Raw genomic sequence first — 72,089 nt, forward strand, 5'->3', positions numbered from 1 at the left:
TGTCACTCCTGTATTGTCGTAAGATTATGTGCTTTATACTTTATGTTTTAGTATTAATTACAAAATCTATAATTATAGCTGACATCATAATATTAATTTCTTCACATTCGGCTCTTTTTAACGAATCTGATTGGCGAACCGGCGACCCATTAAAATCTTGTTATAAGATATTTGGCTACTGCGCCTAGGTATATTTAGCTGTTTCTCCCCACATCCTTTAACTTTATTTTTTATACAAAGAAAATACACACACACACACAATGTCAAATATTAGGTTGGCTGGAAGAATTATAGGTTTTCCTAAATCTTTTAAATTAAACATCTAAATCAGGAGTCCACACACACTATACCAGACACACACACACACACACACACATTATACCACACACACACACACACACACACACACACACACACACACACACAAATACACTCACAAACACCCACAAACTGTTGAAAATAACACAAAACAGGAAGGAAGTTATGCTGGATTTATATTAAACTAAATAAGTTATAATTGCGCATTTTTTTGTCTTGTTTTATTGTAACTACAATCTAAAACCTCTATTCTTAAAAAAAAACTTCGGTATAGAGCTAGAAATAGGATTTTTCATTCAGGGCCTGTCCTATATTAATCTTTTATTAAAAATATTAACGAACATACTTTCAATTATTATTATCTATATTTTATATATTTTGGATACCTATATTTCTGCAAATACAAAAGATTTCAAGTTTTAATTTATTGGCTTTTCAGCAGCGAACATTCAACAATTTAATTTAATATTTCTGTTTTTTTCTTATCCTTGCTGTATATACAACTGGGATGTTTAATCGAAAATCATCTACTTTTAATAAAAGGTTATTATAACACAATACTTGATACAGTCATAACACACAAAGATAATCAACATAATTAAATGATAAGTTTATTGGGATAAAATTATAGATTCCTAGAAACAGTCTTTACTTTATTTTATTTTATGAAGAACTTCTCTATATTTGTAACAAAATATCCCATCTTTCTTATCTATTGCTTTTCCTCGACACAGAGTTTCTTTAGAGTTTAGTATACACTTGGGTTCTTTTATACCTAACCGCCCACTTTATTTACGCAAGAACCTAAAGTTTTGGTATGTTCAACCATTAACTTAAATGTACAAAAGGGGTAATTTTGTTTAACATAATTGGGGATGAACACCTATTAATCGTCCACTTTTATCCTTTATGATTCCTAGGAAATAACGAGAGGAAAACCACTCGGTTAATATCTATATATTTAGAATAAATACATTTTTTTGCTATGTGAAGATAGAGGTAAAAATGACCTTTGACCCATAGGAAGGTATATTGTAAATTAAACCATATCGGAATAAAATTACATGGACATTTCACCCACTAGAAAGTTATATTAATACTCTAGTAATACTTGATCTTCTATCAACATATAAAAGGAAGACGTCAACAAATTTATTAAACATGACAAGTCCATTCATCTGAGTTATTAACCTAATTTATCCTTGTATGTAGTATGATGTACGTACGTTTATCTTATATAAATAAAATTGAGGAAAAGAAAAATAGAATGTCTGTATTATAATAACTTTAGGTGTACGTCATTCTGAATATTCATAATAAATATTGCAAAAACAAGAGTGAAGACTTAGATTTTTTTTAAAAATTTCATAACATGACAATCTAACCATTCAAAATCTATGAGATAAGTCATAACTCAGTAACAGCGTAAATTTTACTGCAGTAATAGACGAACAAGGATTACAACATCCATAAAAGCGCTGCTCTACAACGGTAGGACAAACGAACATTAACACTTGTAGAGTGTTCGAACTAAATAATCAGAACATAAATGTATAAAAATCGAAACAAAATTGTAAGTAAATTTTTTGAAAAACTGAATAAATACAGTATAGTGTTTAATTCGCTCATAAAATTGTACTTTGTTGGCCCAGGAATCAGTATTTTAAAAATCAGATCAATCGGATAATTATATCAAATAAAAACTTGTTATTAAAAAATTTAAAAATCATCATGTTTAAAATAGACGTACAGACATTCTGGTAATGAGTATAGAGTTGCTATGCTTTCTAAATCGTACCTAACAACTACAGTAATCACAATGCAAAATTTGAAATCGAAAGGACAATTCTAGCATGCCTAAATTAACGAAAAAAGCTATCCGTTCCGGACAGACGTACAGACGGACCGATCTACCCTAATAAAAAGCTTCCCTTTTAAAAAATGCTCATTTTTTATTTGTAAGTGTAATTAAGGTATAATTTAGAGTTATGCCATTTATGTTTTGTTATTAATATACTGAAAACATCTAAAGAAGATTTGCAACAAATAAACTATATAATTTTTGCCTATAAAAGTAAAAATCTATGTAAAAGGCTTTAGCATTGGGTTTTCAGAAAAATGAGGTTGAAAGAAGTTTAGTGGTGGTAAATATTGAAATTCTATATCAAATATAAACTACAAAATATGGTCTACAATCTACAATCTACATGCTTCTTCAAAAAAAGGTTACAAATTTATTTTAGCAAAAGCTAATTCTAAAAAATTAGAATACTATAATATAAAAAAAACAGAAGATTTTTGTTCAGGCAAGCTAATTAAACACCAATGCTTATCTAATACAACAATTATCATAGTTTTCTAAAAAATTTATTGGCAGTTTTTTACAGTTACTTATTGGATTTCTTCTTGTTGAAATATGTAAAAAAAATTAAAACCTCAAAAGTAGTTTTTACTTAAATGAAGATGACATAAATTAATAAGAAAATAAATATTGCTCCCACAAACTTTTGAAGCAATTAATATTCGAATAGCTAATCTCATAAAACGAGTTTTATAACAACCAGTCTGTTGATTTAATTATTTTTGTAAAACAGTACATAAAGTTCCAAATTTTAGAAAGGCCTTCTACTTTTTTAAAGGGCTGAAAAGGCTATACGTACCAAGGTTAGAAAACCCCTAACCCATCCTCATACAAAAATATGGGTACTGTATGTATACCCTGTTCCGTTTTAGAATTTTTTTTTTTTTATTTTGGCCCCCAGCTTAAATATGGTTGATTTATGCAAAATAATGACACATGCAAAATATTTTTTCTGTAATGCAAAAAATGCGATGGTACAAGCACTGCAAAGTTTTTAAAGCCTTGGTTTCATCTCAATTTTCAAGATTTTTACAAAATTTAAATTCTAGTGTGTCAATATAAACCTGAATACTTGATATTCAACATTATAAATCAGCCGGATATCTGTATCAATCCGATCCGGCCCAACCCTATTACTTATGTTTGCATTTTGGCAATTTTTACTTTGAAAGATTACTTGATACACCTTCTTCCTTCATATGTTATAATTTGGATGGCCCCCATTTTTTTGGATAAATTTCAGGTATATATCGAAACACAATCTTTGAAATTGAGATGCTACAAGAGCTTTAAAAACAGGTCTTTTTGCATATTTTAAAAACTTTGCAGTTCTTGTACCATAACAATTTTTGCATAGCAGAAATTTTTTTTTACATGGGTCATATTTTTTGCATAAATCAACCATATTTTGGCTGGGGGCTAAAATTTTTTTAAAAAATTCTAAAACGGGACGGGGTAGTATGCATGCCAATAATTTTAATAAACATAATCAACTTCCTAAACTCATAACCCCCATGCAAATTGTACACTTGGGATAAAATGTTTTGGAGAAAATTTTTATAAACCGGCATTGCTTCACGCGCAAATTTACCTTCTCCAAGTGTAGATACTTCCTATAAACTGGAAAATAATTATTTTTATGTTAATTTGTGATGTACCATAATGTAAAGAATGTGTAGGAATGTGTACAATATCAATAGAATATGCCATTTTCCCTCACTCTGTGCATCTAGTGGGTGTAGTACTACTACCCTCCTCCACTCTTTCCCTAGAGCTTATTTTAAAGAATATTCAAAAGTAATAGATAGTTTAGTTTGTATGCCTAGTATTATAGTCACTTCAGTAAGGGTTTCCAAGAGATGTTAAAAATAGATTAATTAACATCGGCGTCACATTAAAATCCTGGCATCAGCATCGGCGTCGAATTTAAAATCCTGGCACAAGCATCGGCGTTGAATAAAAATCCTGTGACTAGCAACTACATCTAATTAAATTCCTAGCGCCAATATAGACGTTGAAATAAAAATTTTGGCACCAGCACGGATGTCTAATTAAATTCCTGCATCGGTGTGCATCAAAACCTTTCCCCCCCAATTTAGGTACCCTAAAGTGGCATAGAAAAATTCTTATCCCCTTTTCTTTTTTAACTATTTCCCTCCCTATAAGTGTTTTTTTTTCAAAAATAAGCTGAGGGGGGATAATATTTGGTTTAGAGAAGCTTGAAGGGAAAAACCGAGTATATATTTAATATCCCATGTTTTATCAAATAACTTGCACAGTAAGAAAAAGTTTTAGGAAATTAGAATAATTTAGACATAACGTAAATAAATGTGTTGTTATGTTGATACTTAATGTTTTATTGTTCCTTATTTACTTGCAAGTTTACAATTTTCTTTTAGAAAAAAAACAGAGACAAGAACGATTCGGAAGCCTTAGGGAAATATTAAGAACATAAAATTAATCAATTTTTAAAAACTAGTGAACTTTTTAAAACTTTCCTTTTTTCCTGCCAATAGTTTCAAACGTTTTACTAAAGTCTAAAAAACAATAATTCAACCAAATTTCAATTAACAAAATTTTTTAAATATTGGCTTTTCCATTTCTGTTATTTCACTTACATAAAATATATGAAGGATAAATAGAGTTTTAATTATGCTTTCAGAAGTGTGAAAAAGGTGTTAAATATGTTCATAAAAGGAAGCTTACATAAGAATCAGAGAGAAAAAAAAAGAATTGGGAGAGAGATATCAAATTCATTCAATAAGATTTTGAATAGAAATAGAATTTTAAATTTTAGAATTCAAAACAATCTTTTCAAATACACACATTTTTTACATGTTTTAGACGTTTTTTGTGGAAAAAATTTTGTTCTAACTTTTTTTATTTCAACTTTCTAATAATGACATTTTTAACGTTGTTTAAAATGCAAGACTACTTCATGCCAAACCAACTAGCCCCAGTTCCAAATTATTATGTTATTATAAGTGCTCTATATTTAGGGTATTCTGTACTTTTGTTTGTACTTATTCAGTAACCTTAAAAAACTTCCACACATTTGTCTCAATTGTTTTAGTTTCCTATGATGTCTAGCTGTAAATTAGATAGACAAAGTAAGATAAATGCTTAATACGGCTGTCAAAATTGATGGAAAAAGATGAAATATTAAGATTCTCATTTATATCAAAAAAAAGAGAAAAACTACTCCAAACACATTTTCAAGGGAAAAAGGATTTATCAGTGCTACTTTCATATTTATTTTTTGAAGTATATTTACCTAATTTTGCTTTAAATGATTTTTTTTAGAAATAATTGTCTTGTTGTAACTTTTTCTTTCACAATCTAATCTTGCAAAGAAAGAACAGACATACAAATGAAGCTATAGAGAAGCTAAACTATGTTATAATAAGATATTTTTAAAATTTTGCATTGTCTTTATTATTTAACAACAATTGCTGTAAAAAGAAAGTTATTAATAATGAACACTTTAAATACAAATTTTGAATTAAGTCGGAAATTACTTATCCATTTCTTAAAAGCTTATTGCAGATACAGTATTTGAATTGGCACTGCAAGGCCTTCAAATAATCTGCAATAGTCATAACTTATTACCTACAGTGTGACCAGCAAAGTTTATATTTCCAAATATATTCCGAAATAATTACAAATTTTAATATGTATACATAATTCATTTTTATTTATTTGTTAGATATGTTATTCTCAACTCAACCTAGTACTTACTTTTCTCTCTTTTAATAATCATAAATACATGGTATTTTTATTATTTCAAAAACAATGAATTCATTTTTAATATTTTCGTCTTATAAAATATTCATAAATTCTTTTAAACTGGTGTTAGAAAGAAAAGTTTACATTTTTAAACATTTTTCTGCTCTTAATACATTATTGTGTACAATTTACATATAAAATTCTTGATATAATAAATTATTTTAATAATATAACTGTAATATATAAAATCTTGTTTTAATCTCACTTTTTGGTCATTTGATACATACATGTTTAACTAAATTTTATAAGCACATATACATACACATTAGTTGCCAAATTATATATTTAAAATAAATTAAAACTTGGCATTAATAGAATTATTTGTAAATAATTGATTTTAGATTTGGCAACTGCGTTTCAACAGAAAGCTAAACAAATATAATTTGCTAACTACGTGTGGCATCCCTGTTTCAGTTTAATTTGGTGGTATGGCTAATTCAATTTTTTTCAATTTTTTTAATATTTGACTATATCCATTTAAAAAAAATATTTTTAATGATTTAAAAACCTTTGAACAAAGCAGCCACTAACAATAATGCTACATAATATTTATAATTGCAATTTTATTTTAACTAATAAACATAACATTTTTAATAAGAAATTGCATTAGTAAAAATTGAGAGAAAAACTTTGAGCTTAGAGACCTTAAAAATCGCAATTAAAAATAATATGTGACAATAATATAAACAATTATAAAACATTGTATAAGCTAACATTGTGATCATTAAAGTTTAAAGTATAGGATTTATAAAATTTGCTTAATTTTATTGCAAAACTTTACAGGAGATACAAATCCAATACATTAATATTGATGACCAATCTAATTATCATCTGCAGCACATATTCTAGAGATAATAAATTTTTAAGCAGTTATAAACAAAAATTTATTTTAAAAGCAAAAAATTTATTTCAAAATTAAATAAAAAAAACCTTAAAGCCCACCATTGTAAAACCAATGATCAAAATAAAATTAATTTTATTGAAAGCAAAATTATTATTCTTAAAGAAGAAACCAAAATTGTCTGATACAAAAAAAAGTCTATGGAAGAGAAAGTTAGAAAAGGTTTTATATAATAATTTTCTTATACTTTTGTACATAAACTCTCAATCAATTAGAATTGAAAAGGCTTGAATAAAGCGAAATATATTTTCTTGAAGTGTGTTCTTACTGTGCCGCGCGTTTTTTGAGATTATACTTTTTAATTGATAATTCCTCTGCAATTTTATAATTTTAGAGAACCAAATGACAGATTTGCTGTTTTTTTGTGGAACTGTAGTCTGTAGAAATACATTGAAATTAAGTTTGCCCCCCCCCCCCTTCCCTTTGAGCTTTCACAACTGATTTAATTTACTTCACAACTCCGCAAACTTTTGTTTTTAATCCAGCTGGGGTATACACAAAGATATACAGCGAATAGGAACACGTTTTCTCAAACAAATATAGTATGAGACCAGGTAGGCATAAAATGTTGTGAAATTTCTCGTTTTCATCAAAAGGCTGGGGTTGAATATTGTGGTTAGGATTTCCAGACCAATGGAGTATTATAAAAGTGCATTTTTAAAAACAGTTTAGAATTACGAAGGTCTTTCCTTCAGGTTTTATTGGCCAACCCCAAATGTATCAGGTAAATAGCATTATCAGGTATGGGGATTCCTTGAATTTAAGTTATTGCAACCATACAACATTTTCTCATAATCAAATAATAACTTGTGGATATACTGAAATATATCTCTTGTTTAGAATTATCGTTTCCTCCAACCTGTCAATAAAGAAACTAATACAAGTATTGGAAAGAACCACTACGTTGAAAAACTATTCATGTACCTACTCCTGCTCTCAAGCTTTATTAGAATTCTTGTCTTATTTCTCAAAAAGATGTAAAACAAAAATACAACAATTGCATTTTATTAAATCATGTTATAATTAAATGAAGTAAATAAAGTTAGCAACACAAAATCTATTTCTTTAGAACCCTAATAACTTCTTTATTTCTTTATTTGTTTTTAAAAGATAAATTATCTGATACTTAAAAGTTCATTAAGTTCTCATTATGGCTAAAATCCATCCCCTAATTTTTTATCAAAGATTCTTTTCAAAAAGCCTTGTATGTTAAGTAGATCATTTAATTTGTGCTAAAAAGAATAACTAGAAATTTATATTTCTTTAAACTCGTTTACAAAATGTAAAAATATGTATGTTACATAAACTGAAGTGATACAATTTTATGTTCCTTAAGAAACATTTTTCCCCTTTTAAAGCAAATAAGTTATTTTCTAAATTTCTAAATCTGTTATTATTATCTTTATTCAAATTATAATATTTTTACATCGTTTATTTAACTTTAACTGTACTGACAAAGATAAAATTAATTTTAGTTCTTTTGAACAATATCATAGTAAATTCTGTTTATCTTTCTTATTTTTTCTCCTTCATTTATGTATTTATATGCCATGTATTTTTATTTTTGATTTACGATTTAGATAAAGTGTAAATTTATGTTCTACCAAAAGATTTAAAAAATAAAAATATTTTGCAGTTTTTGAAGTGTGAAAAAAGGGAGATTCTGTTTTAGTCGACACATCCCTGTGTTAATTACGTGATTAGAAATATGTGCTTCTTAATTATTGTACGACTTTTAAATTCTTCACTTTCTACAACATAGACCTTCTATGCTCAGCTCCTAACATTCGTTTGAACTCTTCATAATCGTATCTACCATTACCTGAAAATTTTATATATGGGTATATCATTATCAATGAAGTGTTAGGAGGTTTTAATAATTTTCTGTTATGGTCAAGGACGCCCAAGCTTTTTTAGTGGGGATAAAAAGAGGAAGGGGGGTTGAGGAGGGTAATTTATTTTTTTATAATAAGGGGGTTAATGAGAGGGGCATCAAAGTTTGAAAAGGGTAAACAACCCTTTACTCCCCACCCCCCTATGATTAGGGCTCTGAGATCTTTATTTCTAGTGGACGATTATTATCTGGATGGTAAATAATTGAGAAAATAATTACCATCTTTATCTGCAGTTTTAAGCATTTCATCTATTTCCACTTCTGACAGTCTTTCTGGAAGGGCAGCAAATATCATCCTAAAAAAGTAAGGTAAGATTTATCCTTAATTATTTTTTATATCCAATACTATCAAAAGCCTTATTTAAATCATGAGATATTATTTTAAAATTCAGTTCATAAATAAACATGTTTTATAAGAAACTGAAAACACTTATTTATTGAGAGAGTACAAACTGTAAGAAATATATAAGTTTATAAATCTGCTTAATATTGTACATAGACCAGAGGTGATGAGGAGTAGAATACTATATAATTATGCGGTCAGTCCTTTTATAACAGTAACAGGATTTTGTAAATTTGTATTAGTACTGAAGGATCTCGCTATAAGCTGGACCGATATGGTTCTTTTACTGTTAAGAATTCCATGGGTTCAAAGATGGTTTATGACTATTTTGGAAAAAAAAATAACCTTCACCCTCCCAAGAGAAATACACCCTGCCCCCCCCCCCCCCACCAAATACTTTTATTTACTTTTTTTTCTAAAACGAAATTATAAAGTGGAGGGTTGACCCATAACCTTCATTCAATGACGTAGCTGCTAGTTTAATAACTCTATTTTACATCTTGGTTGTGTGATTATAGTATTAAATATAAAAACTAAGTAATTCAAAAGAGATTCTTTTCTAACAAGTATAACAACAATTTTTTTAACTCGTGTTATTGTAAACGCTGTAAATTAATAGTTTACCTAACACTAAGATAACTAGTAATGTATTTGTAGCTAAATCCTATTAAAAATAAAAGAGTAAAGTATATAACCCTCTAGAGTAAATAAGAGTACACTCATATTCCACCCTGATCCACAGTAAACTAGAAATTGATTATCTCACACAAATTGATTTCCTTTCCCCCAAACAAAGAGAGTTCACACAATGTGAACCTTTTTCTGCATTTAGATTTAAGACCTTGCATTAAGATATCTGTAGCAAAGCAATCTTATTTAATTTTTTTTCTTAATTTTCCCAGTGTCTATTTTAAACATGTTGATTTGCGCTATTTTGATGCATCGCAAAATCATTTAATCAACTTTATTTTTCAAATATCGATTCATGGGACGATTAGTTATTTCCAGTTTGGTCAGCGTTCATAACCAGCTAACTATAGATGTAGAAAAATGAAAGGACAGGTAAATGACTAAAAATGAAAAAAGTCCACATTTTTAGAGACACATTATTTTTTTCCAATATTTGGTAGCAGCACTTTATACATAGTAGCATGCTTAGTACAGAAAATACTTACTAAACAAAATATTTAAGATTATTTATGTATAGAAGAGAATATTTTTTATGAAACTTATTAAAACTATAGAAATAAAATATTGTTATTAAAAGCAAAGGAAAAAAGATGTAATACTACTTAATGTATACTCAATCAACTATATTTTTATTTTATTCTTACAAACACTGGTTTTTAATGTTTTTCTTTTATTTATAGGAATTATTTAAAATCTTTAAATTTTGTTTATCATTATGATTTTTACTTTGGTAGTAATGGTTTCGGCGCCTTTCAATTAGGAAGTAGGTTGGCAGCCTAGAGGTACTTATTTTTTGCAGGTAATTATTATCGAAAAATCTATTTAGGGGAGTTCATATCCATCTTCACCCTTTACCCTCCATCAAAATTTAAAAACAACTGCCCGTGATCAAAAGAAAGATTTTAAATAAAAATTGTGGATAAATCAGGTCTTTTGAAGGATTAGGTCTTAAGTAATAAGATATTTTGTAGCAATACCGTTCATGAGATCATACTTGACACACTTGCATACATTAAACTACTTTTAAATATAATGGAAAAGGCTGTCTAAGAATAGTCATAAAAGATCATGTAAATTAAGACATGATGCAAAATTCAATACTAAAAATAGAATTATATTATTTTGTACATTACTTGTTTTTATAAAATATTTTCTTTTTGCTGTCATAAGCACACATACTTAATTTCAAACATCCCACACACATACACACACACACATACACATACACACACTCACACTTGTAATAAATTATTTTTGCTAATATTCAATATTTTTATATGCTTGAAATATATAAAAAATATTAATATTTCTTTTAATTTGTTAAATCTTATATTTTTCTTATTTAATATCCCTTGCATCTTATGATGATTTTTGTGAACACTGACTATAATGTCATCGTTTTTCAAATGTACATGATTTTTTCCACAAAAAGTTATCTTTTTTTTATATATTTTATTCTTCAGAAATTATGTAAAAATTGACAAACCCCAGTTTTGAGCAAGACGATTCCAGTTACGTCTTATACGTTTCGGGAAAGAAAAAGGGAAGGGGGAAGAAAATCTCTTCAAAAGAGATGGGAGAAAAGGGAAGAGATTTTCTTCCCCCCTTACCTTTTTATATGACGTCACAGGAATCGTCTTGCTCAAAACTGGGACAGTTTGGGGTTTGTCTTAAAATTGCTGAAATTCAATTTTTTGAAACCAAACACTTACAGTAGTGTCATTAAGAAAAATGAAAACATACTCGTTTTCAAATAAAGGATTTTTATGTTGAAAGAAATGTTTATTGGAATCTAAACTTGACGGGATTTTATATGATTCCCATTATTTTCCTTCTTTGTGTGGGTTCATGTCATGTATTTACATGTGACTACAAAACAATCTAATAAGGGATAATGCAAAGTAAAATAACGGAAATTCTCAATGTGAGGGGGGTAAAATGAGAGATTTTAAAGAGGGGGGTAATCTAATGTATTTTAAAAATTTTGAGGTGGTCTTTACCTCAACCACTAGACGTCTATGAAGATTTCTCTGATTTTTGGGTATGTTTTCTATGACTATTAATCTTACATGGTATTTAATAGATTTTGGAACTTATCCTATAAAAATATAGAGATTTGCACGACTTTATGTTGGCTAAAATAAGAAATTAAATTGTCTGTTATACTAGGACACTTTTGTGTATTATTTGTGATAGCTGTATCTGATATCTTATTATACTATCAATATCTTGTCAACATAATATTATCTAATAATACACAACTAGAACAAATATATCCATACATCAGGGTGGAGGGGTGGAATTATTATTACACTAGCTAACCACTTATAAAGTTATGATTACAAAATAAAGAATTTATCATAAAATGATCATATTAATAGAAATATAATGAAGAGTTTGAAAAAAAGGGCCATTTATGAAGATGCAGCGCATATAAAAGGGAAAGAAAATTAGTATTACGCAGTTTGTTGGTGTATTTTAAGAGGAAAATTAAACGTAGATTTACAAGATTGGATGAATTCATACAAGATTAGTTGAAAAAAACATTTTTAAGTATCGCTTAGAAACCGATTAAATCCGGTGGATTTAAACCGGTTCTCAGCCATACTGAAAAATCATGATAAATATCTTATTAACGACAATTTTCATCAATATTAAAATAAAAATCATGAAATCAATATATGTATATACAAATTATGCCTTCAGCCCCCTCGGAGGTAACAAAACTGGTTTTAATCTCTTAACTTTTTATTTTAAAATTCGCGGATAGCTGTCTATAATACGATGCGATAAATAACTATTAGGATTTTTAAAGGTGAATAATTTGCATGTTAAATACTTTGCTAAATTCAAACTGTCTTTAACTATCAGCATTTATTATCTATAATACAAAGTAGCTTGATGTCTGTCCGTCTGTCTGTCTGTCCGGTCGTCGGTATGTCCCTTAAGATCTCGGTAACCGCTGAACCGATCGGATTCTACTCTTCAGGGTATATACCCATTGGTCCTGTGGTGGTTTTAAGCTATTTTCTTGGGGGGTGGGACACCCTAACCTCCCAAAAAAACAAAAAATCCCCCCTATTTTTTTTAAATTTTGAATTTGATACTGGGGCAGATCCAATTTTTTTCCCCGAAAATTTTGAAATTGATACTGGGGCATCTGCAATTTTTTTCCCGGAAAATTTTGATCATGTTTACGCCAATTCTTACTCTTCACGATTATCAAGTTCTTATTTGTTTTGTGCAGTGAAAATAGAATAGAATTTTGAACAATAACTAAAATATTTATCCATATCTATGCAATAATTAAAGTTTTGTGTCCATTTCCATTTTAAGAAATTTGATTTTACTCGATAATTAATGGTTATAAAATATAATCTTTCTTAGTTATTTGTGTGACAAATAGACAAAATATATAAAATATCTTCGTTTCAAAATTTTCTAATTCACTGGTGTATAATTAGCACAGATATGGTGGTACATAAATTCACTCCTGGAGATTTATAGTTTCTCCGGTTCATTCATTCTTATCTATTATATAAAGTAGTATGATTTGTCAATTAAGATTTCGCCAACCACTGAACCGATTGTTTGGGTATCGTCCGTAGATTTTCTCCTATTTCTAGCCCTTGTAGCCCCCCTAACCCTGCAATCAAAAGTTACTGTGAAAATACGATAAACAGCCCCTTAAGAGGCATTGTAACGAAAGGGACTATACCCGCTTCAGAGAGATTTATGAATGTTTTTAGGTTGACCTACTTTTAGGTCTTAGGGTATTTTACTCCCACCCTCCCTTAGGGTGCAAAAGCTAGTCCTAATATAAAACAGAATGTTTGTTTGTCTGCCTGTAACACACTAAAAGGCAAACCTATTTGTTCTTCTTAACAATAAAGATTAGTATATGAAGATTTTCTAGATGCTAGAAGTGAAAGTCAAGTAAATATGTGTTCTACATTTCAGTGAACCTTTCCATTGATCTTTTGAAAAATGAAAAAGGGCAAAATTGATTTTAAAATAAAAGCTTTCTAGTCTTATTTATATCTCTTCCTGTTCCTACTTCTTTCTACTCCCTCCCCCCCCCCCCCCCCCCCATCTCCACAAATTGTTTCTCAGGAATCTTCCTTACGTAGACAAAGGAAAATAATGGTTCTGACAAATTTTCATTCATGAATTATTTTTCATTTTCGAAACAAAGATCGAGACATTCATATAGGCGAAGCCCAATAAAACAGACTTTGGTACAAACAAATATCAGCATATTAGCAAACAAATAGTTTTCCAACAAACTACTGACGTTAATCTGTCTCAAAATTTGACTAAACTGAATCCCTTTTCATACATTATTACAAAGATGATTGTACATAATTGTCATAGTAAAAACAACTGAAAAATCAACATGGTTAGGATTGACATTCTAGTATTGTATTGAAGTTCTCTGACAAATTTTAACAAGGGTGTAACTTTTATTATAGGTTTAGTTACGGACGAACGGATAGACTATTAGACATACCAAAAATATAAAAAGCATCGCTTTTAAAAACTGCTTCCCCCTCCTATTTAGTTAGGTTCTCCATTTAAGAAAAAATACCCTTTCTCAATATTTTTACTTCCCTCAAATAATTTTCCATAAAATTGTGTAAAGTTTATACAAAGATGTTAAATTTTTTTTAGCTAATTTAGTGTCGTAATCATTTCATAAAAATTGTTTAATTTGGGTAATGTTTTCTCGTGGCCATAAAATACAGTAAAAAATCATTTACTTATTTCAATATGAAGTCATAATATCATTAGAATATCATTTTACTGATGCTAAGTCATCCAAGAACACCATTTTTAAAGCCTTAGAGTCGTTATAGATAATAGTCAATGGAGTTAAATGTAAACTAGTATGTGGAGTGGAATTTGTGGTTAATATGTCGACACTTTGAAAGAGATTTTAATAAGATGTCAAATTGTCTAAAAGGTAAGTTATTAGTGGAATATTGAATTACATTTAATAAAAGTTGAAGAAAATTAAATTTTATCCAACACTGCAAAATCTACTGAGCCACTTGCACACCAAATTTTGCAAACTCAGATGGTGTCACAAAACACTCACAGACACTTTTACACCCACTTACACACACTCATATATACTTTTACCAATTTAGACAGACACACATACACACTTTTTACAATTATTTACACACAGACAAGCACACACACATAAACACTTACCTAACACAATTTGATATTTTGTTTGAAGAAATATAGCACTGAATTTCAACCAATAAAAATATTTCTACATTTTAATTGCATCATTTTATTTAATTGTTTTACATTCCTTTTAGATTTAAATTGAATATCTTTAAATTGATTTCAAGTAGAAAAGCAGTTCTATAATTGACTATTATAAAGTAATTTAAAAGGATGGAAAAATAAGGACACAATACAATCTGTCCCGATTAAGTATTACTTTTGCGGAACATTTTTCCAGTTACGTCATATTTTTCTTTCCCGAAAAAGGAAAGGTGGAAAGAAAAAAGAGGGAAGGGGGGAAGAAAAAAGAGATAGGGGAAAAGGGGGTTTTCCCAATCTCTTTTGAAGAGATTTTCTTCCCCCCGTCCCTTTTTCGGGAAAGAAAAATATGACGTAACTGGAAAAATGTTCCGCAAAAGTAATACAAAATCGGGACAGATTGTATTGTGTCAAAAATAAGCCTACAGGTTCAAAAGTTTCTAAGAATTTAAAAAAAAACAATGAAGATAACATCTATAAAAGCGAAGCTCTAAAATGGTAGGACAAACGAACATTAACATTTGTAGAGTGTCAGAACTGAATTCAATAATCAGAATATAAATTATTTAAGTCGAAAAAAAGGTAAGTAAATTTGTTGAAAAACTGCTAAATACAGGATAATGTTTAAGGACATACCTACATTTTTAGGACTTAATTATAGATATGATTCGCTTATAATATTGCACTTTGTTGTCCTAGGAATGGGTATTCCAAAAATTAGATCATTTAGACTATTATATCACATAAAAATTTGTTGTTAAAAAAGTTAAAAATCGACCCTAATTATACACAGGTCTCCTTAACAAAACCTTAGATTAAAAAAAATCTCCAAAGAAACGGACAACGGGGCCTTCAAATAGGGTAGAGAGGTGGTCAGAATCCGTTTGAGATTAAATCTTAGCTGCTCCTTCTTGCCAGATATTGCAATTTGAAGTTTTGTGGTAAAAATGCCTAAAATTACAAGAATTCCAAGGATATATGCATAAGTGAACACCTTAATTCATCAAATAAAAAGGATGAGTTTAACATTTGAGGAGTTTAGATATCTCTTCATATGTAAACTACCCACTACATCCCTATTCAAAACAATTTTTACTACTATAAATGATGTTTTTAACTTCAATAAGAGTAATAAATAAGGTACTATAAGCTTAAAGAGGTTTGTCCAATTTACAACTTTATCCTAAAGACTGTTACCCTGGAACCAGAAGAAAAAACATCAGTTTAAGTTTACATATGGCCCAAGTTACTTTTAGTAATTCTGCCCCCCCCCCCCCCACAACTTACAAACTTTAGGGTGGAGGGGGGGGGGAGAAGCATAGTAATACTATTATGTGTTTCTCAAAAACTAATTGAAGTATAGTAGGAAAAATTTTGATGGAAGGTTGTTAGGCCAAAAGATTGTAGAAATTATGTTGACCACCTTCTCACCCCCCCCCCCTCCCCTTCGTCCTAACCTAATTTGGGGGAGGGAAGGGTGGGGGGGGTGGCAGAAGATCATTCCAATGTGTTTAAAAAAAACTATTAGATATATATATAAGCTTTTGGATTTGTATTGTTGTGGGACCCAAAGCACTTTTACATATATTGCTGACCTCTTCCCCTCCCCTCATAAATCAAAAACATAACATTTATAAAGAGAGAAAGGGGGGAGGGTTGCAGTTGAAAGGGTACTACTCTGTTGTGTTACTAAGAAACCGCTAGAATTATAGCATCAAAGCAAACCTTTGAGATATGCTTTGGTAGGTCAAAAGTAACTTTTACAAATTTTGCTGAAACCCTCCCTCCAAGCCTGCTTTCCCTCTGTATTGCTTTACAATCACCCCCCCCCCCCTCCCCTCCAATTAAGTAATAAAGGCAAGTATAGCAATACCCTTGTGATTTACTTTGAGATTACTCAAGATATAGTGTTCTTTTGGATTTAAACTTTAGTAGGTCCATGATTGCAAATATTGCTGACCTTTCCCCAACTTCAACAAACTTCAAAGTATTAAATTATTGCTTGCCCTCCCCCTCCCTCTCCAGCTACCCTCCATACAATCTCATCACCTGTGTTTTACTCAGGAACCAATAAAGCAACAAGGAGCAAATTTTGGAATAAAGCTTTTAAATTTCCAAATTGCTTTATATGTATTACCTATTCAATGTTTGGGGAAAGAGCAATGGGTTGACAATATTTCTTTTTATTAGTCCAATAGGATGAAGGAGATTATGCAGCAAAATAATTGTACTAAATTGGGTCTGTGTAGTTGAAATAGATATTTTTAAAGTAAATATAAGTTAAAATATTAACCCTGAATATCTCTAGAGGTTTCTAAATGATACACAATATTATTTACCTATGCCACTAGCCACTATTTCCAACAGATGGAGGGAGGGGGGGATTCAGCAATATTTGTAAAAGTAACTAATATCCTAAAAAAGCTTAAATCCAAAGTTTGCTTAATATAATTCATTGATTTCAAAGTAACACAAGATTATTTTCCACATCCAATGCCCCCCTCCTAATAATTTGTGGAGGGGGTTGGTTGCAGCAATATTTGTAAGAGTTTTTGATGCCTACTAAAGTTTAAGTACTAAAGCTTATATATTTCTTTAGTGATATCTAAAGAACTCTGCCCTGTAGTCAACAATATTTCCAGAAACTTTGGGCCTAAGAATCTTACATATAAATTTTTTTCACAATACTTCAAGTAGTTTTGAGTAAAACATAATACTATTACTTTGCCCCCCCCCCCGCCCCCTCCCCCCTTAAATTTATGGGCTGTAAGGGGTGGGGGGGGGGAGGGAGTTTTGAGTATTTTAATTTAACTTTAGCTATATTTAAACTTGAACTGAGGTTTTTTCTAGTGGTTTCATGGTATCAGCCTCTAGCTTATAGTTTAAACTGGACATTGTACCTTTTTCATTACTCTTGTTAAAATAATTTCTTTAAAGTTTTAAAATTTTCCAAATGGGGAGGGACTGTGTAGTTTACATATGCAGAGACATCTAAACTCCTCAAATGTTAAACTCACCTTTTTATTTGATGAATTAAGGTGTTCACATATGCATATATCCTTGGAATTCTTGTAATATTAGGCATTTTTACCAAAAAACTTCAAATTGCAATATCTGGCAAGAAGGAGCAGCTAAGATTTAATCTCCAACGGTTTCTAACCACCACTGTGCCCTATTTGAAGGCCCCGTTGTCCGTTTCTTTGGAGATTTTTTTTAATCTAAGGTTTAGTTAAGGAGACCTGTGTATAGAAAAGCTTTGCTTTAAAAAGTATTTGTACTTGTTTTCTCATCTGATTTTCTATATTTTGCCTTGAAGGAGAAAATAAAAAGTAAAGATTATTATGGAACATGTGATACAAACAAGAATGTTCCTGTCCAATAGCGGCAAACAATATTTTGTAATATATTTTTTGTTAATATAATGCAGTTGGTATACAAAATAACAAATCAGGCATAGTTGCAATTTTATGAAATTTTATTATTTGATAAGAAATGCAATAGTGAATTAGAGAAATTAAATGAATGTGTTTTTTTTTGTATAATTCTAATCGGGCATAAAATTAGCATATACCAAGATAGAAGCTGTAAAATACCTTAAAGTAAAAAAGGCCATACATAAGAGCATCTAGAGCAGCTTTTCTACTAAAACTGTAAAGAAAATTGAGCTAGGTGTGATGTAAAAAAAGGAAAAATATAAATCCTTTGATCTACCAGGGTAATTTAGATTTTCAACACAAACTTATTTATTTTTTTACACATTTATGGAAGCATATATAATCAATAAGTGGTATGTTCGTTAGCCTCTTGGGAATATTTTCACCTATTTTGGAAAAAATTGTCCTAGTAATTTTGATTATTATATATCATTAACGATTATTGAACATAGAAAAATTGTCATAAAATAATATCACTCTCAAACTAATTGAATTTGGATTTATTATTACATTAAGATTATAACCTTATTTGGCTTTCAGCCAATAGAACTAATAATGGAACTAATATATTGCTAAATTATTAGACACTTATTACTAGAAGTTGGAAGGAAATATTTCTATGGACAAGGATATGGCATCTAAAGAAAACATAGATTGTCTCTATGAATTATGCCAAAATGATCATAATTATTGCCAAAATTTTCACTGGCTGAAAATCTGTATGCCCTTTTCTAATAATTTTCTTACATCCAGCGTTAACTATTGTGGTGACGCTTCGGGTACAAGTCCTCTCCAAGTCAGCTTAGAGCATACTCTACCTTTTAATTTCAATGTAGCTCATTCGCCTAGGGTATCAACACCCATAAGACAACCAACACTTTGATTAAACGACCGTAGTCTGAGAAGTTCTAACCATGAGTTGCGCCTATTTTGAGCCAAGGCATTCCTCGTACTCTAACTATTTATGTCTCTTATCTGACATAGCAGCAGTAGGAAGTATTTTTATCGTCTTTAGTTATGACGCAGTGTCAGACCGAGATTGGAACCTATCACCTTCCCGAAGATGAGCGGATGCGCAACGAGTTGAGCCACAGCGTTGCTGTAAATTACAAACTAAATTTTGGTTTTCATTTTTCGTTAATAAATAAGTTATTAGCTACTCTTAGGATAATTTACAAAATATTTATTAAACCACTGACCAACATTTATAGAAGGCCAAATAAAGCAAACTATTTTATTTATTATTAAAATTTGCTTTTGATTTGAAACTATTTTTTTAAATTGCTATAAAAGTGTGGAAATTGTATAAACGTGCTGTGTAACCTTATCCTTGAAACATAGGTATAGAGCTAGTTTATATAAAATAAATACACATTAACAACACAGATACACACACAACATACACCCCCACACACAAAACACACCCCCACACACACGCACACACACCCGCGCATATTATATATGAAACTATAATTTATGGAAGTGTTGAAGTTTGAATTTTAAGTAGGGAAGAGAAAATATGGCTCTGCCTTGAATACTAATACCAGAATATCTTTACAACTTTTTTTCTCAGCGAATATGGTTAGATCAGAGCTATTCAACCTGGAATAAATAGTTTATCCCATCCTGAGGTGCTTGTCTATACCATGATCTAGACTTACACTAATTACTAGCTAAAACAGCTAGAAATTATTTGATATTTTCTGATACTTTTAACAAAAAAATTAAAATATGCTAGGATTTGGTTAATTTGTGACCGACACACACACACATACTTTTTTGGGGCCATTATTTTAGAAGTTTTTGGCCTTACAAATAACGATATAACATATTTAAAACATTAATTTTATTTTAAAAATGCAAACTAGTGATAGAAAAATAAAGCATTTCCAATTTACTTTAGTTTCAAATAAGAATTTATGAGTTATATAAGTTATAACTATTGTTTAAGAAAATCCGTACTTTACTTTTTTCAACAATATGAAAACTTTTCCAAGTAATATATCATAATTTAAAACAACTATAAGATAATTTAAAAACTTTAATGTGGTTATTAGCCAAAAGTTTAGCGAAGTACACATAATTTAACATCAGGTTTATGTAATTTACACCAGATTCCAAAACTTTATACATAATGTTTTTATTAAATGCAAACGTTTTACCTTTAAAATGATTTTTAACATTCTCTTTGGATTTTTGTCTGTCCTGTGAAATAATTTGCCATACCTTAATTCTGAAACAGGTATGTATCCAGTTCTTTCTTTATCAAATACTCTGTAAGCTTCTTGTACCTAAATTTTAATTATTATTATTTTAATAGTTTTAATTCTCTTGCAATTTTTAAAATTCAGATTAAATTTACCACCAAGGTCTCAATAATTTAACAATAACACACATTAACAATTTATATACGTTTGCTCTATACTTTTTTTAAGGGTAGAGGACCACCCTCATCTTGAAAAAAAACTTTTCCTCATGTTTCAAAATTACTTTTTGCCTTTAAAAAAAATTTTAAGACCTGTTATTTAAATGCTCTACGTTAAAAATAGCAACGAACAATGCTGTAAATTTATTTCCAGCAAATGTTGTACATTTATTTTTTTCATATACTTGTCCAAGAATTTCAATTAAGATTCTTGTAAATAAAAGTTAGCCAAAACTTTTATCTGTTTTTCTTACATGTTGAAAATGCAGATTGAAACATACAACTTTTCACAAAGATGACAGTTTTTTTCTAATTTAGACAAAACTTCTACATATTTTTCTACATGTTTTCATGTCTTAAAGTTTTTTTTTTAAATAAATATTTTAATATTCATAACAAATTTTACATAAAACTTATTATAATATTTTTGTTATAGGTTCTGAAAGAAGCAGAGAGAGAGAGAGAGAGAGAGGGGGAAAATGGGCTGTTTATTACACTAGTCCAAAAGTTTTATAGTAACGTTTTCTTATTCGTTGGATTAACAACTTTGAGAAATATAGTGAATTCTAATTGGTTGGATCAGTAAGTTGCGTGTTCAAACGTTTCAATGACTAGTTTTAATCTACTGAAAGGTAAATTTAATGCATCATCATTGGGGATATATATCAATTTATCAGTTATTGTCTTATCCCTTTAATTCCCTGTAAAGAAGTAAAAACATTTATTTGTTATTTTGTGTAGTCTTGACTTTTTAAAAACGTTTGATTTCTTTCATTGGCACAATTTTTAAAAGTAAAGGTGAACAACTCCGATGGCAAATGTTCAAACTAAAACCCAAAAGAAACACGGATGACATCTTTCATCAAAGAAAAACTTTACAATATGTCGCTAAAAAAAAATTTTATATTAAAGATACAGATTAAAATTTAGACGGAAGTCGGAACAAATGTTCAATTTCGATTTTGTGAAATTGTTCTTAATAAAGCATTCTTTATTTGGAGGTACTTAAATCATTAATCATAACGATATCCATACCTAAAACCAATAGAAGTTAATTAATTCAAGGTATTCACGCAGAAATGTAGGCCTATATTGCAATGGAAATACACTACACCACTGAAGAAAATTAATTATCCTATTCCTCACCTCATTCTCGATATCTGATTCTCTCATTTTCTTGACCATCATGACACAAAATTCTGGAAACTCAACACTACCACTTCCATCTACATCAACCTGAATTTTAACATGTTTAGTTATTTTTCCAACATTCCAAGATTTTTTCAACCGCCAATTGCCTGTTCGCATAGAGACATAACAATCGCATAAGAAAAAAATGTCTAGGTCTTAGATGCAATTTTTTTTAAATGCCAATCTTTTAATGGCCATCCAACTATTATGGACATAGACAAGCCCTATAGAATTACTTGAAATAATTACACGTTTTGCAGACTATAATAAAAATATACACGTGAAATCTGTTTTTTTTTAATAGTAGAAATTAAATAACTTGTATTTTACCTCGTTTATCATATCTTGCACTTCAGCATCTGTTGGATTTTGACCAAGAGACCGCATCACAGTTGAGAGTTCCTTAATACAACAGAGATAATGTATTAGAGTTCACATTAGAAATCCTAGTTCAGAGTTACTTTAAATAATAGAGATTATATGTTAGAGAATTACTATCTTGATATGTAAAATGATGAACAAGAGACCTTATCACAGTTTAGAGTTCCTAAATACAATTAAGATAATATATTGGAGTTCCTAATAGACATAATAATTAAGAGTTATTGTCATGACGTGTGAAATAATAACCAAGAAACCGCATCACAATTGAGAGTTCCTAAAAAAACAGAGATAAGATAAATTAGAGTTTATATTTTAGAGTTATTTTCATGACAAGTAAAAAATGTCCAAGAGACCGTATCACAGTTGACTTTGAGAGTTCCTAAATACAACAGAGATAATGCATTAGTGGTCCAAATAGTGATCATATTTTAGAGTTACTGGCATGACATGTAAAATAATGACTAAGAACCTGCCTGAAAGTTTCTAAACAATAGTTATGATACATCAGAGACAGGGGCGTCCAAGCTTTTTATTTTGGGGGGGTAAAAATTTTTTAAGGGGGGGGTAATTCGGTTTTGGGGTGGGTAAAATGGCGCGCGAAGTTCGCCCCAAATTTTTTTTTACCCCCCCCCCCAAATTTTTTACCCTGGGGTAAAATTTGCTTGGGGGGGGGTAATTACCCCCCCTGAATTCTGTTTACAGGGGAAAAATTTGTTTACCCCTCCCAAAATTTACCCCCGGGGTAAAATTTTTGGGGGGGGGTAATTTAAATTTTATCAAAAATTTAGTATTAAAAATGCGCGCGAAGCGCGCAAAAATTTTTTTTTGTTAGAGATTTTCTATTTTGGGGGGTGTATTTAACCCCCCAAAATTGTTTAGGGGGGGTAAATACCCCCTCCTAAATGGTTGGGGGTGCCTACGGCACCCCCAGGGTAGGGGTAAATTTCAAATGGGGTGGTAAAATGAAAAAAATTTTGGGGGTGCCTACGGCACCCCCAAATTCGTTTGGGGGGGGTAATCGCCCCATTACCCCCCCCCCCTTGGACGCCTATGATCAGAGATCCTGCTGCTTCTTTTAATTTTACCTTTGTTGTAATAGTACCATCATGGTTCTTGTCAAACACTGTGAAAGCCTCTTTAAAGGTCTCGAGCTCAGCCTATAGGAATTTTTTCAGAAAATCATATTTTGAATATTATTGGCTCCGAATTTTTTGATAACACTGGGTAAGTTTGCATAAAAATTTGCTTCTCATAAGTTTTTTTAAAATATAATCTGTATTATTATCTTTTTTTTTGCTTTAAATAGTTAATCATATATGAAAGCAGCAAGTTTTGATATGGTATGCATAAAGCTATTCATTCGATAATATAATATTAGCTTTAACACCATGAATGAACTTTTATTTTTTCATTATTTTGTGTTGGCGTCTCAATTTCTCTTGATTCAAATTTATCTAACCCTAAGCTATCACTTTCAACAATTCCCATATAGTTTTAGTTTCCTAATAACAACCACCCTCGCAGTTAGGGATCTTTGTTTCTCAAGATATTTCTATTTGTAAAGAATGAAACATAAAAGATGCAAGCTCTAAATTGCTTAAAGGCCCTTAAAAGAAATTCTTCAAATTTCTTTCTTTAAATTCCACATAAAAAGAAAAAGAACAATGAATCTTTTTTAAGGAAAAGTCTAAAAAATATTCAAAATAACATCTAAAAGACAACAAACTCCTTGATAAGAAGAACTTGCTCCTTATGTTCTAATATTTCTTCATTTATAAAATTAGAGGTTTATAAAAACTACATAGGATATCATCCTACTTTCTGGTGTTACAAATGTGTTCTATTCTGTTAAAATATAGTGGCGGGGAAATTGAGACAATTTTTCACACAGCACATCTTATACAAAATAAACACAAATTATTTCAAAAGTAGATTCGTTTTGTATTAATATGATTAAATATAAAGGCATAAAGAAAAGAATTATTAAGTTGAATCAAAGTTGACCAATATTTTGATATTTTAATTCATTATCTAATTGTAGTAGGTTAATTACATTTTTAATATTGAATCTTTTCTTTAGATTTCTTTATAAATTCTTGTATTAATGAAATATAATTTTTATTAGCAATAACAACCATTTTAGTATATTACTTCTTAGCAATTTAGACCTGGTACAATTACTACAGTATTAAAAGCTTTGTCAATTTTTTATTGTAATTGTTTTTTTTTATTGTGTTGGCATCGAAATCCGTTACAATTTCGCAGTTTTTTCAAATTGCTTCTTTGTTAGGTGAACATTTATATGAATTTGTTCCTAAAAACCATTCATCAATTTGTATTTGTTAATTTCTCATTGTATAGTAAGTATACTTCTTAAACCCTATAATATTAAAGATTTAGTTCATGGAAAACGTTTAGGTTATTAATGCGCAGACATATTAAATCCCATCTTATACCAATCCAATACAAAAATAATTCTTTATATATTTCCTTTTTTTTCATTTTTTAGCAGCGAAGTTACTTTATATTTCTCATTTATTAGTTTGTAGCTCGCTCGCATACTATCTTCTAAATTCAGCGCAATTTTTATTTACTCCAGTCTATTTTACGTTTATGACTAATAGCTATGACCCAAGAGGCGTTTAGAACAAATGAGGGACGGGGGCTGGGGGAAACTCGACCCTCTAATATTCATTTATGTGAGATTTCTCTTGGAAGGATGGAGGTTCCTTTCTTCATAATAGTTATAAACCTTACTAGTTACTATAAGAAGCCTAATTAATGGTTCGGCGATTGCCGAGATTTTGCTCTACACATATTCAGACACCTTGTTACTACTAAATATAAAAGAAATACCAGTATGTATTGCTGATCTATTTTAAAAGCTTCAGCAATATTGGAAAATATCTTTATAAAAAAATTTTCTTGTTTTATTTTTATTTTCATGGTAGGTAAGTCAGTGTACAAATAAACCTTATTATTTGGGTGGAATGGAAAAATATTTTTCTAGTTACTTTTATCCGCTGAAAAGAGTTATATTACACACAAATATCTTGTTATTTCTTAGTGGTGAAAAAAAATATTTTTCATCTAATTATGGCATAAAAATATGTTATTTCGTATTTTTCTTAGGAACGGAAAAATTCTTGTTTGTGCGTACTTTATTAATTAGTTTACTTTTTTACTTTTTTTGCAGGTACAAAAATGTCCATCAAGATTTATCAGAAAATTTTGTGGGGGATTTATATCCTTATAAAAAAGTAACAAGATGACTGTCTGTGTTTATGTTGCTTAGTAAAGTATCTCGTTAACCACTGAACCAATATAGTTTTCCTTTATGGTTAAACTGATCATAGGTCCATGAAAAATGGATAACTATTTTTGTGGAGGGAACCAACCCCTCCCAGTATTCTATACAGTGTTCTTTCCTTCCACTCCCAGCCCCCCCCCCAAAAAAAAAAAAAAAAAAAATTATTTGTCCTTTGCAAATTTTTACATTGTGAACCAGTACATCTTCCTGCTTTTTATTTTTCTTATTTATCTTAAAAAACTATTTCTATCTTCTTAGTGGAGGCATAAAATGTAAAACAAAATTTAAAACAAAACATTTATCTTTGAAATAATTTTCATCCTTAATTTCATGAAACTATGGTTTTCTATTTCAATTACCAATTAATGGAAAGAGTAAACTATGAGAAAAAGACTGATTCATTACTTTATCAGTGACGTCATTAGATGATATGTGATGTGTGTATGTGTGTGTGTGTGTTAGTAGCATAAAGCTACTCTAGATTAGTGTATATCTGTTCTTCTGTCTATAAGTAATCCCTTCTGAAGGCTGAAGGTATTTTAGAAAACTCAATTTAAATATCTTGTTCTCTTATATCAATATTCAATACACCAAAAACATTTCTAGCCCCTATGTAAGGATCTACCTCTGAACGGCTATAACTGTGCTGGTCTAACATAAAATAAAATAAGCATAATAAAGCTTTTTTATATCCAATATAAGGGAAACGCCTACTTATCTTTTTCCCCTCTATCTGTTCTTTGCAATCTCCTAATTCCCTAATTCATATGGAATTACTCATATATGCACATACACAGTGATATCAACTAATTCCCTCTTATTTCCTTCCATTTACTGTAATACATAGATAAACTGTCCTCAACTTTAATACCTTGCTTTTAACATATTTTAAATTCCAAAAAAACTTACTATACATTGAATACTGTTCGTTTGTTGGTACGCTACCGACACACCAGATTGTCCTTGTTATATCTGTAACTCATTATCGCTGAGTGAGCTTAAGTTTGTGAAGAAACCAATCCTTCCTACCAAACTTTGTTTAATTAAATTCAAAATGAAAATATCTTCTCGCCCACGTCAATTAACCAACTCTCTTTCTCCCTCTCTCCTCTTAAAAAGTATCCATCTATCTGTTTATTTAAATCTGAATTTCTTGATCTTATATTTTTTTATTGTTGAGGGAATAGCTTCTGTATTATAAACAATATATAATAATAATTCGAATATATGTAAATCTATAAAATGGTTTTTGTCGACTATATTGTACTTTATAAAGGTTGTCATGGTTATTTATGTCGACATTATGCAGCTAGAAAATAAGCAAGATTATTAAAACAATAAAAGCACCGAAATCCTAATTTGAACATAATGACTCTTGTGAAATCTATGTGAAAGATGTAATAGTTATTTATCATATTTTCGTAATATTGTGAATGCTAGAAAGGATATTAAAATTATTTCAACAATTTTGGTCATGTGATCAAAATTTGAATTTTCCTTCTACTATTGCCCCCTCTGGGGGCGAAGTAGGTGGAAATTTAAATTTTTGTCACTTGACCTTAATATTGGTGAAATAATTTTGAATGACCTTTCTTGTATAAGCAATATTAATAAAATATTATACTTGGTTTTGTCTCATTCTCTATCTTTTTCTTAAATTCAAAAAAGTCTATCAAAAAATTTACATCATCTAAGGGTGAACAATAAATATCTCTGTCTATTTTTCTCTATATTTCTTCCCCCTCCCCCCCTCCCTCACTTTTCTGTCTATTTCCTTCTCTCTCTCCTCCTCTTTTGTACGTTCATTTATACAAGAGAGATAACCTAGAGACAGCACAAGGGAATTTTGTTTACATTATGTATCAGCTATAAATTGTTGAATATCTTAGGTTAAAGCTTTCCTTGGGTGAAATATTTGAAGAAAATATTTCTTCCATCATATAATGTGAAGCGTATGACACAACATATAATAAGTTAGTTATAAATAATTTAATTTCTTATAATAAAGTTATCTTTCTAAAAATTATATCATGTTGCCTATAGGGCTGTATTTCATATACAACAAAAAGTGAACAAAGGTTTCTTTTAAAGAAAAAAATGGGGTCAGATTGACCATCTATGTCTAATGTTTATACCCACATCAAATATTAAATTATAACAATGTACAGTAGAGTGGATCAATTTTGGACATTGAATTTGTAATCAACATCTACAGTTTAAACGTCATATAAGAAACCTAAATATAAAAAATTGATTTTGTCCTTGAGGGGAAATGGGGGGAAGGTGTTTCCATGCATTAAAAATTTTAGAAGTTTATTCTGGAGGTGCAACTTTTTTTTCTTTCAAAGTATTGCTTTATGCATCTTTTTGAATTTGTCTTGTTGATTAATATAAGAATATCAAATTGGTTTTAAAAAATATTCATCCAAGCATGAAAAATCTTAAATTAAATGTAAAATCTCTTGGTTTTTAAATTTATTTATGGATTTTTCTTGCTAGGATCAATAGTTTTAAAAACAGATTTTTTATTCTTATTCTACTCTTCAAGACAAAATTGGGAAGGTGCATAAAGCTATACTTTGAAAGAAAAATAATTGCCCCCCCCCCAAAAAAAAAAAAAAAAATTCTCCCCACAAGTGTCTTTCTAAAAGTTTACATGCATCAGCGAGCCTCCCCATTATCCAAAATATTTTCTTTTCATTTTTTGGTCTCTTATATGATGTTCAGACAGAAAGTGTATGTAGCACATTTAAAATTAGAAAATCATTGAAAATCAAGCCACTCTAATGTACAGCATTTATTTCTTCAATTCCACAGTACAAAATTATTCCTGTATTTAAATTTAACATATCATATAGGAAAAAATATTCTTGTATTTAAAATTAAAAATCATGTTGGAATTTTTTTTACAATTTTTAAATTTTTTAATAATGTACAGCAAATTATTTCCTTTTTATCTCATGTTTTGAAATTTATAAGATAGTTGGAATAAATTACAGAAATAATGAAAGTTTTAAAGAAGAGAGCGTCAGGGGGGGGGGTCGAGGGGGGTTTCCCCCCTCAGGAGAGGGGGGGTTGAGGGGGGTCTCCCCCCTCAGAAAAAGCTTGGGCTTAAATCTTCAACAAATAAAGAAAACAAAATTATTTTAAAAATTTCTTTTTTATGTTAAATATTATTATTTTTGTGACACTTGATTTTGAATGACAAAAAATGTTGAAATAAATATTACCCACTGTATGAAATGTTAAATTAGAAATCAATAATGATGTTGGAAAATTTATTCTCATTTTATACTCTGAAAAAAGGAATTGACAAAAAATAATAATTTTTATTCCAAACTTTTAAAACAGCATGCCTATTTCTTATTGGTTGACACTCGAATTAAAATAAAATAATGAATATTATTTCAAGACCAGAAATAAATTTGAAATAAATAATTTTCTTTCCCCTATATTTTTTATTCCAAAATGCCAAGAATTAATTTTGAAATAAAATAATTTTCTTTCCAATATTTTTATTCCTTTTTCTTATTGGACGTCATTTTGTGTCCAATGAGAGACTAGTGTTTAAATATTTTAAAGCTTATTACAGCATTTATTTTGAATATGATAATAGCAACATTCTTACATTAAATGTGATAAAATATATTAAAGATTCTTGTTCCTTAATCCTGAGAGGAAAATCAAATTTCTAATCTGTTGAAATTAATTCATATATTTTACAATTAATATTTCAATTAGAAACTAAACTATGAAAAAAAAATATGTTTACATAATATAGGGATATAATTTCATATTTTTTTATCTATTCTTTTCCTTTCTTTTAAAAAACTATAAAGCATCAAGCCTTACAAGACCTACATCAATAAAAGCGATTCTCGATAAAACATACTTTTGGACAAGCGATTAATAATAATTCTAGAGGTGACATTAATTTTTAAAATAAATGAACATTTAATATTATTTTAAAATCTGAACATTATTTAGTTTATCCGTTACAGACGGACAGACCTATACAAAAGATAAAAAAGCATTGCTCATAAAAAAAGATTCAATTTAAATCAGTTTGTCAAACATTATGCTTAGTTTCAAGTGTATTTAAAATTGAATTGTTTTATTGATTTAAAAGAAATGTTGAATTTGTGTTTCCTAACTAAAGCTGTTAAGATAACAAAGTATTTTAAAAGTTCTCAGATTAGGATGGGAGAAAAACAAGGATGACAACATCCATAAGTAGCGAAGCTCAAAATCATGAATGGATTTCGGGAAAAGTTAATATAAAGCAGTGTCATACAATAAACATTAATCTTAATAAAATATGGAAATAAGAAACTTTAAAAATCACGCAATCTTACAAATCATGAAAATTTAAAAATCTAGGAATCGATCTAGCACCACAGTTTATAGACAAATCTTAATGAAACTTGATAAAAATATGTAGAATATGAGCATATTCAATCCCTGATAATTTAAGCCGCAAATCCTGAATAGGAATCGAGAAAACCATAGAAAACCTAAAAATCTAGGATTTGATCTAGCACCCTAATTAATCAATTAATATAAAAATCGTAATAAAACTCAAGGAAAATATATAGAATGCAAATATAAACAATCCCTGAAAATTTCAGCTCATTATCTTAAAAAGGAGTTGAGAAAATCACGAAAACATTAAAATCTAGGAATCGATCTAGCACTCTAAATAACAGACAGATGGACAAAACAATGTATAGATTAGATGGGCATATGTTATAAGAATCTTCATTAAAAATTTCAGATGTCTATCTTTTATAGGAGCCGAAAAAATCACGTTTCCCCCACTTTGTCTCAGACAGACGGACGGACGGACATTTCGAATTATAGAGTAGCTTCGCTACTAACAAGGATGGTTGTATTTAAAAGTAGTAAGGCTATAGGGATAGATAAGTACAATTGTAACAATCTTTATTACTCTTTATAACTTATTAACATAAATGCCATAATTTTACGTCATTTTACGTCTTTTTAAAAATATGGTCTTTTGTTGATATAAAAACAGCACCAAAAAATGACCAGGAAACATTACACTTCTGACGCAAATCTACGAGTTGTAGTGTAGCATCGTTTCTAAAAGAGAAGAAATGTGTGAGGAAAACAAGAGTATTTGGGGAATATTTTAGAATAAAAAGTTAAGAGATAAGAAAATGGCTAGAGCAATTCAATTTAAACAAATTTAACTTTATGGTTTCTTAAATTCTCGTTCTATTTAAATTTTATATTTAAATAATTTCAGAGGCTATTATACTTGAGCTCTTTTATGTTTATTTAATTTTATTTTTAAAATTGTAATAGTGAAATTTTAAACCAAGAAACGACTGTAAACATGTCTGGGCCATATAATAACGTTTGTTTTAGACAACCCATGAATATATAATTTTGCTTATGTTATTTCATATTTAAATACATTTATTCTACGCTATTATCTAGCTTATTAATTTTTGATCGTAATTTTTCTTAACATATTCAAACTGTATTTTTTTCTTTCAATTCTTTTTTAATGACTCTTTGGACGATTTGTAGTTGAGAAAATTAAGTCTCAAGTTTCAAATTAATTCATTGAGGCAACCAGCCAGGGACAAGGAGGGACAGAGATATCCCTTGCCGCACCTTAATCGGTCGGGTGGTAGGAGGAGGGGGGGGAGGACGTTCAACGACTCCCCTATTATCTCAGCTCCTATTAGAGCTAGAAGGCGAAAAAAAATTGTGCATGTTCCCTGTTTGATAATGAATTTTCGACCTAAAATGAGTCAAAGTCAAATTTCATCAAATATTTTCGCTCTTTATCTAGATGATCCTGCTAGGTTTGCTTGTATCCTGTGCCCGCCAGGATGGAGATATTCAAAAAAAAATCTAACTCTCAGTTATGTGTCATACCCATGTTTAAAAAGTAACTCAATTTTGTCCCTTTAACTTTCAAACACAGAAAATGAGATATAAAAAAACGTTAACAGATTCCTGCCCCCCCCCCCCACTGTTAAGGGTTAAAAACACCGTAGGGCCAGACCTTTATAGATCCCAAGTCAATTACATCCCAACTAGTAAAGAAAAAAACAACCCTTTGATTGCAAGACCTTTGTCTGGAAGTCCTAACTGTGCATTTTAATAAGTTTCGCTTGTTTTGAGTGACATTCCCCTTTCTCTTACTATTATTATATTCTTAATAGGGTAACAAATATGTGACACAAAGATATTTTAATGATGTTTATAATTATAACAGAACCAAAAATTTCTTAATTGAATAGAGTGTCCCTGTTACTGAATTCATTGCGTGGTAACACTTCTTCATATGCACTTGGAGAACAGTTTTATTTCAAGGTTTTGGTTAAATCTTGGATTTATTGTTGTAACTACTTTGTCTTTTCACCTTAGTGCAATTTTGATTTTCCCTTAAATAAAGTATTGCAATTCTTAGAAGCATCTCTATAATCAAGTCGTAAAAATTCAAATATGCTCTTAATCAGTATCAGGTTTTTAAGCCGTTTTGCAACAAATTTACTTAAAATTTAGTTTAGACTTATGCAATAATATTCTGATTTTCATTTCTGACACTCTACAAGTGTTAATGTTTGTTTGTCCTTCCATTTCAGAGCTTCGCTTTCATATTAAATGGAAAATTAATTCAATTTTAGAGTTCTTAATAAAAAAATTTTAAAACGAGATTATAAAATAACAATTACAGCAGTTTAGCTTTGCCAAACTTTCAAGATTACAGCAATAAGTAATGGTTACATTAAAAATATTTGACTTGTCTTATAATGTTGTTAATAGACTGTAAGTGTCAATTAATAATGAGACTTTATAAATCGACAATTTCTTTTTAATAAACACCAAAATAGGGTTTTGATTATAAACACAACAGGGTTATAAATAATTGAAATTTTAAACTCACTGCAAAAACATAAAATGTGTCGAGTTGGACAAAAAAAGTAGTAAGTGTTGTGGGGAGAGGGAGGTTGTAGGACAGAGAATGGTCTCGGGGTACAGGGATAGGTTAATAAAACTAATCTTACCCTCAAGCTAAAAATATAGTCTCAGAAATACTGTTGGAAATCTAAGAGATTTTGCTGAGTTATGTTGTGAAATTATGTTTCTTCTATATTAATATCCCTGTATACCTGAGGTGGCTTGACGACAAGTTTTCAACCATTTTCTCTCTAACTTTATACTATCATCAAACAAACAAAACTTTGGCTAGATTTCTTCTTTACTCTAAACACAAGAGTTTTAAACTTTTATTTTTCCTTGAGTTGTGCTTTGCTAGGCATAGTAGACATGTAGGAATGAGATTATTTATTGAAAAATTAACACTCCTGCTAAAAATCTTATTGTTATTATACATAATTACAACATTAAAGTTTTTACTCCCTCTTACTACGAAGAAGTAAACACTTATCCTAGTTCATTTTCAAATTAAATTTTTTATATAAAACGTAAAACTAACAGGACGTTCGTCTTTCTTTAAGTCTGTCTGGGTGTTAGTACCAACAGCCAAATGAATATGACTCTACTTTTCATTAAAGATTTTAAAACAAATTTGGGTGATGGGAAGGTACCACCACCCTTCCGTACGAAATCGCCTCTATATAAAATATTGAACTTATAGACCTGTATGGGCCTAGCCGTTCATACTCGAAATTCTTTATTTATTCCTATAACCCTGAATGTTAGCCATTTAAAATTATTTTTTTTTAGGGGGGGAGGGGTATGCACTGCACATACTTGTAGCTTGTTTCTAAAACTTTTAGCACTTAAAAGGTTTATTAGGCTTTCAACTAAACTTTTGGACTTTTAGTAATTTCATAAATAGTCAAAAAAAAATTTTAACATCAGATGGATAGAGTGATTTTTAATGAATGCATAATCAATACAAACAGTTGGCAGAAATTGAAGTTGAATTTTTATATTTTGTAATTTAGTTCTCTCTAGAATTAAGTCGTCGCAATGTATTACAGAGATAATTATGGTAAAGAAAACCATAGATAATTTTCTTTTTTTATTTCAAGGAAAATTAAAAGATTTTAAGATGCGAGGGGAGGGGGGGGGGGTGAGGGAGTTGGCACCTTACTCATTTAGGAAAAGCTACTAGTGTAAGTAGCATTTTATAAAGTTTTTAAATTGAATTTACCTGCAAATTAATAAATGAATTTATGTAATTATTTTTGATAATTCTGAAATTTTCCTGTGTTAAAGACTCGAGAATTTGTCTTCTGTCTGCTTCTGTAAAGGCAGTCATTCTAAAACAAATGAAAAGTAATTAATCAAAATGAAAATAACAAAGAACAAATGAAAAACAAGTATAGATGTATCTGAATTCTTCAGACAATGACCGACTTACTGATGTACATTTAAACGTCCCCAAAGCAGTTAAGCCAACGAATAAGAAAACGTTAATATAAAACTTTTGTGTATTAAACAGCCCCCTCTCTCTCTGGATTTTAGCAGTATTTAGTCATTGCTTATTACTTTTTCTTCAAGTACTTATTTCTTTATTTACTTACTAGCGGCTGCGTCCCTAGTATCTAGGGATATTAGAAGGGACATGAAAGTGCAGAAAAATAACTTAAAACCTTACGACTTTTTTTTATAAAAAATACACAGCCTAAAACCACCCTGGGACCTATAAGAAGCTTCACTCTAAAGGAGATCCATATCGGTTCAGCGGTTAGCGAGATCCTTCGCTACAGACAAAAAAAGCTTACTACTTTATATAATAGGATTACTTCATTACTTTTCAAATGCAAAAAAATGTGTTAGTTTTATAAAGCGGAAATAAAATGATTTTGTATTTATTTGAGGAAGAATAATAAGAAAGATAAATTGTGTGGGGGTAAGTTGGGGTTATGTGAATCAAATTATTATGTAAATTAGTAGCTAATCGGCAACATTCATTTTATACAACTTGGTGAAATACCCTCCATTCCTCCCACTCTCACATGAGTACATTTAGGTTTGTTTAGTTTTAGAAATGTTTATGTCTACAGATACCAATTATACGCGAAAAATTAAAATATTTCTTGAAAGCACAATCCTGTCGGTCCACCAGTTTCATTGGTATCATTATATGAAATCAATAGGATGTTTGTATGTCTGTGCGTTTGTAATAAATACCCTAGCTCGCCTCTGGATCTAAATGGTTCTCCTTCACATTTAGGCTTCTTAATATAGTTCCAAGAAGTTCTATTTTTTGGGAAGGGTACCTCCACCCCTTTCAATATAAATCACCCCTAGTTAAAATACCCAGCCTCATAAAATTGTTACATTGTCTTTTTAAAACAAAAGTAATGTCGACTTTTCATGCCCTCAAGTAGGTGCATCTAGTGGCGTAACCACTATTGGTGCAATATAAAAAAAAATTAAAATCTTTATAGAATATTTTCTTATGGGTTAAGGGGTTTATAAAGCGGTCCGCATATAGAATGTGGGATTTATATACCTAATCATTTCATTAACTGAAACTCAACTAAGTTGCTTCCTGATGCTTAATTTTACATTATTTAACCCTCACATTCTATTCCTTCCTATTCTATAGATGGATGTATTTTCTTTTAGGTTGCAAAGCTACTCTATTATCCCATATAAACGGATTGAATAAAATTATTTTTTCAAGTCAAATGAAAATAGTACATTTAAATTACTAATCAGGTTTTTTTCAGGGGGGGGGGGGTTAAAGATCAACAAATTCATTTACATCTCAATTAGCATTTCATAAAAGCCAGGGCTGCAGTGGCATTGACCCTAGCATCTATTATTATCACAGAAAAAAGGAGACAACATTCTAAGACTTTAAAATTACATAGCCTCCTATGAGGTAAAGAAGCTTTCCTAAAATGGTGAACTCAATCTTGCTGACGAAGCCCATTTTGTTCCGAATTTGTATCACTTTTGAAAAGTGCGACTCCAGTTACGTCATATTTTTCTTTCCCGAAAAAGGGAAGGGGGGAAGAAAATCTCTTCAAAAGAGATGGGGAAAACCCCCTTTTCTCTCATCTCTTTTTTCTTCCCCCCTTCCCTTTTTTTCTTTCCCCCTTCCCTTTTTCGGGAAAGAAAAATATGACGTAACTGGAGTCGCACTTTTCAAAAGTGATACAAATTCGGAACAAAATAGGCTTCGTCAATCTTGCTTAGATTAGCCCTGTAGTTTGTTCATTTAAATTTTGTGCTTGTCATTATTTGTGCCTGGAAGGAAAACTATGATGTCATGTTTACCAGGGATCTTAGGGGATTATTGAACAAAGGAAGATGAATTCATATAAATCCCCAATGATGAAAAACAAATTTACTCTTCTGCAGATTAAAATAATTAGTGAAAAAGTTTGGACACTGCCAGTTTGGTACAAACCAAACAAAATTCAGCAGAAGTGTCCAAGTTTTTAATCCAACGAACAAAATAACCTATAAATAAAAGATTGGGGTACAAGTGTTATTTACATTTGACTGTTCCATCCCTCCCTGCTTATTTACAAACCCTATGACCTAAATTTGAATGTGTATATATAATACAAATTTAATTTTTAGATTTAACAAGTTTTGAAATTTGTATAAACTGCCACACCACAAACATTATGCAAGTTGTATATCATATCATTATGATTATATTTCACATTTTAAGCTGAATTTAATTTTTTTAGTAGCGCAGCTACTGTATAGTTTGAAATGTTTTTCTGTCCGCCCGGCTGTTGAATTTCTGGTGAAGAATCTCTATATCAACGAGCATTGCTAAAAAATGATTACTATTTTTTTCCATTACATATACAATTATCCGAGGTGGGCAGTTTTGGTGGGAGGAGAGTGTGTAAAACCACAACCAAGAAGCATAAAATGGAATTGAATAATAAAAGCTTTGGCAGAAATTATTAGTTAATTCCATCCTCCCAACTGTATTTTGAATTCCTATTGAACACCCATCTTAGACTACAACGCATAAAAAATATTCTTTTATTCACTCAGTAACTTTCAAATTTCAAATTGGTTGAAAGGATGATGAAAAACATACTAGGGTAGAGATGTTACTTCTCAAAAGTAAATTTTGTTCAATACATAGCAAAAAAGAAAGACAATGGGAAAAGGAAAGAGAGGAAAGAAAAATACACTAAAGGTATCATGTTGCTAATTATTGAAGAGGTTACAAAACTATAAAACAAAATCTTCCCTGCTTCTTGGTTAATACCTTTCTAAAGAAATGTGTTCCAAAGAAATGATTTTAAGAATGATTTGCGAAAAAAGAATTTTTGAAGCTGTAGTAATTTAGTTTTCTGTTTAACAATTAATATAAAGTAATATCTTTCTCAAATATTTAAACAAAATAAGCCTGTGCAAATAAAGAATATTAAGTATAAGATAATATTAAAATGGAAATAAAAGTTAAGTAACTTATGTTTTATAATGTATTTTACTTCATATGTTTCCTTGTCCACCATAACCGTTTTGTTAATTGAAAGTATGCTTATTAAAAATATTTTTATGTTTACTTGATTATGTATACCCAATATTTAGAATTTCTATTTGTTCCTGTATATCATAAATTATGCTAACCCAATATACCATTATTCTCCTTTCTGGGAAGCTCTATTTTAGAGATAGGTTAGGTCAAATGAAGTAAAGAAATGGTCAAAGCTTACTTTATAAATGTATCACATAAAATCTGTTGTATACCATCTTTATTTCATCTAATAGAAACTTACAAATAAAGTTTTATCAAATTTTACTTTTCTCTGAATTTGACAAAATAAAGCAATTAAATTTGAAAGATGTATCTCCTTCTTTTTCTTTCTCTCACTCTCTCTATCTTTAGAAAGCAGACTTTAGAAACTTTGAGAGGAAAGTTTTATATTTTTGTTATTAGTTTCTTAAATCTGTTTTGAGGAAAAACATAATATTGTTCATTTTAATAAATTTTATTCATACAGTTTTAGATAAATTCTTTTATACTTATTTTGAAATTATCCATTTTGTACAATTTATACAGAGAATATTAAGAAGTATACCTATTTGCGTTAGTGACGTTGAAGCGGGGTGTCTAAACCCCCTGAAAAAAAGATAATAGGATGAATTGCCTTTCCCTTTTTTAACCACCCCCCCCCCCCCCCAAGGATTTCTCTGTTTAATTGTTGTGCACACCATTGCTTGCAAAATTAATAATGCTTTTGTGAAATAGATACCTTCAACCAATACATTGCTTTGAATTGTGGTGTTAGTACTTCGTTATGAGGTATAACATAAAAACCTTGAAACTTATAGAGTAGGTCTCAAAATGATTTTTTTTATTATTTATAAATTTTATTGAACCCGCTATAAGTATATTTTATAGACGAGAGAGATATTTATTTGCTTATTAGATTTTCAGACATTTCATAATTTTTCATCTCCTTCAATAAATTGGAGATAGATTTTTTGCAGCAAAGTTACTCTAAAAGTTGTTCTGTCTGTATTGCACAGATTGTAGTTTTAAATTAATGTCGCTTTCAGATGTGTTACATAGATTTCAACCAGATTTTAATACACAAAAGCACTGTTTTTTTAATAACTAAAACTATCTTAATCGCCACAAAGTTTACAAAAAAATTAAACTTAATACTAATAGATTAAGTTACACCAAATTGACTTAGAGGAAAAGATATGAGACCATCAGTAAAGATGTTCAATATCGCAAAAAGAAAATAACACAGGTATGATAAAGAGCATGGATACTATTAAACATAATCATTTTTGTTTTATTATTATCTAATAAAGTTTTGTGAGGGAAGGTAAGAAAATGAAAAATTGTTATATCTGTAATAATACATATTACATATATGTGTGTATAGGGTGAGGTTAGAACAGTTAGAAGGTTAACACCAACTTTATAAATAAAGGTAGCAATAAAATAGCAAATTTACTTTCAAGAAATTCAAGAATAGTCTCATTGTTTAATGTTTAGCCCAGTCTTATGACGCTTTAAATAGTCTCTAATTGATTATAAAAATAATAAATTGATATTAATAAATAAAAAAATGTATCACTTTTAAACTCTTCCAAAATAACACGAATTTTTTTTGAGTTGTGGTAAAACAATAATTGTTTCTTAAATTGGTAATTTTGAACTTGCTTGTATTTAAGAATGAATTAGGAGACAAGAAAAACACTTGACTGGGACAGACATACAAATGGACAGTTGGAATAATAGAGTGGAGAAAAAATGCAATCTTCCTTTCAAATCTATAAAGGGGAAAAATATTAATGCTAGATCATATTTATTCTATTATAAAGTTTTGTGTTTCAACCTCCTAACTGTAGAATAGGGAAAAGTAAGATCCAATAAAGATGTATCAAAACTTTTACCATTTTTCTTTTGTCCATAAGCTCTAATATTTTTCTTAAATCGATGTTTCTAAAACTTGTATTAGATGTTTTATTACTAGGTAATACATAGTTTGTAAGGTCTTAAAGTCAGATTTTAAAATGTTTTTAAATGAAATGTTTAGAATCAGTGCCAAATTGTATAAATTATATTTAATAATCAGAAAAATTAGAATTGAGTCAAATGCCTTTCTTTCGTCAAATATGTAGATAGGATACTTTTTAATAGTTTTATAAATGTATCAAAAATGTAAGTATAAAAGAAATTACTATAATATATATTTAAAGATTTTGTTATACAACGTTATGCCGTTTGGCATAGGAAATAGGAAAGTACTGTTGGACCTTCAGACACAACTCCTAACTATAAAGAAGCTGTGCAAGCATTGTCTGATAAGCTGCTATATGATGATTAATGTTTGGGGATATTGTTCCACAAAATGAGAATAAAAACAAATTCAATTTTGCAAAGAATTCTTAAAAATTTTGGGCTCACAAATAAATTTCTTTGGTGAGGGCCTTTAATTAATTAGGATAAAGTGAAGTTTTATGTGTTTTAGAGCTAATCCTTGAGAATTTACTAAGGGTGAATCTTTAAATTACTCAATACTAGGCTATGCTAATAGAGGCCTAGGGGCTATTGGAGGAGGAGGGGAGGTGGGGGGGAACTAGGCCCTCCGCATTAAATTATAGTTTTAAAATAAATTGATGTTTTTAAGGAAGCTTTATCTTGAGATGATGTAAGTACCATCTTCAAAAATAGTTTTAAACCTTCCCTAGACCTACAGGAAGTTAAAATGTAAAGAAGAACAATATCGGTTCAGCGCTTAGCGACAATATAAGACACATACAGATGCTTAGAAATAGATAGATATTCTGTTACATTTATATAAGAATTATTGCTCATTTTAATAATTATAAATAAGAAATTTTTAGATTTAAAATAACTATTATATCTCTTATTAAACAGGTGAAGATGTTATTTGATTCATATATAGTTTTTAAAACCAGCAAAAAGAAACATCTTTATGTAAATAAGAATATACTTTTCGTAACAAAACCCGCCTACATAGGCTTGTCAGAAATAGTCTAACAAAATAGTTTGATCTAAAAATCACGTAAAACAGTTCTGCATTTACTAGTTATATAATAACTGTTCAATATCAAATAGATATATCTAGTCAATAATACACAATTATCATTTCTAAAGCCTCACTCGTTTCTCCCTCCTAACTTGCCCTGGTTAAATGTATGGAAGTGTAACATATGATTCTATATAATTCAATAATTCAGGCTTTTATTGTTTTTTCTTTTATTGGTTCAGAAATGCAATTTATCAAGAATGGCATACATTGATATTTTCTTTTCTTTTTGTTTTGTGGGATAATAACAATACGTTTACTTCACGAAACACTTTGTCATCTGTCACCAAATGTAGCGGATTTTTTAGATAATTTACCTCTATAAGTCCCTTCGCCCGTCATGCAATTTATCAAAAACAATTTTTTTCTTGCTTAGCTAATTATATATAGATGTTGTCATACTTGTTCTCGTGAGGATTGGACGAAAATATAAATAATGAAATTTATATATAAAAAATGTTTTTCCAAGAATTATTTATCAAATTCTATTTTAAAGTTCAATATTTTACATGTTTCAATTTTAAAGTTTAATAAAATTGTAAAAGTTACGTGACTTATTTATAAAATCTTGCTTGCATACAATCTCAAACTTTTAAATCTATTTATTCAATAAAGTTTTTCTTGTTCAATAATATTTTGAAAGTAATGTTTTTTAAAAATTTTTATATTTCAAAATTTCAGTATACTAAATACCTATATAAATTTTTATATTTCTAAATTTCAGTATACTAAATACCTATATAAAAGACTTGACTTATTAATTCAAAAACACATTTTACGATATAGAAGACTTGAAGATTTGTTTTTCAATTGATATTTTTAATAATTCAAAGTTTTAGCGTACTTTAATTCTAAAACATACAATATCACAATGTATACAAATCATTTGTCTTATTTTAGTGGACAATAATTTACTGAGGTGGGTTAGTAAAAAATTAGAATCAGAGATGAGGTAAAGAAATAAGGGAATAATGTATATTAAAATTATTCAAAAGTTAATTTAAATATTTCATAGTTTGTAACATAACATTAGAAGCATGTATAAAGTAATTACTATTATTGATTCTATGCTCCTATCGACACTTCTCTGTTTCTATATTTTTAAGAATCCCCCTCTGGTGTATATGTAATCCTCAATACAAAATCTAATTCAGCTTATTTCTTCTTAGCCCGATACTAAAACACGTTATTTTCAGCAAATACAATTGTAAATAGTCTAAACTTTTGAAAAATTTTTAACTTCCAAATTTTTATTAAAAAGTTGAAAAAGAGACTATGATCAAAAAGTTACAAAGTTTGAAAAGAGCATGGTATAATTATCAATAATCTAAATGCAAACGCTCATCTCATTACACGGAGAAAAAAAATATTTTATTCTCTGACAAAAATATTTCTTAAAGATTAAACTATGGGTAAATTTGCGTCAATACGTGGCCACAGATACTAATAAATGATAATAATTGGAAAATTATCTTCTCTTAGGAGAGGCTGCAGTACGAACCAGAGACAAATGTTCTGCAAAATTATTTATTCTTCCACGACACGTTATATCGAATTCATAACAATTAATAAAATTTCAAAATAAAATAATGCTACGGTTGATTTTTTGAAAGAATCTAAAATCAGAAACAGACATGCTTAGTTTTTCTTAATGCTGTAAAGGGGTGTTAAATCCTCCCCCCCCCCAAAAAAAAATCAATCAAAAAACAATCGGGGTGGCGTAGAACCCAACCCCCCAAAACAAAAAATAAAAGCTTAGACGTCATTAGTCTTTATAGAAATAAAATCTGTATAAATTATAGAAAATACCTAAATTTAAATGATCAAGTATCCTTCTCTATCTATGGTCTTTAGATAGATAAAAACTAGCAAGAGAAAGGTGAAATAGAATAGAAAGAGGAACTAGATTTTTTTGCTTTACCAGAGAAAATTAGATTTTAATTAATTATAGCAGAAATATACCTTTTTCTTAGTATCCAAAGTACAAATAAACATCAATTTTATAAATAAAATTATTTTGTATCAAAATAAAAGATTTTTTTATCTGTTTAAAAGACCCTTTTTGTTTGATGTCAAACCAAAGGCTTTTATTCATTAATTTTCAAAAAGTTAATTTCTATATAATTTTTTAATCTTAAGCTGTTATTGGTTCTATTAAGATCTCTCTGTGCATTAGAGAAGCTGAGATAAAAAGCTTAGCTTTTAGATTAATCAAAAACACAACAAGATTTGGCTAAGGGAAATAATTGTAACAACTTTTTTGTTTTGATTCCTAAATTGGCAGAAACAAATATTTTGGAACAATAATAATAATAATATTTTGATTAAGAATTACCACCCCCTTGTTTACAACATTTGTTAATAAGGGGAGAGGTATCAAAATCATTTTTAACATTATGGACTAGACGTTTTCAAATAATTCTATGCCTTCAATAGTTTGATGGTTTGTCTTTTATTTTGACTTTTTACAAAGTACATATTTTGATTAAAGTTCAAGGCAATATTTCCAGAGTTTTTTTTATAAAAAAAATAATATATGAATATTAGTTTTTAGATAAGGTGCATTTAAAAATGAAAAGGTTAATGACTGAAAATAAAATATAAAAATTTTGTGATGAAAATATTATAATTTATAACTACATAATTCCACCAAATATGATTATAATTAATTTCTGTCAACATCAAAGCAAACATTTTAATATTTTTCTAATAATAAAAATTTTATACTTTATATTGAGTGCTTTTAACTAGAAATAAGTTAAAATTTTGTAACAAATTCCAGAAAGTATATTTTCAAAATTTGTTTCAATCTAAAACCTAAAATTTTAACAGCTTTGAGGAATAAAACGATCCTTTAATTCTTTTAGAAGTACTAGACTAGCTGCCTTTGTCCTTTGCTTCTGACATTCTTCTTCTGTAAACAGCCTTAAATTAACCAGAGGCCAATTCTAAACTTTTCCTAAATTCTAAATTGACTGGCCTATCAACACTTGGGTATAGTCCCTTTCGTGACATTGCACCTTAAGGGGCGATTCTTCGTATTTTTCACAGTAGGTTTTCTCTTATTTCTCCAACCCTGCGGGGCCAATTACCTAATCCTGTGGGGCAATCACCTAACCCAAAATAACCTAACCTAAAAAAACCATTTTAAAAATACGACAAATCGCCCTTTAAGGTGCGATGTCACGAAAGGGACTATTCCCAAACACTTTTGTAAAAAGAATTTTTAAAAAGGACAATTTTATTTTTGTAATTCTTTTGTTTCAAGTTTCTCTTTTTAGTACGGAATAAAATAGCAATTTCTTTTACTTAAACTAAATTATTAGGCTGAGAAATGAGCTTTCTGTGTCTTTACATTTAATATTACGATGTACTCTACATACAATGTATGTTATAAATAATAGGTATTAGATAATACCTATTAATCTTATCCATACTATAATACTTGCACACATCACAGAGAATAATATACAAAACACTATTTATCATTATACTAGCGGCTACGCCTCTAGGAGAAAGACTAAACTACATAACTTTTGTGTCACTTTTGAGGAAGACGTTTCTATTTTCTCCCATCTCTTTTGAAGAAATTTTCTTCTCCCCTTCCCTTTTTATTTTCCCTTATGTGACGTCATATAGGAATCGTCTTCCTCAAAAGTGACACAAAAGTCATGTAGTTTAGTCTTTCTCCGCCTCTAGAGACCTTTTAGGAAACTTGAGGAAACGGGAGTGGGGGGTATGTCGATCCTTTACTTTCATTTTTAGTTTTAAGAAGTGAAATAAAACCGTACTCTATCCCAAAATAGTTATAAACCTTCTCTTGATCTATATGAAGCTTCACTGAAAAGGAGACCGATATCATTAAGCAACATTCTTCAATTCGATACACACAAGTAGACATACTGTTACTTTCATAACCAGTAGCAAAATGAAGTATGAATTATTAAGAAACCACATTCACTCAATAGCAAATTAAAATGCATACAAAAAGATAAAAAGAAAACACATAAAAACAACAGAGAGAGAGATTTAGATGTAATTAACTAATGCAGTATGATTATTTGTAGTATGGTTTGTGTGTGGTGTGTGTGTGTGTGTGTGTGTATGTGTAAGTTAAAGCAAAGCTAATATCCAAGTAATTAAGGTAGGCGTGGGAGTACAGATTTAGAGATGAGTAATCAGGCCAAAAATAATGCAATTTTATCGACAGTGGATTTCAAACATTTTATTTGAAAAAAAAAGTGTATTTTTGACGGCGTGATTAGATTGGGTTTTGTGAGAGTCCCGTCTAGATAGGGATAATGATGGGAAAGGGTTTAAGGTAACAGGAAAACACTTTTTTTTATCAAAATTTAAATAATTCAAAAGAAAAATATATATCAATAATGTTTCCAGTAATCTGATAGATTTTAACTACCTTTTTATTATCCTATTTTATGAAGTAGTCTGAAGCTTAAGATTTCAATAACTACAGAACTCACGTCTTTGAATAATTTAGGCTTTTTTTCTATACCCCTTTCAATACATATCCCCTATATACTACGGCCGCCGCCGCTAGTTATTATATGTATAAAATAGTAAGGTTTTTTTTTTTTTAAAAAGCTAATGATATCATTAACTACCGATTCAAGGAAAGCTTCAAAGGAAAGGTTCTGGATAGTTTATGATATTTTATTTGTGCCCCTCTATTCCTGTTGTATATTTATGATTCTATATATTACCTAAATGATCCTAATATTTTCCTGTTTATGGGCATGTAAGTATGTGTATATGACTGGATGTTTTGTGTATGTGAAAAAAAAGTATAAAAGACTTAATTTTCTTTAACTTTTGATTATCTATAGCTGTAAGGCACATTTAAATGTAAAAAAACTTAAGTTTAAGGCACTTTGAACTTAACAAAGCATTTAATAATTTTGAATTTATACATTTAGATTGATTAAAGACATTTTTATATGACAATGCAAAAAAATAAGTAACTAAACTATGAGAAATCTCTGTTTCTTTAAATCAATAATTATACAATTTATATTAAACAAATATCTGCTTATACGAGTAGGATGATAACCTTAATCTATCCAAATTTGCAAAGAAAGCTTCTCTGCATAAGCAACCTAATTGCTTAAGAAATATTTGGTTCAACATTCAATAAAACTACTTTAAGTCTTTATCAATTTAATGTTTGTAAACACGCCATGATATCTTTTTCATGACAAATTTTAAATAATTAGTTTTTTTTTAAGTGTAAAGTTCAATTTGAGCAAAACATACACGAGGTAGATGTCTTTTTCTTGGATAATTTTAATCTACCTGATTAATTAACGCTTTTCTAACAATCTAACTGTAAATCACTTTTTAGAAATCTAAACTAAGATATTGTCATTTCAATTCATCGAGAAGACATAAAAATAATTTCTTAAGAATCTTGTTCCTACCTGTTGTGTCTACGGGAACTAAACCAAATCTACTGTTTCTGTTTTATCAACAATACGGTCTTTCTCTTCTCTCACTCTCAATTCCTCTTTCTCTCTCATTCCCTCTCTCTTTCCTCGTCTCTCTCTCTCTCTCTCTCTTTCTTTCTCTCTCTCTCTCTCTCTCTCTCTCTCTCTCTCTCTCTCTCTCTCTCTCTCTCTCTCTCTCTCTCTCTATCTCTCTCTCTCTCTCTCTCTCTCTCACTCTCTCACTCTCTGTGACTCCGTGTAACCATTTACCTAGAATATAAAATAATATATCTCACTAGAGTTCCACAAAGAGAGCTTTCAATCTTTCCTTAAATATTCTCACCAACAAATATTTTAGGAGTTTTTTTTATAGAAAGGAAAGAAAAAATAATCATCTAAATGTATTAACATAAGTATAGAATAAGTGTATGGGTCTTAAAATATCTCGAAATTTAGTGATCCATATATAACCCTAAAAAAATACCGTAAACAATAAAATAATAATTAAATATACACAGGGCGTTTCAAAAAAACTGCGTTTTCCGGTTTTGGGAAACAACCAGTAGGAGTATGAAAAAAATGATTATAGGTCCATATTCTATGTATAAATGTACACCAGATTTGCTTAAGGTGTTTTTTAATATCTCTAAAAATACGGCTTTTCTGATAGGTACATGTAGGAGAAAAATGCTTGATGTTAAATTTTATATATCAATTTGATTGAAATAACTTGTAAATTTTTGAGAAAAAAGTTTTAAAATCCCATTAATAATATGGTAAATGGGTAAATGAAAGTGCATGTTTAATTTTTTGTCATTATTTCCCTTTTTTTTCTCTGAAAAACGCTTTTTAGATCCTTACAAATTGCAATATTTCTCGTTTTTCTTGGTTGAACAAACTTTAGGTGACTAACTCTTTATAGTATTTTAGATTATAACATGAAAATTAAAATACTTTTTATCCCAAGAAGTTATCTTTAAAAACAAAAAAGTTACAGCAGTTTGTTTTATTTACTTAAAAGTGCAACCTACAAATTAATAGCTTAAATGTTGATGTATGCACTTGAGATTTATGGTTTGACCGTAAATATAAAACATTTGATCCGTATTTGAAGGGGGGAGGGGTGGATTATAAATGTCCGGTAGTTCGTTCAATTAGATGCCAAAAGTGGGCGGAGGTTTTAAAGTTTGACCGGAATTGTCTATAATAAAAAAAGGCGTTTTATGTTTCAGTAAACCTGTAAAAAAGTAGAATAAAAATTAAAATGAAAATAAAATATGTTTGTTTATCATTTTAGACAGATAGGAATAGTATTTATTTATAAAACAATATAAAAAGCCTTAAAAACTGACCGAAAAAATTATCATTCATGCTTTTTAGAATTAATCAACTCTAAAATGCGCCGTTGTTTTTAGAGTAATCAATAAACACCTTTTATAAAATTAATCCATATTTTTATAGAGAATAAGAATATATAATTATTTTTTTCATACTCCTGTTGTTACCCAAAACCGGAAAACGCAGTTTTTTTTTAAACGCCCTGTACATTCATTAACTTTTTTTTCAGAAATGATCATAATTCACAATATTTCTAAAACATCCTTGAAAAGCAGATATATGCTTCAAACAGGCAATATAATTGTCTAGAATATACATTATTTTTAAAATACTTCCTTTTTGCAAAGTGGTGATATAACAATACAATTTAACGTAGCAATAGTGAAAAATTTGCCTCTATAGGCACACTGCCTATTTTTATTCTCTAGATACCTTGCTTTCTCTCTATCATTTTAATTTAAAACATATTTTGTTACGTTAAAATGTTTTAAAACAGCATTAAGTGATAATAAAATCTAAAGATCCGAAAATATTAAACTGTGTGTGAAGCCATGCCTCAACCATACCCCATCTTTACTCCCAGAGCGATATAAACTATCATTCTCTTTTAGCACTTCCAATGATACCCGTTACAAAACTTTAAAAATATTTATACATTTTATTGAGCCACTGCAAATGTTGATATTTCTAAACTTGCAGCAACGCAAAATCAAATAGCCTAAAACCATCCTGGGTCCTATGTGATTCCCAAGAATATAGAACTTAATCAGTCCTGGTGGTTAGCGAGATCTTAACAGGCAATCAAACAAAAAACTAACGTCCTCATGCATATCAGGTGATAGGGAGATCTGCGTTTTTATTACATCAGCGAATCTGAAATGAGAGTAAGAAATAACTAAATCAATCTTTAAACTGCAAGTAAAGCAAAACCTTAATAGTATTCTAATACACTTAATTGATCCAAGAATGAGTTTTTGTTCGGGCACAAATTACAAGAAAATTTATACAAGATATTTTTTAAAAGTTACAAAATTAAAAATAGGTTACCTCATTTTTAAAAACCAATCTCTTGTATTTGTAAATTTGAAGGTAGAGAATGAGGAAGATTGTCGGGGTTTTGGATAGCAATTCCCGTTACACATATACATTATACATACAGCCAACACTGTTCTTAGTTTACATGGGAAACACACTTCTAATATATTATATAGGAAATAAAAAAGATAGCTTATAGCATTTCTATATTTATTTGGACATAAATGTTGTATTTAGATCTTATATGATGAAAAGCAAGGCTTTTTTCCTTTTTGGTTATTTGTAGCACATCAGTTACAAGATATAAATAATATTATAAGTCGAAATAAGGCTGTTTCAGTTTTTTTACTTAATTGAAGGATTGGGTAACCCTACGAACCAAATTGAACCCTAGGACGCTCTAGACATACAGTACTCTTCTTATCCTTAACTTAACCTGCGATAAGTATAAATAATTTATTAGCTAGCTGACTAGAAACTTTAATTTTTCCATAATAGAAAAATATGTTTTTTAAAAGATCTTGCATCAAAATCAGCGAAAATATCTTTATATTGTTATTGTTAAATACAACTAAATTTGTACAACGATTGGAAAATTTTATCTATCAGATAGTTTATTAACTGGTACAAGGTCCCCTCGTTATAGAATAGCTACTATATTAGGGTAGCCCCCATCTTTTAATAAAACATATAACAAAAATTGCAAAAAAAAATCATTTTTCTCAATATTTTAATTGATGAAACAGAGAAAAAAATAAATATTGTTGGGTAATGAAAAAAGAGTAAAATTAAGAGTAGAGGAACAGATAGAAATATAAGATTTGGAAAATTAATTGGGGTATAAGAAAGGGTTCTAAGTTAAAGAGGGATGTAGGAAAAGAACGAGGGAGATTGGAAAGGAGAAAGATGGATAAGAGAAAAAGGGATAGAGAGAGAGAGAGAAGGAGAGGCCGGGCGTAACAAGTGTTTGGAAAAGTGGCCAACATCACAACCACACACCACACAACACACACACACACACACACACACACACACACATACACACACGTACACAACCAAAGACACACACAGAAAGATAAAATACTACAAATGAATTTTCATTTTATTAATGAAAGGATTTTATGGGTAGGTTGTGTGTCTTGAAATACATAGTCTTACAATTATTGATATCAAACGCTTTGCTGAGTTCAAACTGTCCCCAACTTTCTCATTAACTGTTTTTTTCGGACTTGCTTAAAATAAGGATTTTCTTATAATCTTGAGAGCACAGCTGCTACATCTTAATTTTTAGCAGCAAAACTACTCTATATTATTGATTGTCTATCAGTCTGTATAAAACGCTTTGGGGTTAATGAAATATAATCACTGCAATAAAAGCTTGACCTCCGATTTTTTTTTATCAAGATTCATCATTATAGAGAATTTTAAGTATAACACATCCATGGCGGTTGAACTGCTATTAAGCAGTTTATTAAACATATTCCCATATATTTAGTGTTTTTTGATCCGATTTTCACAAATTTTCAGTTATTTAAAGTAGTTTTTTTTGGTCCTATGACAAACGCAGGAGTCCCAAACGTCGGAGTCTACAAACGCAGGAGTGGACACTTAACCTAACCTAACCTATTTTAGACCATCTTATAGATTTTTAAATGCCTAACCCCTACGGGGGGCTTATTTGTACATTCATATCTTAACCTAACCTAATCTGTATAGAAATACTTAATTAAATTAATATTTTAACACTCCTGCGTTTGTCCACTCCGACGTTTGGGACTCCTGCGTTTGTCCTGGAACCGTTTTTTTTTAAATTACTACTTTTTATTTTACGTTGTTAATATCTTTAATAGCTTGCGCTTCGCTACTTTTAGCTAATGTTGTCATCCTTGTTTTTATTATGAAATGATATTCTCTTACTTTTTCCAAAAATAAAGAAAAGTAATAATTACTAAATATAAGGAAAAATGTGTTGTAGGTTGATAGTGATATATAGTGATGATATGCTAATATACAATATGTTATAATAATTGATATGGATAGTGGGTCATCAGTCAATATACACATATCATAAGACATACAAACACATGTAGGCAACACTCTCACACACACACACCTACTATTACTTATTTGTAAGGCTATATTATTATTAAGATATTGTTATATTCAGAGTTTTAGACAAATATTAAGAAAAAAAGCAATTTAATAATATTAAAAAAGGGTGCAGTTCAATCATATAAATCTTTATTTTAGTAGCGAGGCTACCCTATAATTCACTTTAAATGTGGAATGACTTTAAGTACGCCTTTACGTCAAACCTAACCCCTCAAAATCCCTTCATTTCTCTTTACTATGTTAATACACAGGGACATACTATAACTGTTAAGAGAGAAATTTAATTTTCTTTTCATCTCTTCGTCAGGGTGGTCAGAACCCCCCCCCCCCCTCCTTCCCCTAAACATTAATTTCTTGCACTTTTCACTTAACAATTTGACTTCTGATTTAGTAGGTTTTCGTATGTCTTAGTGGAAATAAAATTTTGTATAAATAGACATACTTATACTTTCTGGTAATGTTTATAGACATACGGTCGGACGGACCGATCATAATTGTAGAAAATCTTAGCTCTGAAAATTCAAGCAGCTTCAAAAATATTATGGGTGAGCAAAAAAGGGGTTATAAAGCAGATGTTCAGTTTAGACAAAGTAAATCATAAAATAGCTTTGCTGCTAATAACGTTTAGGAACTGTTAAACCCACTGTTAAACTTCATATTCCAATTTCCCCCTATTTGATTTAAAGAGAAAATGAAATTAGGTCAAACAAATAGATGTAAGAATTAAATGTAATGGTAGATATCAAATCTTATCCAAAAGCATATGATTAAAGTCTGTTACATCAGTTTTAAAATAAGTGAAAATTAAATCTTACTTAAATTTTTGCAGTGAAATTTGTCTTGAAAACTGCCCAAGATATGTAGTAGAATGTAGAAGAGGACCAAATCGGTCCAGCAGTTGGTGAAATCTTATTGTACAGAAACATAAAATTTTATATGGGGATTTTTAATTTTATATCATCAAAGTTTATTCATTCTATTTAGAATTTTTTTTTTAATTTAAATTTTACTAAATCTATTGTAAACTAAAGAGTATACATATTTGTTTGAACTATGACACAACAAAGACATACTTTATACAGTTAGGAAGATGTAAACATTTCTATTCTATTAATAAAAATTAATAAAAATTACATTTTATATCTCTTAAGAAATGGATATTATTTGCCTAACATTATTTAAACTTAATGGTACGCATAAAGCAACCCATTTATTAAAAGATTGATGAAATTACTATCTTATATTTTATTTTATTTTATCTTTTTAATTGTACTGTTTTATGCCTCTAAACTGTTAAATATTACTTTGTATCATCAACAACTAATGTAATAATACTTGAAATGATAATGAGTATTAATTATAACAAGGATAACTGCCTTTATAAGTAGAGGAAATGATTTATTGTGTGGATTATTATATAATAATGCTTGTCAGTTAATAATAAACTCGCTAGACGCTCAGCAGATTACGTTCTTCCTCCGTTTTAAGATAAGTATTTTGGAGAGGTTTATGGACGCAGTTAATTGTGATAAGAATTACCAAGAGAGTGAGTGATAAACTACTTGTTGGTTAAAAAAAAAAAGTTTATATACAAGTAAAATCTACAAAAACACAATTCCAAATAAAAATTATTGAGCCAGAGAGCAATCAGGACAGAAAAAGTAAATGCTTTGCTTACTGGTTAGCAGAATCGTTATTAAAAAATCAATAGTATATCTCTAAAATTGAATGCGGATGAATGAACTGAAAAGAAGTTAAGGAGCAGCTTTGCTTTGCTGTACAATGTAGAGAAATGTTTACATCCATTCGTTTTAAAATTATTAAATAATCTTTTTTTTAAATTAAAAGATTGGTAAAAAGCAGTTAAGATATTTTTTCTTGTCAATCGAATGAACTAAAACAAGCCAAATGAATTCTAGTTTGAAAGCTTCCCTGTAAATCTAAGGAAGAAAAACAAGGCAGTAGATGAGAACCCTTCATGCGAAGGACGGGCGAGTATTATTGGTATATAGAATATTCAGATCACATTGACATTACCAAAATATTAACTAACCGAATAACAATTAACAATAGGATGAAATGTTGACAAAGAGAGGATGTTTATATGTATAAAGATTTCAAATCATTGTTTCCCTCCTTTTATAATCTATTTCTGATATAACACTTTTATGAAGTCATTCCAAAATGACTATATATATTATATTCCAAGATAAAAATAGAACTATTGAATGAATGAATGAATAAAAAATGTTACTCTACACAAACTTTTTTGCAACATGAAAAGAGTAAAAAAAAAGTAGAAGAAGAAAGTGTCAGGCAAAGACTTTGTGTTTTGTAAATTATTACACCCTCAGCACTATACACCCAGATTCAGTTTAAATTAGGTTATCTAACAATTAAAAAGATAATTCACATTTTATTAATTTGTACACCATAAGCCCAACACACTTAAGCTCGAGTTAGAATTAGGTTATCTAAAAAAAATTTAACAAAGACTTAGTATTTTTATATGGTATTTAAATATTTTTAGTTGTGAAGCTACTCAATGATTTACTATGTCTGTCTGGCTGTCCGTATGTCCATCCGCCAGTCTATAATGCCATGGAGTAAATTAGATTTACATAGTTTCTATTTAAGCTTTATTTTCACATAATTTTTATATTTTCTTTGATGCAATTTAAGAAGGATTACTGAAGATACCTGGTTCTAAAGAGCAGCCAGTAAACAACTTACTTGTCTGTCGGGTCGACGGTCTTGTAAAAAAAGACATATCTTCTTAAGGCTTCATTATTATGTCCTTCTTTCCTTTTTTTCTTTTCTTTAAACATATGATTGATAATTTTCTTTGTCTGTTTGTTAATCTAGTTTTACTAAAATAACCTGTAATTGGCTATAGCTAAGTGTTGATATAACAAATGCACACAAGAAATCTTTTTTGCACAAAACTTTTTATTCTATCCCAACTTTACAAATTTTAACAGGGAAATAGGGATGATTATATATTAGAATTCTAAAAACCATCCATTGTGATTTTGAATATAATGCAAACTTTCTAACGTAGTCAATAGAATGTAAGTTATAAAATAAAAGTTTTTTTTCTGTGACAATGTCCGTATAAAAAGTTGTGTAAAGTGGATTGAAGTGGACTCTTCTTAGTATTGTAGGGGTGTGCGATTATCACAGCATATTGTATCTTTATTAGCTTTTTTACTTCTTCCAAAATGCATAACAAGCTGTAAAAAAAGGTATATATGAATAAAATCTCTATTTAAAAAGTTTGTTTGCACGACCTTTGTAATGATGGGTTGCGCTTGTTTATATGCTGAGGCATTCCGCGATAGCAGCAGAAATTAACTTGACCTCAAGCTTGACCTCAATACACAGTAATTCGCATGCAAAGTTTCAGATCAAGGTTTATTCTTTGTTATATGATAAAGGTTCAAAATCGTCTTTTTTTGCTGTAAAGAACCCATTCTTAGTTGCCTACTTCAGCACCTTTGTTAAGAGGACATTTCTACAGTAATTTATTCATCCACTCATTATATATATATAATATTGTACAAAACAATAAACTTTTGTGCTGATTAAGAAATACTTTATAAATTTGATTTAGATTTCTTCAAATGCTTATTGCTCATTTTAACATAAACAAAAATGAATTTTTAACAGAAACGAAGACCTCACACTACAGTCATAACAAACAAATAAAAATGAAAAGACCATACATTATCTCATATCTAATATCTAGCGGCTTCGTCCTCAATTGCGTCTATAGGCAATATAAAGTGAGGAGGGGGGGGGGGGGAGGGGTTAGTTGGACTCAAATTTGGTTACTCAAATTTTCAAAATTGAAAAAAAACTTTCTAAGAGGATAATACCGGAAAGAAAACTAGGTAAGTGAATGTTTATTAAAAACATAATTTTATTTTAACAATTTTTCAATATTTTTTTCATAATCTTTATATTTTCCCTTTCACTGTTACCCAGATTCTTTCTACCTATATAATAAGTGCGTACCAGTGTCTAACAATCTTAGGAATTTTACTTTTTTCCCAATGATTCGCAGAATTTGGATATCCCACAATGTTGCAAAGTATAAAGTGAAATCCTCTTGTTTAAAGTAGTAATATTTTTATTTGACCGTTAGGATATTGCTCACGACTGAACCGATTAATTTCTCCATTTTATTGTAGACTAACAATGTAGGTCCAAGGATGTTTTACAATTATATTTTTGGTTACTTCAAAGCCATTCTTATGCTACCTACATCACCTAGATATGTAATGGAGGAAATTAAATAAGTACTAAACAAGAATTACAATATTCATTAATAGCAAAGCATTGAAATAGAAAAGCTGGCCAAACAAGTGGGATTAGATGCTCATTTTTTAGGAGAATCTTCAAAAAGGCTTTTATAAGCCTTACTAATAAATAAAAGCAAATTTTTTATTTATTTTTGTATGAATGTCTACCTACCAAGAAGGTTTTTATCTGACTCTCATACTCTTATACACGATTACAGGAAGTATTTTTATGTTCATTCAGCTCAGAGGGTACAATATAGTAGACCAATATTAGACTAATCAAATTTTTATTTAAAGAATAACTAATATTAGAAGTACTTTGATTCTCATAGCACTTATTTACTTTTTACTTATGCCCCCATCCTTTCCTTGCTGCAAAGAAACTACGGTGAAAGAAATAAATGTATTATTAACCCTTCCATCAGAAAGTTGTTTTGCATTAGAAGACACGTATATGGAAACAAAGGATGGGAAAAAGACATGTAAGAAAAGTGCCAATATAAAAAAAAATAAAGTGTCGTTACGAACGAATATACCAATAGAAAAGCTTTATTTTTTAGTCTCTAGTCTAATGTTAAAACTATCCTATTTTCTCTTGGAAAAAAACATTGGTAATTTGAGTACAACCCAGGTTTCTCCAGGTTTTTATACTTATTTTACTCATTAAATCAACCTTTATGTGAGAAACTAATTAAAAATAGATTTTTATGGTGCAAAAAGAGTAGCATTCTTAACAAGTAAAACCGTCAGATTCAAAGGCATCTACAAGGGTATCTACTAGTAGTAGAATGATAGTGATGTTGACACACACCTTCTACCACCACGCCATTGTTTAAAAGGATATACATTGGTTTTATTTGTGTTGAAGTTTGTAATCCTTTTTTTTTTAGTTTGGTCTCTGTGCTCTGATAGGATTAGGCTGTGGTCAGATAGATTACAATATAGGGATGTCACAGTTCAAAAGAATACCTTTTTCTTCAAATTCAGAGTGATTTTAAATTATGTGTTATAGATTAGATTATTTAAATGTTCAAAAAAAAAACGTAGCAATCCGTTACCAGAAGTCTAAGTTCAAGTTGATCAAATTCTTAACGATGAATTATGATAATTATAAACCAATTTATCCCAACAAAAAATTGGATCATGTGCATTTTACGGTAGAATGTTACTAGGATTGATTATCTCAAAAAAAAACTTCCAGACGACTGAACGTAAACGTTTTTTCAACACATCTGTTAAAAGCAGCGTAAAAGGCCTATAAATAATTTGGAAGAGTTAAGAAACCATGAGGCACAGGGAGAGCTTAACTAAAGAAAAATAGTACTTTATCTTATTTATGCGTGCATTGAGATAGCTGTGCATTATTGATTTTTACCAAAATTTATCCATAAACCGAACCACAACAGGTCTAATGTTTAAACATAATTCCTTTAAATTATAGCTATGAAATAAAGAAATTATGAAAATAAACAAAAAATCATCTCTCGAAAGTGACGTAATCGTCCGTGAATTAAAATTGAAACAACCAATATAGTAATATATATTAACTTGTCATTCACAATATTGATAGGATTAAGAGACTTACTGTGATACCAAATTCAAGATTTACATATGTCTTTTCACAGATTTATATACAAATTTATATTTCAATGGATTACATTCTGTAATCCTTAAGGTCAAAGGATAAGAACATTAAAGTTTGTAAATTTTTAAAACATTACAATCTGAGATTCTCTTTAATTAGAGTTTGTTCGTTCGTCCTCAAATGAGTATCTACGTTAGAACTTTGAACTAATTGAAGGAAAATATTTTAATTCCATATAATATTAATATGCATGATTTTTGTTGTAAAGATTCTGCTCGCCAAATAATATTTACTAAAGATCTTTTTTATCCCTTTGTCGTTGATAATGTCTTCACTGGTTTACTTGCAGCTAAGACCTAGTGGCACTTTGGTTAAGGGGGGTTAGTCGACCCTCCATATTTCATTTTAATTTTTTTGTAAAAAAAAAATTTGCGGGCTGTTTTTTTTGCAAAGTCGATTTTTCTTTGAGAGATGGAGCTATTCTCCCCCCCCCCAAAAAAAAAAAAAAGTTATAAAACTTCCCTGGACCTATAAGAAGCGTCAGCGTATAGGAGAACCCTATCGGTCCATGGGTTTGCGAGATCTTACGACAATTAGATAAACAGACTGACATCCTGCTACTTTTATATGATTTATGTTATAATCGTTCTCTTCTAATTGAGAAGCAGAAAGTGTAAGAATATGAAATCTAATAATAAATCTTTACTAAAATAAATAATAAATATTGGTAGAATAATAATGATATTATTATATCTAGAATATGATTTGTTAGCTCATCATATATTGTATATTGTTTTATTGATCAATAACCCTCTGAGGATTAATAGTCCCTGTAGTCTACATCAGTTCCACTCACTATTTTTTTTCAATTTTGAAGAAACAAACAAGAGAGTCCATTAAAACGGTGTCATAAATTTCTCAAAATTTATATATTCTGTTGTTGTGGTTAGATTAAATTGGGTACTAGGTACTTTACATGGGTAGAATCGCTTGTGGATGTGGAACAACGCAATGTTGATTAATAAATTTCAAATCTTCCAGGGTTTTTTTCAATAGTGCGAAAGAAGGTTTGTATATTTGTTCACTTATCTTTTTATGCGATTATCCCTTTTTGTTCTGTGTGTATCATTCTTTGCATTCATCAAAACAACACAAGAATAACAAATCAAATAACAGAACAGCTACTTTAATGTCAAAAGGTACCCAGACAACCTACCTAACTGACGTATAATATACACTTTAATCGAATGGCTCTTTTCAGGAAGTCAGATTGATGATTATATTTTTAAAATATAAATTTCATTAACCCCCCCCCCCCCCCAACACACATTACCCCCAAATCAAATCAAGTTAATTTTTGACATTTTATACATTCCCCACGCCAGAAATTTCTGTGGGATAATACCCCCCTCCCAAACATGTAAATTTCGCCCCAGAATTACCCCCTATGGGGATTTGTTACCCCATAAAATGAAATTTGTAAAAGCAAGCTTGGACGTCCTTGGTCATTTACAAAGGTAAATTATTTTGGTATTTTAAAGTTTAATGTTAAAAGGTCCAACATTACAGTTAAATTTGAGGTTAGAGAGACAAACACGTAGAATTCTATTATTGACAATTTAAGAATAGACTTGCTTCTCTGTAAGTAAATAAAGTGGATAATATAACTTTATTGGAATTATTGGGTATAGGAGTTAATCAATTGTGTATCATACCGAATTTTCTTTGCTAGGGTGAGACAGAGAAAAATTAGAATAATTATTATGTAAACTTTTTGTTTAAATGTTTATAAAACCTTTATAGAGGGTTTATTTAGATTGTGGATATACTTCTGATGAAAAAGCAAAGTGTTCTATTGAAATGTTGGTGAGCTTCAGACTGCCAAGTGCGTTCGAATATCTATGCACAACGATAAATTAAAATTTTGCATTTTTTGAAGCATACAGGTTATATTTATATAATAAGTATCCTATTTATCTAATATTTGGAATAATTATTCCTAGAACAATAAGGTACACTAGTAGAAGTGAAAAATGTAAGTATTTCCTTAAACAGTATTAAACATTTTTTCAACAATTTATATTATAATCATATACAATTTTGTATAGACTCAGGAATCAACATTATGATACTCTGAAAGTGTTAATGTACAGTTTGTCCTACCGTCTTGCTTTAAAACTTCGCTTTTATGGACGTTGTAATCCTTGTTTACAAAAATCTTATACATATGTCCATAATAATTAATCAATTTTGTCAGGTAATGTCGGTGCAAAGTTAGCTACCTGTTATAGATCTACACTTTTCTATGGTAAAAGAGTATAAGGAAAAAGTTAGCTGTTTTTTCAATAAAAGAAAAGGTAATAATATCTAGCTAAAAAGATTGATTGTATTTGGAGGAGAAAAGAAATTAAATAAATATATGTATATAAAAAAATCAAACATACACAAAGGGTGTAAATGCAAAATATTTAATTTCTTTAACAATATTGTTAAAAGAGGCAAGTAAAATCAGTAATCTCAGGATTTGAATAATGAATTCAAATATCCTAAAACTTTCTTGGTACTATTTGAAGCTTCCATTAAAAGGAGAACTCAATCAGTTTTGTGAGGTCATAACGAATATTAAAAAAACTACTGCTATGTATGATAGGATATATGTATAAACTAACGACATACCTTTAATATGGTAGCCATGGTCACTTAACAAAATGTTTCATTGATTCTATTAATTGGTATGTGAGTTGATTGTGTTAAACTGACCCTGATTCATCAAAAATTATATCTATAGTTAGCTATTAGAGTTAGTAATAGAATATAGAGAATCAACAGACTATTTTGGGGTTAATACAAATGAAAATTCAACATCTGCCCAGCAAAAACTGGAAACACTGCGTAGTGGAATACATTTTTAATGGTTTATATCGAACTAGAGGCTTCCCTCCTATAGAAGAAATGTGGTTCTCTTTGAGTAGTCACAACCTATCTTTCGACCATTAAGAACTTTCACTGAAAAATTAAACTTTATCGGTCGATCGGTTAACAAGATTCTAAGCTTCACACAGACAGATCGACATCCTGCTAGTTTTGAATGTCAAATCTAGAGCATTTAATAAAATTGCCATGGCTAACATAATATAATGACATGCCGTTATGGAGCTTTGACCAACCTTAACCTAAAGGGTAAACAGAAATTATAACTCTATGATTACTTGATCTGATTATGTATAGCTGTAATAAATATTATATCTAATACTTTCTCTAATTCCTAATGGATTAAGTATAAATAGGAGTAAAATCTGCTAGAAGTAAATCTCTAGTTATTGTTATATCTAATATTTTCTCTTATTCTAGTGGATTAAGGAATTAAGGATAAAGTATAAATAGAAGTAATATCTGATTAAATTATATCTCTAGTTATTATTATATCTAATATTTTTTCTTATTCTAGTGGATTAAGGAATTAAGGATAAAGTATAAATAGGAGTAATATCTGATAAAATTATATCTCTAGTTATTATTATATCTAATATTTTCTCTTATTCTAGTGGATTAAGGATAAAGTATAAATAGAAGTAATAACTCAGCAATTACAAGTACTCACAACATAAACACAAACATAAAAAAGAAACGTTTTACGTTTTAGAATATTAGCGTTAAATATTTTGATGTCCAAATTTAGATAATTGGTTTTCTGGATAGAAAAAGTATTTATAGATTAGAAAATTAGGCCAGTAAACTTCATATTAAAACCATTGGCAAGCCCGCGGTATAAGCGTTATTAGTAACAGTTGGTGAGGTGTAGGGTTCGAGTCTGTACCATACCACGTCATACTAGAGTCGTTAGATACGGTACCTGCTGCTGCTATGTCAGGTGCGTGACATCAATAGTAAGAGTAGGGAATGCCTTGGCCCATAAACAAGCGTAACTCATAACCATGCACAGTTCCAAAGCTTCTAGACAAAGCTCGTGCAATCAAAGGGTTGGTTGTCTATCGGGCGAATGGACGCTTAAAGGTGCGTGAACTGTCCAGAAACCGAAGCGACACCAAGATCCTTATTAGGCCAAAACTAATGACAAACAATTATTTTATTTTTCAACTAGTAAGATCAACTACAAGATTAAACTATGTTTAAAATTGATAAGTTTTTTTTTTAAATTAAAAAAACATGTTGTTACATTATTGACAAACAGTTTTTACATTATTGACAAACAGTTTGACTCACATGTAAAAAGGTAAACTTTAAAATAAATAAGATAAAATTGATTGAAATTTCAATGGTAGATTGATAGATAGAAATATATAGATAAATGTTAAAAATTAGATAATAACTATCATATACGCAAATTAATCGTGTGATAGAAAGCTATTTAAGCTGAAAGATATATAAAGATAAAGATATAAAAATCAACAAGCGGCATGAATTTTTCTCTAAAAGTATTCATAGAAGAATGTAGCTGTTTAAAATAGTTTTTTTATATAATATAATACAATATTTTTTTAATCCTCTAAATCATTTGTAAACAAGGATGACAACATCCATAAGTAGCGAAGCACAAACAATTAAATAAGAATTTAGATATTAGTTGTCAAAAGCATGTATATTAGGAAAAAAATCACGAAACCTTTTCAACATTTGTTTTTAATTTCTTAATATTTATATTTCAGTACTATGACTAACAGACTGATGGTCAAAGTAAATTACATACTGGATGCTCAAAACAATGGGAAATTTAATTTTTATATTTTTAACTACAAAAATTTTAAAAAAAACGGACCATAAACACTAAAGATATGAAGAAAAATGTGAAAAATGTAAAAATAGCCAAAAACCTGCAAAAAGGCAGTCTGACCGCCATTGATGTTTTCTTAAAACAACAGGAAATTTAATTTTGATATCTATAACTGAAAATCTTTGGAAATCGGACCATAAACACCAAAGGTATGGAGAAAAATGTGAAAAATACAAAAATAGCCTAAAACCTGCTTAAAGGCAGTCTGACTGTCATAGTTGTTTTCTTGAAACGACAGGAAATTTAATTTTGATACTATAACTGAAAAATTTTTGGAAATCGGACCATAAACACTAAAGATATGGAGAAAAATGTGAAAAATACAAAAATAGCCTAAAACCTGCTAAAAAGCGGTCCTACCGCCATTGATGTTTTATATTTGATTGTGCTCCTCAATAATGGGAATGTTGTCAAAAAATTTCAGCCTTTTATCTTTTACAGGAGCCGAGAAAATCACGTTTCCCCCAAACTAAGACGGACAGACGGACATTTCAAATTATAGAATAGCTTCGCTACTAAAAATCCACGTATTCATTTTTAAAAGCGAAGCTTTTCTATAATTAGGGTCGGTCCGTCCGTACGTCCGTCCGAGATAGATAGCTTTTATTCGTTAATTTAGGCATGTTAGAATTGTCCTATCGATTTCAAACTTTGCATGATGATTCCTGTAGTAGTTGGGTACGATTTAGAAAGCGTAGCAACTCTATAATCATTACCAGAATGTCCGTACGTCCATTTTAAACATGTTGATTTTTCTACTTTTTTAACAACAAATTTACAAGTGTTTTAATTATCCGTTTGATCTGATTTTTAATATATTGATTCCTGGGACAACAAAGAACAATATTTTAAGCGAAGCAACTCTATAATCAAGTCCAAAAATGTAAGTATGTCCATAAACATTATCCTGTTTTTAAACAGTTTTTCAACAAATTTACCTACAATTTTGATTCTACATTTATGTTCTGATTTTTCAGTTCAGATACTATACAAGTGTCAATGTCCGTTTGTCCTATCGTTTCAGTGCTTCGCTTTTATGGATGTTGTCATCCTTGTTAATGTAATAAATAGTATCTTTCTGATGATTGCAGAAGCATGAAACTCTGAGTAAAAGAAAATAAAAATCAAAGATAAAGTGTTGTTTCACTTTTAAGTATATAAAGATAAATAGATAGATATTTATGATTTATCCAATTCTATTTTACTCAATTAACAATTAATTATTGATAGAAAATTGTATAGGCTGATAGATAGATAGATAGATAGATAGATAGATAGATAGATAGAGAGAAAGAGAGAGAGAGAGAGAGAGAGAGAGAGAGAGAGAGAGAGAGAGAGAGAGAGAGATCATAACCAAGATATTGGTAGACAAGTAGATAAATAGACGAACATACAAATAGATAGAAAGATGTTAATGATTAGACCATAACTAACAAATTAAATTAATTATATATCGTGGGTATAATTAACAAGGTTATGTGGTTAGGTTACTATCAGCACTCAACGAACTGGTAAATACTGCACACTGTAATATTTCTAGCGTAAATCGGGTAGGTGATGGGTTGAGTCTATGCCAAAACCGCGTCATAATTAAAAACAATAATACTCATAACTGTTGCAATTAGTTATGCGCGACATGTACTTTTAGATTTTCCAGACAAAGGTCCTGATATGAATTTGGGCTACGTGTTGGTTTAGATTCATATTATGATCTATTTTAGGTGTCAGAGGCCAGAGATGTATTGAACATATTATTTAGATTTTTGTACCATTTACTGAACCTTTGATAACTGATAATTTATATATGTATGTAAACACAGGACATACCAGACATAAATCTAATAAGGGATGGTCACAAAATTATAATTAGCAAAGATACTTCTCAATTTTTGTGTGTCAGTTTGTTATTGGTCTTTAAGACTTCAAATACAAAGACAAAAATTGTTTGATTTGTTTGTGTGTGTTTGTTCTATTCTCGTGTTCTGTTGAATGAGTTGAGTGCTAAGAGAGGAACTTCACAATTTTCAAGAATAAAAGCGAAATTGAGTACCTTACTTTATGATAAGAAAATGTATATTTTCTTATTTTTGCAATAAATTTCTCACTTTTCTTTCTTTATTGCAGTTTATAATTATTGTTCAAGGCACGTAGGGTAGTTAACTTGATTTAACAGCTTTGCAAGCAAATGTGCAAAAAGAAGTTGAAATTAGATCAAAAGTTAATTTGGCCTTCACGGAAAGAAAAAACTATAGTAAGATATTTTTACAAATTAAAATAACAACATTAACAGATATGTAAGTTAACCTTTTTGTTTATTTATTATTTGCTTCAAATCAGATAAATGTCATATTTAATAATCTATTGTCAATATTTTACTATACATAATAGTCTCTTCTGTTAGGTTTCACCCAAAGAAAAGTTATTATCCTATTAATATTGCTTCGGTACTTTAGGCAAAATTGTTTTTGTTTCATTATGTATGTAAATAAAATAGGTTGAAATTTGATTGCAGATCATACAATTTGCACAATATTAGACAGTTTGATTTAATCAAAGCATTTGATTTTAATACTTTTTTTTGTAAATTTTCAATATCATTCTAGAATTTAAATAACATGATAAATCCTAATAAATTAATTTACTTAAAATCAATGTCTGTAAGTTAGATTGTTACATAACATCTCGAAAAAAGATTTTTTGTCGAAGAGTAGCCTTGAGTTTGTGTATGAAAAGATTTCCTGAAAATTTAGGGATCTGCCATTTCTAATTGTTAAATGTCTAAAAACATTGATTATTTCATCAAATCTATCATAGATACCTATCAAATTGTAAACTGGCACTAACGAAAAAAGGGTTCTTAAAGCAAATTACTATTTTGGTTTTTCTTGGATTTCTAATCATGATGGGTCCCTATTCTACCGTACATTTTCATAAATTCTACTAAAATTCACTAAAATTTTAAATTGAAATGATAATATGTCATGTTCACTGGCAAATCCCTGGATTTTGCCGGCATATTGTGTGTAGGATGGGTGTGAATGTTATCTGGTTGCCCCGAGCACTAGAGTATTGAGGAAGGCTGCAAGGCAAGGCTCTTAAATGGCGGTTAGCCCCCAGGGATTGTTAGTCGCATATAATTTCTTAATAAAATACTTAGCCGCGTTAGTCATTTTTTATATCCATAAATTTAAGAAGAGGGATGTTCTTTTCAGAAACCCCCTAATTATATTTTTGTTAAACTAGTTAGTTTTACTTTTTTATTATTCTCCTATTTATAAAAAATTTCTGCGGCAAGCCAAATCTAGTTGTCACTTTTATTACACAGCTTAGTAGGTTTTGCATTTATTACAAAACCAACCTAGCTCTACTTTGTTTGGTAAGATAACATGTATAATCTAGATACATAGTCTCTAAATCAACCTATGGATAAGAGTGAAGGAACAATCCAGCCATACTATTGAATAGAAAATGTACAGATTTTTTTATGCAAAGGGTTGATTTTAAAAAATTTCATTTGCATAACGAGTCAGCTATAAATAGTCACATTTCTTAAGTTAAAGAATTGCTTAGGTATCGAGTAAAAATTTCTTTCCACTTATAAATTTTATTTTGATATAACATATAATTCAAATATGAATGGTTGAATTTCTTGGGATAAGTTAATTTTCGAAAAATTTTACCGTCGAAAAATGTCGTCACTCATATTATTGGACAAATAGTTTATAAATATAAATTTAAAAAGGTTTCTGCTTGAAATAAATTTTTAAGTTAAATAATGGATCAGATTGACCATCTAGATATACTATATCTATTGGTAGTTTTTACACATTTTTGTAGCAAATTTTATCATTTTAAACTTGATATTCATGTTTAACAGTGTGTGAAGGTTTTAAACTGTAGCTAAAAATAAATGATAAGTAGATTTGTTCACTACATAGTACCTTAATACTTTGACAATACAAATCTAAACGATATTACACGATTGTTACGGAACCTCTATTCAGCCAACTAATTCCAATTGAAAATGCCGCAAAATTTAATATTTTTGGAGTAAAGTTGGAGTAAAACATGTTTTTGTCTTCTCGTAACTAAAGGGGAGTGGGTAAGAAGGGGAGAAAAAAGAGAAGGAGGTTGTGGGGAAATTTTTATTTAGAATTGTTGGGTAATCGCCCCACTACCCCCCCCCCCCCCGGACGTCTATGCTTTTTAGTCATGATTTTGTACTGTTCATTTGGTAAAAGTTGACTTGATGGTAATATGAAAGTTTTATTATTAATTTTAACAATATCTGGAAAATCTAGTTTTTATTTTTGCCTTTCTACCTTCATCATATTTTTTGCTTATTATAGCTGTACATTGTACAACTTATGATATAATTGCCTTTTTTGGAGAATATTCTTTCGAAGCCTAGGATGTAAACTATTGAGCATACAAATATTTACTTTACACATGTTTTAAACATAAACCCTTTCATCCCTCATATGAACAAATAGGTCTCATTTCACTTCCCCAATAAACCATTTCAATGGATTCGTCAAAATCTTAAAATTCAGACATCTTTAGATTAAAGATTTTCCCAGTGTGGCTTCGAAACCGAACATTTCCGCTGGATTATAACTGGTTCTCAGCCATACTGATAAATCATGTATAGCATAGTATTACAGGCAATTTTTTCACGAAAATAAAAACCATAAAGTTGTAACCAGTTTTTAAGCCTGGTTTTAATCTTTTCATTTTTATATCCGCGGAAAGCTGTGTATAATACGATGCGATAAATAATTATTATTATAATTATTCCAAATAGCATATAATTAAAAAAACAGTTTTAAATCAGATTATCATTATAAGAACTTTGATATATGTACATTAATGTAAGTTTATAATTGTCAATTTTAATATGGAAGTAACAATTCAACAATTTTAACAATTTGAATACCTTGCGAATGTAAGATTAGGAATGAAAAATTTGAAATAAATATAGATAAACAATGATATTTAGGCGGAAAAGATTGCTTACTGAACAAATATTTAAACTAGACAATATACCTGTACACAGGCTGATTCTTAAATTTTATAAACATGGGTTCTGATTCATAAATATTACAAACAAGGGGTCAGATTTTGTAATATGACGCAATAGGTCTAATTATTAAATGTTTTATTCATGGGGTCTGATTCTTGAATGTTACACACATGGGATCTATTTATTAAAAGTTACACAGATGAGGTCTGCTTCTAAATGTTTCACTCTAAGGAACGTATTAAAAAAGATACGGTCACAAATCAGCAAAAAAAATATTGTGATTCGTCTGATACTTATTTTTTAAATAGAGTTCATATAAAAGACAATAAAAAGTTTATTTTGTTATCATTGATACAAGCTAAAAAATAGACTTGCACACACAAAAAAATGTAATGACTATATTTTAATATTTTACCAAAATATTTTCCATTGTTCATTTTAACATGAATATAATTGTATTTGAATAAAATAATCTGTGTATATTTGTATTTCAACTTTGCTCTCCGCTTTTATTTGCTATTCAATTTCAACAAAGAAGAGTAAACACATTTAATGAGTTCTAATTTTTACATCTACAACTCTTTTATAATAAATCTATTTATATTTAAAAGGAAATTTTTTTTTAATAATCACAAAAGTCAAATTCGTAATGAATTTTGGGCATACCCCCTAACAGGGGCGTCCACGCTTTATTGGGGGGGGGGGGGTAATCTTTATTTCATAGAGGCATTTTTTTTATTTGGGGGGGGGGGGGGGGGTAAAAATTGAAAATCCAAAATTTTGTGGGTGCCCACGGCACCCCCAAATTCATTTGGGGGGGAAGGGGGGATAATTACCCCTATACCCCCCCTTGGACGTCTATGCCCCCTAAAATGAAGGTGTGAATTTGACAATAAACTGTGTTTGTGACAGTAAGATCACTGTGTTAATGACAGTAGGATGACTGTGTTTATGCTAGTCGTAGATCAGCTATGTACCCGAAAACTTCGTTATTGTGGTGTAATTTCCCTTGTTTTTGAAAATATAAAATTGGATTCACTTGTATTCTTAATGGAATGGTAAAAATTTGTGATGATTCCCATGAATATTTTGTAGTTATGAAGTTATTGCAAAATTTACTTTGACTTTTGTATTGGAATAGAAAATGTGATTGTATTGTAAATAATGTCAATATTTTGTAAATTTATCTCAAGGTTTAGAAGAAGTTTAGAAGAAGTAGATTAGAAAAGAAGGAAGCGTTTGAAACGTTTAGATGAGATCATTAGAAAATTAAAATTGAATAGATCTTCAGATTTTTTGTATACATAACTTAACTAAATCGTTCCACTCATCCAACAATGACCATCTTTATAAAAGGTAATCTTTACAATTCTAAACAAAATTAAAAAGATTGCACGTTTGTGGCTATTTTTCATGTAAAAAATCAAAATTAAAAGAAATTAATAAGAGAATCTTAGTTTGTTTTATAGAACCACAATTGAAAAACAATTTTTTGATAACTTATTTTTTTGGTAGTTTTGACAATCTCTACATGACAAGCAACACAAAGAAAACAAGGATGGTAACATCCATGAAGACAAATCTGTTAAATCAAATGGTAGAACAAAAGAACATGAACGCTTGTCGAGTGTAAAAACTTAACAAGCAGAATATCAAAAAAAAGGAATAAATAAAAGGACACCCCTAACATGTTTAAATAAACGATAAGAGCTGGTCGTTCCGGACGGACGGACGGACATATTCTAACTATGGAAATACTTCGCATTTAAAAATATAAATCTTCCTTTCAACAAATCGAGATTTTCCTTTTTTATATTGAATGTTTTTTTGTCTAAAATTCGGAACAAATATCAGAAATTTTTTTATCAAATGTAATAGAATTAAATACTTCTTTCGGCCCTTTCAATGTTGAGCATGAAAGGTAGCATCTGGTAGTTCGATACTTGGTACAAACCGCGACATAAATAAAGAAGAAGAACATCTTTTTAATTACACGCGCAATTTAATATTTTATTGTCTGGGTCTATGAAGATCAAAACCAAAATTAATTGTTATTTATTATTTATCTTCCGAGTTATTAAATGTAAATACACCGTGATTCTTTACTGGTACAAATTTTTACAAGAAACACATTTTCATCTGAAGCAAATCTGGCCTATATTTCGCGTCTGTTCACTACAATTCGACACCAGTATAACAAAATTCAAATTACTGAATTTCTTTCCACGTCTCTGATATTTGTATATTAAACCTCTGTCAGACATTTATCCCCCATTTATTCTTATTTATTTTTATATTTGGTAAAATATTACAAAAAGTATTTAGCTTTTTTGGAAAATAGAATTTTGAAAACCATTATAGCACATGTATATTTATACTATTTAGACATTAAATACTACGAATGTAAATCTAAAAGTTTGAAATATGGAAGGGTGAAAAAATCTTGGTTTTAATAATTTACAACCCTTTTTCTCTCCAAAGTCTTAATGATCCTTTCATTGAATAGCTGCTCAACTAAAACATCAGTCTCCAAATATTTAAATATCGAAATATTTTAAAATATTTAAATTATAAAATTTTTACGTCCAAAAATATGTCTGATTAAAAATATTTTTTATAACCTTTATTTACAAAATTTAATTTTACTTTATTTTTTAGTCTGTTATAAAATAAACAAATATTCAAAACTCCTTTTTGTAATAATAAGATTTAAGTTATTGTATTCAATATGATTTTTTTTTGGAAAGCGAACCTTTTCTACATCTAGGAAGTGTCTTTTTGTTTTTAACGTATAGCTCTGATCGAAAAATTATCTATGCACAAACAAAACAAGATCTAAATGCACCTTCAAGAAGTTATGTCAAGTATTTTTGAATATACAGGGTTTCTCTTAGATACAGTTAAATAAGTAAAAAAAGATTACCAACTTTTTATGAAAAAGAGATAGGTATTTCGAAAGAAAATCAAATGTTTTGTTTAGTTTAAAAAGTAAAAATAACGACAAAATATCATTGGATATTATTTTAAAAAGTTCAAAGAACATAAACTCATTGATTATGTATAATTAGCAATCCTTTGCTAAAGGTTTGCTTGCATAATAATTCCTTAATTAAACTGTTTACTTCAAGGACGATTAGGCAAATTATAATTTTTAAAAAGCTTTCTTAATGATATTTCGTTTCTTTAGTCATTTCATTTGTTCATTTGTCAAACTGTTTAATTTGTTGAGCTTCGTTTTTATGGAATTTGACATGCTTGTTTTTGATAAAAAGAAGTTTAAGTAAATGTATTGAACATGAGTTTATTGTGATTTATTATTTGTATTTCTTTTATTAATTTTTCAATATTTTCTTAAGTTTACGTCTTGGTTGAAAAAAATATTAAGGAAGGCTGAATTACAACTATTGTCAAACAATAAACGATGTTTTCCCCATTTCTTTAGTATTTCATTATGCGAATCAACCAAACGCTTGACCAAAAAGAAAGCTATACTTTTCAAGTGTATATTGATAATAATTTATATTCATAAAGAAGAATAAATAAAGTTTACATCAGTCTAATACAATAGGCAGCGCTGCTTCTCTTTATCTAGTTACTCTTGACACTCTTCAATATCACCAGAAGTGTATTCATCCTGACAATTTATAAAATTTTAACTTTTTGTCTCTTCTTTTTAAATTAATTTTTTAAATATTAATGACTTGGATTCTAGGCAAAAATTCCTGATCATGGAAAGAAAACGAAGTAGTGGGTTGTGTCGCATTTGACAGTAGCTTTTTATAGGTTATTTAAAAAAATATTAATGATTGCACCGCAGGGGCTAGAAATGGATGAAACTGTGAATATACATACGATGAAACCCGCTACCTGCGGATCTACCTTCAACAGCAGCAGCACCACCATCAGCAGCAGCAAAAGAAGCCAAGAGCAAACGCTTACAATCTCCCATCTACCTTACCTACATCGTCACCATCACCATCTACGTCACAAATGCTTCCATCGGTTTTTTAACATCTATGACAAAGAGGAATATCCCTCAGCTGAATCGAGTTTTTAACATGTTTGACAAAGAATAAGGCAACTCCAGCTGGCCTTATTCGGCTTCTTCTGCTTAGAGCTGGCATTGAACAAAATCCAGGCCCCAAAATCTGGCACTGTGTTATCTGTTCAAAAATTCTATCAACAACTTCTGTTCAATGTACCAACTGTTTACAATGGATCCACATTAAATGTTCCCAACTGAAAACATCTAAAGAACGACGCAAATTTAAAACCTGGTTTGGACCATGCTGTAAACACCTAACACCAACGGACAACCCCCCCTCAAGATCACAACCCCCCCGTGTATCTACCCCCCCGCCCCCTCCCCCTCCCCCCAACAACCCCCCAACTCATCAACCATTTATCAACCGAAGCTTAAACCTGAACTTCCTACAATACAACATCAATGGTATACTCAGCAAAATTGATGAACTTCTCCACGAAATGGAAAAGGACAACATCCCCATCGCAGCTATTCAGGAAACTAAGCTCACGAAAGACTCTAAACCTTTCAAAACACCAAATCACACCCTGGTAAGAAAAGACAGAGGTATAAACAAAGGTGGAGGACTTGCATTTTTAGTACACAAAGATGTAAAATTCTCCGTTGAACCAACACCCATTCACCTGGAACAGGACCCGTTCCTGGAATCAATAACCATCAGCATACCTGGAGTGAATAATAATACTCTGTACATAAGAAATGTTTATATTCCCCCACAAAGCAGCTGTGCTAATGTGAACGGTCACCCCTATGAGCCTCCACTAAACCACCTCCTTGACGGCCTAGGTGAATCCTACCTAGTTTTAGGTGACTTCAACGCTCACAGTCAACTCTGGCATTCAGAGGCCACTAATGACACCAGAGGCAACTCTCTTGCCGACATCATCACTGGGCAAACATGCGGCATAATAAATGATGACCTGCCCACCAGAGTGACCAACCTAGCATCCACAGCACCTGACATCAGTATTGTATCAGCCAACCTGATACCATATACCAACTGGAGAATAGCAAACAAAATGAGCTCGGACCACTTACCTATTATCATCAGTTTAAAAGCAGAACTCAAGAAATTTAATTCCAAAAACGGCACTTTTATCAACTTTTCCAAAGCAAACTGGCCAAAATTTCAAAAATATGTTGAAGATAAATTTAAAAAATCAAGAAAAATCAAAAGTGTACACAAAGCTGAGGTCTTTTTCCGTCATACCCTACAAAATGCTGCCAAAAAGTACATACCTGCAGGCAGGATCCCCAAAATCTTCAACGCCCTCCCCACCGAAACTGCTAAACTCATGGATGATAGAGACAACATCAGAAAAAACAATCCTGATGACCCAAGACTTCCTGAAATCAACAACAACATCACAAAAACAATCCGTGAACATCGGAAACAGAAATGGAAGGAACACATCGACAGCTGTGAAGCAGGATCCAAGAAGCTCTGGAAGACAATAAAGAGCTTAAATAACAATCCAGTCCAGCCTGACAACCAAGGTATTTGTTTTAACGATAAATGTACAACTGATGCTAAATCTATTGCAAACAAATTTAATGCTCAATACACCCCCTCCTCAGACAAGAAACCGGTCAAAGCTCTCAGAGGCACCCTCCGAAAGCTAAAATGTAAACCTAAAGACTCTAAGGTTACATTTACACCTGCCCAGACATTAGAAGCCATCAAAAAGTCCAAGAGTTCAATAGCCATAGGACCTGATGGCCTGTCCCCAATTATGTTAAAGAACATTGGTCCAAACGCCATCAATTACCTAACCAACATCTTTAACATATGCATGGAAACATCCGTCATTCCCAACATCTGGAAGACGGGTAAGATCATCCCTTTGCTTAAACCAGGTAAACCTGCTGACAAAGGCTCCAGCTACCGGCCAGTATCCTTACTGTCTCCAGCAATTAAAATCCTGGAAGCCCTCATTCTCCCTGCTGTCACTGAGGCAGTAGAATTAGCAGATCACCAGCATGGTTTCCGCAAAGGTCGCTCTACTGGTACAGCCCTCCAGAGTATTCTGGACCACATTAACAGAGGCCTAAACAGGAAAAAACCTGTCCACAGAACCGTAAGTGTT

The 72,089-nt window shown here is 29.9% G+C and overlaps 2 protein-coding genes across 2 annotated transcripts in view; both read right to left on the bottom strand.

Annotated features, from left to right (window-relative positions):
* Positions 1-7,958: 7,958 nt before the first annotated feature.
* LOC145313645 (neo-calmodulin-like) lies at positions 7,959-45,841 on the bottom strand. The gene is made up of 8 exons (XM_080153150.1): positions 45,763-45,841; positions 34,029-34,084; positions 23,590-23,660; positions 22,451-22,522; positions 22,076-22,165; positions 20,731-20,795; positions 8,980-9,056; positions 7,959-8,688 (listed from the first exon to the last, which is right to left on the bottom strand). The coding sequence occupies exons 2-8, from the start codon at positions 34,081-34,083 to the stop codon at positions 8,618-8,620; spliced, it is 501 nt and encodes a 166-aa protein (XP_080009276.1). The 5' UTR covers position 34,084; positions 45,763-45,841; the 3' UTR covers positions 7,959-8,617.
* Positions 45,842-69,446: 23,605 nt separating this feature from the next.
* Positions 69,447-72,089, bottom strand: part of LOC145313646 (uncharacterized) — a 5,946-nt gene continuing 3,303 nt past the window's right edge. Inside the window, exon 5 of the mRNA XM_080153151.1 lies at positions 69,447-69,591. Within this exon, the coding sequence (XP_080009277.1) occupies positions 69,550-69,591 (42 nt within the window). The 3' untranslated portion in view covers positions 69,447-69,549. The remainder of the gene's footprint in view (positions 69,592-72,089) is intronic.

The sequence above is a fragment of the Acartia tonsa genome, chromosome 3, assembly GCF_053477335.1.
Source record: "Acartia tonsa isolate MP-2025a chromosome 3, ASM5347733v1, whole genome shotgun sequence".
In the NCBI taxonomy this organism is placed as follows: Eukaryota; Metazoa; Arthropoda; class Copepoda; order Calanoida; family Acartiidae; genus Acartia; species Acartia tonsa.

Coding starts and splice junctions, on each gene's coding strand:
- LOC145313645 (XM_080153150.1), bottom strand. CDS start 34,083: ATGACTGCCTTTACAGAAGCAGACAGAAGACAAATTCTCGAGTCTTTA. Junction 20,796..22,075: donor AATCAGATATCGAGAATGAG/GTGAGGAATAGG, acceptor ATTAAAATTTAG/GTACAAGAAGCTTACAGAGT. Junction 9,057..20,730: donor ATACCTGTTTCAGAATTAAG/GTATGGCAAATT, acceptor TTACTTTTTTAG/GATGATATTTGCTGCCCTTC.